The sequence below is a fragment of the Chionomys nivalis genome, chromosome 2 (assembly GCF_950005125.1).
Source record: "Chionomys nivalis chromosome 2, mChiNiv1.1, whole genome shotgun sequence".
Lineage (NCBI taxonomy): Eukaryota > Metazoa > Chordata > Mammalia > Rodentia > Cricetidae > Chionomys > Chionomys nivalis.
In genome coordinates, this window is record NC_080087.1 from 2,288,689 (window position 1) to 2,346,699 (window position 58,011).

The 58,011-nt window shown below is 37.0% G+C and overlaps 7 protein-coding genes and 1 non-coding gene across 8 annotated transcripts; 1 reads left to right on the forward strand and 7 right to left on the reverse strand.

Annotated features, from left to right (window-relative positions):
- Positions 1–5,536: 5,536 nt before the first annotated feature.
- LOC130863469 (olfactory receptor 5M11-like) lies at positions 5,537–6,499 on the reverse strand. Its single transcript, XM_057753488.1, has one exon. It carries the CDS (start codon positions 6,497–6,499, stop codon positions 5,537–5,539), a length of 963 nt encoding a protein of 320 aa, XP_057609471.1.
- A 10,279-nt stretch (positions 6,500–16,778) lies between these two features.
- Positions 16,779–17,702, reverse strand: LOC130869601 (olfactory receptor 1030-like). Its single transcript, XM_057761890.1, has one exon. The coding sequence runs from the start codon at positions 17,700–17,702 to the stop codon at positions 16,779–16,781; it is 924 nt and encodes a 307-aa protein (XP_057617873.1).
- Positions 17,703–24,141: 6,439 nt separating this feature from the next.
- On the reverse strand, positions 24,142–25,092 carry LOC130869917 (olfactory receptor 1030-like). The gene has a single exon (XM_057762404.1). The coding sequence runs from the start codon at positions 25,078–25,080 to the stop codon at positions 24,142–24,144; it is 939 nt and encodes a 312-aa protein (XP_057618387.1). The 5' UTR covers positions 25,081–25,092.
- Positions 25,093–29,782: 4,690 nt separating this feature from the next.
- On the reverse strand, positions 29,783–30,721 carry LOC130869983 (olfactory receptor 5M10-like). Its single transcript, XM_057762520.1, has one exon. The coding sequence runs from the start codon at positions 30,719–30,721 to the stop codon at positions 29,783–29,785; it is 939 nt and encodes a 312-aa protein (XP_057618503.1).
- Positions 30,722–32,373: 1,652 nt separating this feature from the next.
- LOC130870628 (U2 spliceosomal RNA) lies at positions 32,374–32,558 on the forward strand. Its single transcript, XR_009056767.1, has one exon. It is a non-coding gene; the product is annotated as a U2 spliceosomal RNA (small nuclear RNA).
- A 4,894-nt stretch (positions 32,559–37,452) lies between these two features.
- On the reverse strand, positions 37,453–38,403 carry LOC130863476 (olfactory receptor 5M10-like). Its single transcript, XM_057753500.1, has one exon. It carries the CDS (start codon positions 38,401–38,403, stop codon positions 37,453–37,455), a length of 951 nt encoding a protein of 316 aa, XP_057609483.1.
- Positions 38,404–42,542: 4,139 nt separating this feature from the next.
- LOC130869838 (olfactory receptor 1020-like) lies at positions 42,543–43,496 on the reverse strand. Its single transcript, XM_057762293.1, has one exon. It carries the CDS (start codon positions 43,494–43,496, stop codon positions 42,543–42,545), a length of 954 nt encoding a protein of 317 aa, XP_057618276.1.
- A 6,365-nt stretch (positions 43,497–49,861) lies between these two features.
- LOC130869906 (olfactory receptor 1020) lies at positions 49,862–50,815 on the reverse strand. Its single transcript, XM_057762395.1, has one exon. The coding sequence runs from the start codon at positions 50,813–50,815 to the stop codon at positions 49,862–49,864; it is 954 nt and encodes a 317-aa protein (XP_057618378.1).
- Positions 50,816–58,011: the final 7,196 nt, after the last annotated feature.

Consider the following 58,011-nt stretch of genomic DNA (forward strand, 5'->3'; position numbering starts at 1 on the left):
TGAGCCTTTAAGTGAAATACTTAAAGGAGACAGTGATCCAAATTCTAGCAGGCAGCTTTCAGAAGCCGCCATACAGACTCTCTCACAGATAGAGCAGGCTATACAGGAACAGCAGGTGTGCTATATTGATTATAGCCAGACATGGCAAGCGTGTATTTTACCTACAAGGCTGACTCCTACAGCAGTCTTATGGCAGAACGGACCACTTTTATGGGTGCATCTGCCTGTATCACCAGCAAAAGTATTAAATCCTTATTTTGAAGCAGTAGCGTGCTTAGCTCAAAAGAGCAGAATGGAATCTAGAAAATATTTTGGCAAAGAACCAGCTGTAATCGATATGCCTTACACTAAGCAGCAAATTGAATGGTTATTTCAAAATAGTGACTCATGGGCAATTGCGTTTGCTCAGTTTCAAGGTCAGATTAATAATCTTTTCCCAGCTGACCAATTACTGCAGTTTACACAACAGCATTCATTCATTTTTCCTAAAATAGTAGCAAAGAATCCCTTAAAGGATGCTTTGTTAATTTTCACTGATGGCTCATCTAATGGAAAAGCTGCTTATGTTGTCAATGGCAAAGGACATGTGGTACAGACAGAACCAGCTTCAGCTCAAATAGTTGAACTGCAGGCTGTAGCTCTGGTATTTAAGAATTTTGATAATAAGGCTTTTAATTTATATACTGATAGCCAGTATATTTATGAAGCATTAAGGATCCTGGAAACAGTATCATATATAGCAACTAGCAATGAACAAGTTAAAATATTGTTTCAGCAGATTCAGAAAGCCGTACAATGTAGAAAGTTACCATGTTTTGTGGGACATATCAGAGCGCATTCAAGTCTTCCTGGTCCGTTAGCTGAAGGTAATGCTCTAGCTGACGAACTTACAAAAATATTTGCCATATCTCAGGTTGAACTTGCACAGCAATCACATGCTTTGCATCATTAAAACAGCTTAAGTTTAAGAAAACAATTTAAGCTGACCAGAGAAGCTGCTCGGCAAATTGTTAAATAGTGTGAAAGATGCCCAAAATATCTACCTGTACCTCATTTGGGGGTAAATCCCCGAGGACTGCTTCCTAACCATATATAGCAAATGGATATAACTCATATTACTGTGTTTGGAAAATTGAGATATGTGCATGTGACAATTGATACTTACTCAGGATTTATAATGGCCACAGCACAAACTGGGGAAGCTGCCAAGCATGTAATAACTCATTGCTTAAAATGCTTTTCATGCATGGGAACCCCAAAGGTAATAAAGATGGACAATGGATCCGGATATTTTAACAAAGCTTTTCAAATATTTTGTGCTCAATGGAATATCATTCATAAGACTGGTATTCCATATAATCCTCAAGGACAAGGAATTGTGGAGCGTGCACATGGCTCCTTGAAAACACAACTCCAAAAAATAAAGACAGGGGAGTTGTATCCTCAGATGCCACACAATGCCTTAAATCATGCATTGTTTACACTAAACTTTCTAAATACAGATGTCCATGAGCAATCAGCCGCGGACAGATTGTGGCATAGTAGTACAAAATCCACATTTGCTAAAGACAAATGGAAAGATCCGTGCACTGGGATTTGGAAAGGACCCGACCCCATCCTAATATGGGGTCAGGGCATGTCTGTGTTTTCTCACAGGACGAAAACCAAGCAAGATGACTTCCAGAGTGGCTAATTCGATGCACTCAGCAGAAGGACTGCGGAACAGAGGACAACGTGGCTGACAACCGCGCCGCAGAAGGAACAGAAAGAAAACGGCTCCAGGAGGAATCCAGTAACCCAGCCCACAGAGAGGAGCCTGATCCGAACCAGCAACTCGCAGGGCTGCAAGGAGACTGCGGACAAAGAGATCCCGCTGAGAGGAGCTGACTGCAAGGAGACTTCGGACAGAGAGATCCTGCTGAGAGGACCTGACTGCGATCTCTGCTGCTGGCTGTGGTGTGAAACCTGTTGCTTCAAACTAAGATGAAAACTGAACATTTGAGTGTTCTCGGTTTATGGGACAAAACTCATTTTGAATAAAGTATTAAACCTAAGAACTAAGACCTAAGCTTTCCCCTCGGGGAAAGAAAGATGCAAAATAAAGTATGACTAAAATCCCTCTTCACTTAACAAGGGGACAGACTAAGGGTTTAACAGCTACACAGAGACTGAAAATGAGATTTAATAACAACAAATGGTATTATACTCTTAACGGTAATGACCTGATATTTACAGCTGCATATAAGGTGATGGGAAAAATCTGGTAATGACCAATGGTGCTAAATACATCGGTAATGACCGAGAAGAATATAAATTTACGGTAAAGAAAAGTATGAAATTATAAATAATTGGAGAGCTGGTACTGACCGGCTAAAGGTGAAATTATGAATAATTTGGAGAGCTGGTCCTGACCGGCTAAACACGAAATTATGAAGAATTGGAGAGCTGGTATTGACCGGCTAAATATGAAATTATGGGAGAGCTGGTTTTGACCGGCTAAATATGAAATTACGGTATTAGAAATTTAAAGATCGGTATTGACCGATGATGTGGAAAGATCATGATTGTGAATTGCTGCGATTTGACAGTTGGCTGAAAGAGAGGTTGTGACGATGAATGTTGAGAGTTGATACGTATGCTGAGAAAGTAAACCCTGAATGATGTTCTGTACCAGCGGAAGAAACATCTTCAACTCAGGTGATTCTACTCTCCTTTAAGATAGGAGAATACAGTCTTTGGGAGCATAATTATTCATAAAGCATTATGATACATCCTGACAAGAGATATGGCTGATATACAGGGCCTGAAAAGTATATTTCTCTCCACTAATCTCTTTACAGAGGTCGGCAGTCAATGATGGGTTTGAAGCTTCTTCTCCCCAGATGCCTGAGACAGGGGCTTGCATAATTGATGCCTGTTCCAATGACGGGAAAATTTGGGTAAATGAAGAGGACTTTGCCCAAACCAGGCGCGACGTGTCTGTCCTGTTGCAGACGCACAGGAATTATTAAAATTAATAAGAGAGAGTGGATTGTGGGCCCATATTTCGGTTTGGCACAGTAGCCATTAGCCCGGTCTGAGCTAGTTACATAGCTCTGCAGACAAGCTGTCGCTTCCTTAACAAAAGCCAGGATGTGCTGCTCCTAGTTTCTTTTGTTAGAATGTGGATTACCTGAGGAGAGATGTTGGCTAAAGCTGATGACTCAAGAGTTTCAGAGGTTTGGTGCTTCCTTCCTTTTGTAACTAAGAGGATGTCTTATAGAGATGCTAATTCATGGCCTACCTGACTGCTAGATGTGGACATGACCTAAGCCCAGGCACCTGGTTGCCTAGGAGACAGCCTAATGTGTTTTCCCCCAATGAATGTAGATATAAGATGTTCCGAGAATAAAGAGTGATTCTGGCCTTTTCCAAGAAAAAAAAAATTCATAACAAATTATCTTTTCTTTTTGGATATTTTATGGGTCTATGAATTATGAAGTAGCCAAGATGATTTAAAATAAATAATAAAAACAAAGCATGCAATGATCTTAGGATATAATTGCTTAGTATATAACTTAGTATGTAATGAATATGTGGTTTTATTTTATTTTAATGGTGAAATATTGCTTGCAACCATATTCAGCATGTGAGATGATCTGTATTGCTCCTCAAGTTCATCCTCTTAACACTGATCCTGGAATTTTGAGATTTTTGTGCTGCCAAAAAAATTTTATTTGTTTACAGAAAAATCCTCAAGAACGACTGTTACTAAAAATAAAGCAAACTTTCTATCCAGAGTGTAATTGGGATGAAAAGGACCAGTCAATGCAAGGGGATCGCTATCTGTAACTTACTGCTGGCTTGGTTTCCCTGTCTCTCCTTTCTGACTTGAGTTTTACTCTGTGGTTAACCTTCTCTGAACTGTCAGATGAAGATGAAAATGAAAGTGATATGCCAGACCTTAATCTTAGTAGGAAGTAGGCTGACAAAAGAGAGACCTGGACCAGCAAGCAGTCTTACATCTATAAAAGCATACTCCATCAGTTTCATTCTACTTGTGTGGCTCCTTCTCAAGCACATAAGTAAGAAACAGAAAAGCACCATTCTTATTCTTAAAATGTTTCCCGAGGCGGGCTGGCGGAGCCAGCGATAAGCGGCGACAGTTTCCCACCAGCAGGAGGGCACGCACCTTGCGGCCTGTCGTGGCACCCGGCGGGCTCACGGAGCAGCAAGCTCCGGTGGGTCCCGCAGAGTTCCCAATGCCCGGCGGTTGTGAGCAGACCCATGGACACAGAAAGTAGCCATAAAAGCATTTATTAAAAGGGGAGAAAGGGGAGAGGGAGGGAGAGAGAGAGAGGGAGAGAGAGAGAGGGAGAGAGAGAGAGAGAGAGAGAGAGAGAGAGAGAGAGAGAGAGAGAGAGAGAGAGAGAGGGAAAGAACCAGAGAGAGCACGGCCACGCTGAAGAAAACAGAAAGAGAGACAAGATGGCGCGGGCAGGTCAGAGGTCATGGGAGTGGGTGTGGCTTGTCCCTTAAAGGGAAAGGAAAGCACAACAACCATCATGATCCATTTCCTCATTTTCACTAGTAAGTGGGGGAGTACAGCCGTACCATTGTTTCTTAAGTGTCCTTCATCAGGAAGCCTGATGGGTCTGTCTATCAATGGAAGGAACTGAGATCTTGTTTATCCTGTTCACAATTGTAAACCACAAGTGCCAGTAGGGATGCAGGCAGACCACTTGGCATTGCACTGGGAAGTTTACACTTAGAATAGTACTTAAACAAATCTGATGTGCATATCAATTTGGAGATGTGGATTGGAACGGGCAGATATGAGGTGGATGATGATTCACCATTTCTATCTGCCGTAGGGATATCTGTGCTACTAGTTTGTGTCAGCTGATGTGTTTTTGCTGAGAGAAAATGTCTGACAGGAGCAACTTAAGAGAAGAGGAATTTACTTGGGCTCATTGTTTAATGACAAGATCTCCTGAGTAATTTAGGAGCATGGGGACCTTGGGAGAGGGTTGAAGGGGAGGGGAGAGGCAGGGACGGGAGCAGAGAAAAATGTAGAGCTCAATAAAAATCAATAAAAATAGTTTAAGAAGATGTATAGTTATCGTGAAAGGAAAGCAGAGAGGCAGGAGAGAGGTGGCTCAGTCACAGTGTGTTCGCACTCAAAAGGCATGAGCTAAATGGCTGTCTGTGCCTTCTTCTGTGTTCTCTTATATTCAGCCTATGTCTTCAGAAAAGGGGATGATGCTGTGAGTTTTCAACATGAATATTTTACCCCAGGTTATCCACTGTAGAAGTACCTCCACAGGCGGAGGAAGAGATGTGTCTCCTAAGTGATCTTCAACCTAATCAAACTGACTATAAACATTGACTATCACTGACGCATCAAATACAGAGTGCTAAACAGGACAGCATATAAGGTCAGGTGATTTATCTCAAAACACATAACTTTTAGCTGGAACACAAAAAATATGGACACAGAGAATATTAAAATGTCATCTAAATACAACTTTATTCATGAAAAAACTATAGTTTCAGCTTATTGAAAAAAATGAGGCAGAATTTCTGTCCTGATAACTTTTTGTCTGAAAATTTTTTTCAAAGTCTGCTTTACATCTTTATTCCTCAGGCTATAGATCAAGGGATTCAACATTGGACTTACAAAGGTGTAGAAGACAGCGATTATTTTGGATTCCTCAACAGTCTTGTCAGTGGGTGGTCTTACATACATGCAGAAGAGAGTCCCATAAAATAATGTGACAGCCATCATGTGGGAACTACAGGTAGAGAATGCCTTGCGCCTTCCTTCAGCTGATTTGATCCTTAGGATGGCAGCAATAATGAAAATATAAGACACCAGAATGATTGTGAGGGAACTGGAGAGGTTGAAACCAGCCGATATTAACATGGCATGTTCTTTTATATAAGTATCTGAGCAAGACAGCTTAATTAGTGGAGGGTCAGCACAGTAGAAGTGGTTGATGACATTGGATTTACAGAAGGTCATATTGAAGGTCAGGATGGCTTGGAACAACCCATCTGAGAAGCCATAGACATAAGGGCATATGGCCAAGGAAATGCAGACTCGCCTGGACATTTTCACACTGTAATGCAGAGGATTGCATATGGCCACATAGCGGTCATAGGCCATGGCTGCCAGCATGTAAAACTCTGTGAGGAGAAGGGCGATGAAAAGGTAGCACTGGATAAAGCAGCCAACGAAGGAAATCGTCTTCTTGTCTGATAAGAAATTAGTCAGCATCTGTGGAGTGGCCGTTGAGGTATAACACAGATCCACAAATGCCAGGTTACTGAGGAAGAAGTACATGGGTGTGTGAAGGCGGGAGTCCAGGCTGATCAGGGCCACCAGGCCCATGTTACCCAAGACAGTGACAAGGTAAACAAGCAGAAACAGCACGAAGAGGAGAGGCTGGATTTCTGGGAGATCTGTGAGCCCCAGCAAAATGAATTCTGTAATTTCAGTGCTATTTGTGAGGGCCATTTCCTGAGAGTCGGGTTTTGGACTCATGCTGTGAAAATAAAGGTAGAAGTGAAGATGTAGTATAGTCCAGGAGTTTCCAACCCTGTTCTCAGAACTATCAGCATCTATGGAATGCTAAGAAGGGAGAAATTGTCTTTATCCTCAGTAGAACACATCAATTGGTTATCTATGACCAAATCTTGAGGCCTGGAATCACACATACAACATCGTGTTACAGACTGAGGAAGTTATACTTACGTATGTAGCAAAACACACAGAGACACACACAGAGTAGACACAAACACATACATATGTGTGTTGCATCAACTAATAATAAAAGAGTCCATGAATTTGCAACAGAGATATGAGGGATGCATGAGAGTGTTATTGAGGAAGAGAAGGAAGAGGGAAATGGTATAAATATATTATAACCTCAAAAATTAAAGAGATCATTTCTGTAAATAAATATTTTTAAAATAAAATTTTAATGACAGTTGAAAATGTTTTTCTAAAAATTATACCATCTGAAATAGATTATATTATGGTCTTTTTAGTATTCTTACTAAGTCCATGTTTCATTTGATGTTGTGTATTTCGTTGGCATTTTGTTCCAAGCTACATATATATTCTAATTTATACATCTGTATAAATCATTGCTACATCTGTCCTGTCTCACTGTGTTTTTTTCTCCTTACCTGTATGCCTATTCTGGAAGGCTAAACAGGTTAGAGGAGTTTTGTGAAGTATTTCTTACATACATCCTTCATATATGAATATAACCCAATCTCTTTATATTCTGTATTTTCAACACAAACCCCCATCTATAATTTACCCTTACAATACTTACATCACACTTTAAGTGGTAGAAGGATAGGAATTATGTCTTGTTAATTATTATACTGTACATATTCTGAATATATATGCATCAAAATATGTATATATGTTTAATTATGAAAAATAAAAGATTAAAATCTTCAAGGGAGAACTAAATATTGATAATGCAAAAACATAGAGAATTTGTAGCATTATTTACCGTAAAAAATACCATTGCACTTGGATACATTATTCGTGCAAAGGGCTTACTTAGAAAGCTTAATATTCAGTTAAGTGTACCCACTATTTCAAAATACATTATTAAAATATTGGACTGATGAAGAAATTTTATTTTGTTATATATATGAAGGAAATCATGTCTTTGGAAGAAAAGTAGTTTAAACTAAAGATTATATGTTATGCAAAATGAGCCAAATGATGCAAAATTGTATCAGGTTTTCTCTCATATTTGCAAACTTAAAATGATGGCTTGAAAATAGAGGGTCAACTTTTTTGTGAAGGGAAAATTGAAGGGAAGAAAAAGAGGAAGGGTAAGACAGAATCATAAGTGGGGTATATGTGGTAAAAAAAAAAAAGACCCACACAATGTAAGCACCCTAGTGAAATCCATCTAATAGAAAAAGAACATGATCCAAGATACAAAACAAAAATACCCAGAAAATCCAAGAGCAAATTTTTGCAGAACTTACCTATGAAAGACAAAGTCCTGGTGTCAAAACTCGGCTGGAAGTAGTTCATCAATAGAATGCTGGTGTAGTATATATGATCATGTGTGATGCCCCAACTGTAACTCCCAGCACTTGCATTCTGCCATGGATATGTGTATGTACACACGTATAATATATATTCACATGACGTATCAACTGAATTACTAATTAATTATCTAATGTATGTATTGTAGCATAGTACTTTTAAGATAATTCCAAGAACAGTAACCAATACTTACATAAAGGGGAAATTACACTTTGTATTGTGTAGGGGGTGTGTTTCAATACAAGTGAGGGTCAGAGGATAACTCTTCCTCTCCTTCCACCACGTGAACCCAAAGGATGGAACTCAGGTCATCAATCTTGGCAGAAATTCCCTTTACCATTGAGCCACCTTTCAGCTCTCATAGTTAAAATCTTTTATTGAACTATTTTCACAAATCATATTTCATCATAAAGTGAGTGACCTCACTTACTTCATTATTTAATTTAGAAAGTCGATAATCACCTAAGCCTTCTGTTCCCTTACCCCAAAGTTCATGTACTTAATAGGTGCTGTTTGGATGGATTCGTGTTACTAATAATGCTCCCATGGTCTTTAACCCCACACCAATTAATAATTTTAAGCTATTGCTCTGCATGTGATCATAGTTCTCACACCCACAAAACTCTCCTGGGTAAATACAAATATGATCCTTTAAGAAAGGATCTTAAGAAAATTGAAGTAAATGGGAGATATCAGCATGAGAGTGGCTGTGGGATGTGATGTATGAACCCAAAATTATCTTGGTTTTTGTTTTGTTTTGGTTTTGGTTTTGTTTTGGTTTTGGTTTCTGGTTTTTTGAGACAAGATTTCTCTTTAGCTTTGAAGCCTGTCCTGAAAGACGCTCTTTTAAACCAAAGTGGCCACAAACTGAGAGCCACCTGACTCTGCCTCTCGAGTGCTGGGATTAAAGGCATGCACCATCACTGCCTGGCAAAATTATCTTGTTTTTAAATCTTTTTTTTTAAAAAAAAATATTTATTTATTTATTATGTATACAATATTCTGTCTGTGTGTATGCCTGCAGGCCAGAAGAGGGCACCAGACCTCCTTACAGATGGTTGTGAGCCACCATGTGGTTGCTGGGAATTGAACTCAGGACCTTTGGAAGAGCAAGCAATGCTCTTAACCTCTGAGCCATCTCTCCAGCCCCTTGTTTTTAAATCTTAAGAAGTCAAAATAACAGTAGAAAACAGGAAAGGAACGTTTATTTAATACAGCCACATTGAGAAGAGGAAGAGATACAACAAACACCTTAAATTTTGGGGGGAGTCCTGAAAGACTATTAAAAGTTTAAAGAGAGGGCCAAGGATGTGCACACGTGAACAATCCTGGTTAAGATGTGTCCCTCCTACCATTGGCCCATCCTTATCTGCCCTGTCTGGGCTTCAGTCTCATCCTATAAGATAGTCCTATAAGCTGTAGTAACTGTGTGAATTCCTTTACTAGAGACAAGTGCCCCTCAGGTTGGCAAAATTTTCCTTCTCCCAGAATTAGAATCTTGGGAGAAATTCCCATTTCTTTGTGATCCTTTGTTTCAATATTCTGAGAGCCAGATTGAGAGACACATATGTCTCTTTAGAACATCTTAATTTTTCTCAGTTAGAACATGAGTTTTGATTGCATGAAGGTAGAAGAAGAAAATGCAAGCTGGATGTTTCCAGGAAGCAAAGGCACTTTTCCCCTGAAAGACTGACACTTGTCAGTAAATATATTAAACTTCAGTATCTGCCATGAAAGCTGCCGAGTGGCCTGAAGACGCTTTTAGAAGACAGTTCAGCAGGGGAAAATACAACTGTGCCATTCTGTGCTTGTAAAAGAGGAGTTACGCAAGTATGTTTCAGATGAACAGAAGGAACATAACTAGCTCTTCTTGAACAATCATTGTTACGGTGACTTAAAACCTGAATAGTCAGTACATACTAACTGCTGTTAGAAGCACAGTTTATACTGCTCAGAGCTGAACTCCTTTCTAGACTTCTTTGGTGTGCTCTTAATCACAGGAAATAGCAAGATTCCTGTTTACCACTGATTTGATAATTAAAGAAAATCCTACCTATTTAGGAATTAAAGTTAAGCGATCTCTAAAGCAGGCCAAATTAGTTACTTGGCCTGATTTAGAAACCAGATATTTACACCTGAATACAGAGAGGGAGGAAAAACACAAGACCAACTTACGGCTCTGACATGCACCACTCTTCTCAGTCTCTGTAGAATTCTCTTGATGCTCTATAAAATGTAAAAATATTCCCCTGTTTATACTTGCTTGAGGGAAGTGGATCAAACTAAGACAATCGGCAAAGGAAATGAAGCATGGGAAGATGAGCCTCACAGCAGGGACCACTTCTTGGCTTTAATAGGAGCATTTGGGGATCCAGAAACTAATTAACTACCTCAGTTAGCTTATATTCCACACTTCAATATTTAAAAATATCTTTAATTTGAGCTCTGCAGAGGACATAGTTTATTGTCTATTTAATATGCTAAAAATAAATCAGGCAAACAGTCACTTTTGTCTATTGTTCTCTAAGAAATTATAAAATCCTATGATTTGATGATTTGAGGTAAATAATAAAAAAGCATTCCATTTAAATTTAAATTAAAATTCTAATAAATAAAAACAATTATATTAATAGATAGCAATAGTGTTTAAGTGTGAGATGCTGAGCAGGTGAAACCACTTGTTTTTAATCCTGATGATCTGATTCTTTTCCCTGGGACTCACAAAGTGGAAAGAAAGAACAGGTTTCTCAGTTGTCAGTTAATTGCAACAAATACCCATGGCATGTACATACCTATACAATCCCACCCATGCTCATAGGTAAATCTAATTAGAATTTTTTAAGGACCTCTTCAGAAACTGCAACCATTCTTTAATACTCTTCATTCTTCTCTTTGTATGTATATACTTATTTGGAGATTAGTTATTTTACTTGAATAAACAAAGGGAGTGTTTTTCTTATTTCATATGTATGTGTGTGTATGAGCATGAAAACACTCCCAGATATATTATGTAATAAATGTGTACAAACACATATGCATATTTAAATATATGTATAAATGTTTAAAACATATAACAACATTTAAGCATTTAACAGACTAAATAATATCAACTTTTATATGATATAAATTTTTATATGTCTACAATGCATGCATGTATAAAAAGAGGAGCATACATTGTTTTGGAGCTTCTTTTATATTGATATTGTGTTACATTTTTTTCTAAGCATGCTATTCCAAGTTTAACTGGCATCATGAATTCCAACACCATAACTTCATAACCTAAGTAGTACCTTTGCTAAACACAACATGTACTAGAGGTGAATGTCCCTACATTTTCAAGATGAGCTATACATTTTGGTGTGCTCCTGTCCCTTCCTCCCTTCTTTTCTTCTACCATCTCAAATGACACATGCTCCCAATTAACTCAGGAGATCTTGTCCTTTTCCCCTTTCTGTGTAGTTCCATGTATGTCTCTCTTAAGGTCCTCTTTGTTGTCTATATCTTTAAATCATTTTCTCCCTTATGAACCATAAAGTCCATTGAATGTGTCAAAGATGAGCAACATCGGCAGCTGTTTTAGATTCAAGAAAGATTCAACTCTTAGCCTATGTACTTGCAGAGAGACATGTCCTTCTTTCTCCCCCATCATGACACAGAGATCTAAATGGAACTTTTGGGTTGTCTTTCAAGTTTGCATGCAGTAAGGCATGCAAAGTATGGTTTAATATATCAGTACATTCTAGAAGGTCTCCCTAGTTTCCCCATTTATTGCATATAAGAAAGAAACAAACACATCACCATTAATACTTTTCCATATTTCTTTTTGCTTTATTAATTCATCTTGTAACTCATTTGAGGTTAAGAAGAAATGAGTATCTTTTTTCAAAATATTATTACTTTTAATTATTTGTAGACATTTGTGTCTGCATGTGATCATGTGCACATGAGAACAGATGTTTGGTGATATCCAGAGGTACATGACATCCTGGAGCTGGTGTTACAGACAGTTGTGTCCCAGACATGAGTCCTGGAAACCAGACTTCTTTAATCCTGATTGTACAAATGCCTTGTTTTTTACTTGATAGATAAAATCATCATGATGATATTTTGCTTTGTTTGATAACCATTCAGCTTAGCTCCAAAATATGGAAAAGTCTAGCTCTAGGTATGAGTTATAAACCTTCAAGTTATTGGTCACAGAGAACTTATTGACTTTCTAAACAGTATAGACTATTGCCATTCCTCTTGGTGATATACTAGAACTTGATGTTAAGATCTTATCTCTGAAGAGATCACACACTGGAGTCACAGGACACGGAGAAGTCAAGTCAGTACCTACCTGGAGCATTCTTCTATTGTCTAGTTTAAATAGTGCCATAAGGTGCTATATGGGATGCTTAGAGAGAAAGCCATGAATACCCTGACTCAGAGGTGAGCATGGCAACCAATGCTAACAATCAGCCTGGCAAGAAATGCTTGTTGTTGCAATGAATGTTATTAGGATAACCATCCAACTTCTGTCTTAACATAAGGCTTAATCCAAAAGACAAAATTCATGCCTTGTACTGTAACCTGAGTCAATAACCTATGACAGGATAAAAGTCAGGACCTAGGGAAGAATCTACTACTATTATATGATAAATAAACATAATACCAACATATCATCTAAATATGCATCCTTACAATAATTAATTAGTACTTCTCTCAATCATATTCAGAGAAGCTTCTCCTGATGGGAGATGTCATTCTTTATATGTGTTGCTTTTATTAGTTAATGAATAAAGCTGTTTCAGTCTATGGCTTGGCAGAGTAAAGCCATGTAGGAAAACTGAACAGAGGTTTATAGAGAGAGTAGGTGAAGTCAGAGAGATGCCATGGAGCTGCCAAGGGGAAAAGACACAAGTCAACCACCAAGGAAACAAGACATGTAGAAAATGAGGTAAGACCATAACCTTATGGCAATACACAGATTAATAGAAGTGGCTTAATTTAAGACATAGAGCTAGCTAGGAATAGGCTAGATCCACTGGCCAAACAGTGTTGTAATTAATATAGTTTCTGTGTAATTATTCGGGTCTGGGGAGCCAGGAAACATACATTCTTCATTGCAGTGGATGGCACTGTATATGGTATTACAGTTGTATGAAGTTGTACACCCATTAATGTATGTGCTTTACCCACAAATGTCTGATCAGCTTAAGTTTTAGAATAAATATTATGCATTGTACTTGTTGCAAAGTCAACAGAATGAATATTGTATCTTCATTCACTATGCTTGAAGTCTGGACTTGGAGAAAGACATCAATTAACAAGCAAAATGTTTCTTGCCTTGAGTCTTTGTATTTACTACGTGAAGGGAAACTAGCCCAGTGGAACTTGTGACTGTGGCAGGCCTTGCCCTTCTCTCCCGTTCCCTCTGACTTGCTAAAACATTAAATTATATTCCTAAAAGTAGTCACCAAGATCTATTCCATTTTTTGGCCACTTCTTCCACCTGAGGCTTACTACCAAAGTTCAGCAATCAGAAACCTCCTATGCTTCACCTAATTAAAAAGCCCAGTTAAAATTAACAACCTCATTCTAACACGGGTTTCTCCCAATCTTTTATAAACAACCACTTTTCTATGCACTACATCTGTCTTCTCTCTATTCAAAGGCAGTTATTTGCCACCTTGGAAGAAAAACTCCTTCCACCTTCCCCTTGAACTTTTCCCCTTCATCTTTGTTCACTATCTTTTCACCAAAGCATCCTAGCCCATTCTAACACAGATCTCCCCTTTTTCTTCTCTTAAAATTACACCTGCAAGGTCATTTGCTGCTTTTTTGGCCAGAGTTAGAAAGCAGCCACTTTAACTCTTCTACCCTGACTAATTAAGTGTTGCTCTGTGAAAACAGGTGCTTAGGTAGTGTTTGTACCTAATTCGGGGCCTTAGAAGGGAACCTCGCTGTTCCGGAATCCCCTTCACTGTGTGTCTACAGTAATGTTCTTCCACAAAAACTCATGTGGCAGTTTCTCTACTCAAGGAGGCCTTGCTCAAATGTTATTTCCACTGAGAGCTGGAACATATTTAGACTTACATAATTAAATTTGTCACTTGGTTTTCATATTATCGAGAACGTGGAAATATGCAACGATACTTTAAGAATAGAATGGATACATGTATCCTGTCTAGTATTGGCATAGAATATATCAATAAAAACATGTTATTTGAGTCAATATGGATATACCTAACAATGCTAGTTAAAAGGGAAATAGTTTGCAGAACCACAGAGGAATTTCATCTCCATCAAGGTTTATAATACTACAGATAGATAAACACCTAACCACTGAGAAAACTCTAATAGTGATAAGATACATTAAGTTACAAGATGCATTTTTCTGAGAAAACTAGTATTTTAGTGTCAAAATATATTAAATCAGTGTGATATCATGTAACAATTTGGGAGTTATAACAAGGGGCTCATTACCTTATTTTTTTGAGGTTAAAAATTGTTCCTCTAAACAAATAATCAATAAATGCCTAAAATTAATAATACATGTAATACAAAATTTATTGCATTTATGAAGAAACCTAACTCCTGATAAGACCAAAGAAAGAACCAATAAAATAAATATATTTGATAACATGCAAAATAAAAGGTATTTTAAAAATATATGACAATAAAATGAGTTAAAATGGAGAATATGCATGTGTATAACTAAGTAGCAAGAAAATTATAATACTTTAAGATAAAAATCTCAAGTAAATTTAACAATATAGAAATATAATAATTGGTAAACAGACAAAACAATGCATTAGTCTTTATCACAAAAGAAACTAGAACAAGCAATGGGTAGTCTAAACTGTGATCATAAGATCAGAATTACACAGATGCACAGGAAGACCATTCACTGATAAGGTTAAAACATCAATGGAAGCTAGCTAGTCACAAAGAACACGCAAGGGCCCTGTACCTGTCTTGGCAGGAATGAAGATGCTCTCACGAGACAATTTTGTTCCTCTTTTCGCTATCACACTACAGAAACAATGGATCCCCACTACCACCACCACTGGAATACTCTAGAAATCTCATGCTGGATAAAGGAAAATCCTGAGAATATGGTGCCAAATAAAGGGGAGCTTATTCCCCTAGAACTGATTGGGAACTTGTCAATTCATTTCGCAGGAAAGACTAGAGCTGAGACACTGGAGATTGACAGGACCACAGAGCACTTTGACCAAGACTTCATAAGTATGCATAATTCCTGCCTTGTATTTAAACCTAATACTTAGGATCACAAAGATGGACTTAGGCTGTCACTGGACGCTTTTCCTCTTCTTCTAAATGTGGCCTTATTGAATAAATAATTTTTGCCTTTGTTTTCTCTGCTTCTCACTGTTAGCTGTGTTTTTAGTTGGGCTACTGAGGATGAGTCCCAAAGCCTGGCGTATTAGAGCTGCCAGGATCACGAGGCACAAACACCTTCCATAACTCTAATAAAGGAATGGAGATGTTGCAAATTGAGTGTGGTGATGGTTTGTTTGTGCTCCAACAAATAAAGCTTGCCTGAAGATCAGAGGGTGGATCTAGCCACTAGTTAACCTTAGAGGCCAGGTAATGAGGGCACACACCTTTGTTCCCAGCACTTGGGGCCTCATGCCTTTGATCCCAGTACATATGAGCCATCCACCTTTTATCCTAGCACTAGGGAAGTGGAAACAGGAATATAAGGCAGGTAGAGACAGGATCTCAGCCATTCTATCTGAGGATTTTACAGAGGTAAGAACTCTAGTGGGTGGCTGCTCTGCTTCTGTGATTTTTCAGCTTTTACCCCAATATCTGTCTGTAGGATTTTATTATTTGACTATTTCAAAACTAGCTACAATTGACAGTCATATGCAACTGTAAAAAGCACAAAGCACAGTCAACAAAAAATATATACATTTCAAATAAACATCCATATGCAGTGATGCCATTAGTTCAGCATTGTCAGTTGAAAGACACATTTTCAAGAAATTATATGATTAGTTATATATCCAAACAACATTTTATTGCCTTACAATATGTATTAAAAATAAACAAACAAAACTTCTTCTCTCTATGGATAAAAAAATTCTGCAAAGACTGAGGGTTCACTGAAGGTGGCACCAGGATTTATCCCTACTGCTTGTACTGACTCTTTGGAACCCATTCTCTTTGGATGGGGACCTTGCTCAGCATGGATTTAGTGGGGAGGGCTTTGGTCCTTCATTGGAGCAATGTGCCTTACCCTCTCTGGGGAGTGGATGGGAGTTGGTGGGGGAAGGTGGAGGAAATGGAAAGAAAGGAGAAAGTGAAAACTGGGATTGGTATGTAAAATGAAAAAAGATAGTTTGTTTCTTTTTGAAATAGAAAAGAAAAAATCTGCCAAAAAGTGGTAGCTATCATGGCATTCAATAATTATATAATTTACCTCTATAAGTCAGTGTGGGTATTATGGATACAATAATCTTTATTGATTAAAATAAGCTCTGTCCCTTCTCCAGTTTTGAAATTATGATTCTACAAAAAAATCACCAAACTTACACTTTAATTCCCAGCTAATGAATAAAAACTAACTAGTAAATTCTACACATGAATTCAGAAATAAAATTTTTAAGCAGTGGCAGAAGAAGGTTTGTTTATTTAAAACACTTTGTCAGTTAATAAGAATGTTTTATATACCTGTGAGCCTGTCAACTTCACTCAGCAATTATTTCTGTATAAATTTTCTTATCGCATTTTTCACATCCTTGTTCCTCAGACTATAGATGAATGGGTTTAACATAGGACTTACAAAGATATAAAAAACAGCCGCGATTTTCCCTTGTTCTACAGATGTCTCTGAAGGGGGCCTGAGGTGCATGCAGAACAATGTTCCAAAAAAGATGGTCACAGCTGTCAGATGGGATCCACAAGTGGAGAAGGCCTTGCGCCTCCCCTCCGCAGAGCGGATTCGCAGGATGGCTGTAAAGATGAAGACATAGGAGATGAGGATGATGATGAGGGAGCAGGTGAGGTTCGATCCGGCCACCACAAACATGGCGGTTTTCTTCACATAGGTGTCTGAGCAAGCAAGGACCATGAGAGGGGGATCTGCACAGTAGAAGTGATTGATTTCGTTGGGTCCACAGAAAGTCAAACGAAGCATCAGGATTGTCTGTATCAGACCATTAACAAAGCCGTAAATGTACTGTACAGCTACAAGAGAGAGGCAGACACCTCTGGACATTTTGTTAGTGTATAACAAGGGCTTGCAGATTGCCACATAGCGGTCGTAAGCCATCACTGCAAGCATGTAATAATCTGTGATCACAAAGGCAATAAAAAAGTGGAACTGAATAATACAGCCAATAAAAGAAATGCTCTTTCTCTTGGATAAAAAGTTAACCAGCATCTGAGGGGCAACTGTGGTGGCATAACAGAGATCCACAAAGGATAGGTGGCTGAGGAAGAAGTACATGGGGGTGTGAAGCTTAGTGTCACTTCTGATTAAGAATATCATGCTCACGTTGCCAACCACTGTGATGAGGTAGATGATTAGGAAGACCACAAAGAGCATAGACTGCAGCTCTTCTCTGTCTGTCAGTCCTAGGAAAATAAACTCAGTCACGGCTGTGTAGTTTTTCTTTAACATTTTTCTTATTTGGCTCCAGACAAGGTCTAAAGAGGAAAAAATTTAAAGCTCATAAATATTGTACATGAAACATACCATCATTCTGCACGATCCTGAGCCCTCCTTTTTCAAACTTGTAAATGCACATGGAAGAAAAATGAGCCAGTGCACTGGAGAAATAGCTCAGAGGTTAACAACCCTTTTTGCTCTTGTAGAAGATTGGATTCAGTTCCCAGTATCCATCTGGAACTTTAGGACCAGAGACGACACTGACCTCCTCTGACCTCTGCAGTCACAAGGTACACACATGCTGCACATACACACTTGCTGACAAAATACTGATATACATGAAATTAAATAAGCAAATCTAAAACAAATTAAAATTAAGCAGCTTAGGGATGTATGGTTAATGTTTAAAACTCTATTAAATTCATATAGAACTCTCTCTCTCTCTCCCTCTCTGTAATTTTTCTCCATATGTACTCTGTTTTCCCTAAACATGGTTTTCCTCCCCCAAAACAATTTTTGCCTAAAATGATGTTTTTCTCCAAATATACTTTTAGATTTCCTTTTACAAATGTTAGCCTTTGAAACTTAAATAATTTTCCCTAGCTAATTCAGCTGGGGGATTAAACTAAAGTGTGACACATATCCATGTAAGCATAAGCTCTCTCTACTTACTCTTCTGATCCCAAGATATCTTCCAAGCTGATCCCTCATTCTTCAGCTGAAGTTCCTCATCCCAAATAGCTTACCTCACAAAGCTCTCATACCAACAAAACTCTTAGTTTATAAAAAAAAATAAGATTAGTATCTATCTGCTTTTTTGCTCATGCAGACAAATAATTGTTTTGGGAGAGAAGGCACAAGTCAATATTAAATATTTATATACACAAAATATTCATACATAAATGTATATGGCATACATGAGAGAATTAACTTCTATACATAGACCTGTGTATGTAGATATACATGTGCATACATTGGTTGGTGTCATGTGCTTGTGAGGGGCATTGAAAATTTTGTGTTAGGATGGTAGGGGAGAGTGAAAATATGCTGAGAAACAATTCCTCAGACCATAATGATTTGCTACATGATGGAGGAGGGTCATCTTTCTATCTGTTGCTTTCACTGGTTATATAATAAAGAAACTGCTTGGCCTCTGATAGGGTAGAATTTAGATAGGCAGAGTAAACAGAACAAAATGCTGGGAGAAAGAAGCCCAGTCAGGAGTCGCCATGATTCGCCCACCAGACACAGACACAGGTTAAGATCTCCCTGGTAAGCCAGCTCATGGTGCTACACAGAAAATGGAAAATGGGTTAGATCAATATGTAAGAGCTAGCCAATAAGAGGCTGAAACTAATGGGCCAGGCAGTGTTTAAAAGAATACAGTCTCTGTGTAATTATTTCGGGTATAAAGCTACCCAGGTGGCGGGACGCAGCCCACAGCTCAATACAACAGAGTGGCGCCCGATAGCTACATCTTTATCTCAGTCTAAGACTCATAGAAAGTTTCAATCAATGCTAAAACATAAATGCTACATAGGTTTCAAAAAATATAAACTCTATATTCTTTTGTAGCATGATGAAACAACGATCATGTTATGAACCTACCCGAGATAATACTGCAGGCATTACTGCAGAAATAAAGAACTCCAAGATATTATACCATGGAACCCTTGCACTCTCCTTTGATGCCATAGGTCCACACATAGCAGGGTTGATACCCCACTCTTTCATGACAAGCACAATACCATGGACAGAAAGAAGTTGTGTAGCACTCCGTATAGCCTTCTTGCTCATTGCCCTTTGTTATTCTAAAAATTAAGAGTCAAGTTTTCTTGGATAGGGTATTAAAATACAAAAGAAAAGTCATAATTGGTAAATGAACACCTGCTCTGAGAAATATCGATGATCATAAGTAGTGATATTACTAAGTCATTAAAGTAGAATTTCGGTAAACACTTATTTTGTCTGTTAAAATGCATACCTCTAGATATTAAAATTGAGAAATGATGATCGCTGCTCCTACCTGTGAAAGGAGAATGACTTTGCAATGGCAGCACCAATGTAAAGTCGCTGAGTAGTTTATAAGAACAAGCTCTCACAGAACCAATTCCCTATGGTTCAATTACCACTTAGAAAAAATAGTTTGGATTATGAAAAAGCCCCAGCTTCCTGTTCAAAATGTCTAAATCCATTGAGAGCAATTTTTCCCACTCTCCACAGTCATCAGAGATTCAAATCTTCCAAGAACGGAGAACCAAAGGACTCTTTTCTTATTTAGTTTGTGCTAAGTATCCTTATTTTTAATTGTTTTTCTTTATATGTATATACTAATTATATACTGCTGACATGGGCCCCAGTATGAAGTCCCTACTTTTTATCTAACACTAAGTGGTCAGTCCTGAAATCATATACATAAAAACCACTCAGCAGGTTGCATTTGTATATTTATGTTTATATATTCGCATATAACAACAATAAAAATCAGAGTATTAATTTGAAAAGGAGTAATAGGGCAGAGAGAGGGTTGAAAAGAGGAAAAGTAAGAGTAGAAATTTATTTATTTATTTATTTATTATTTGTTCTTTATATAGAACCTTGGCTATCACTCTGGTTAGCCTGAAGCTTCCTGTGTAAACCAGACTGCCCTAGAGACTTAAGTCTTCTTGTTTCTTCTTAGAGTGCTGGCTGGGTTTAAGGCATACATTATCACACCTGACCTTAATTATATTTTAATTAAAATAAAGATTACTATATAAATAAAATAAATATTTTAAAATATAAAACACTTTGAAATATTGACTGACTATTTTGGAGTCTAGAAAGTGGTGAAGGTTCAGTCAATTTACCTTGACCTGGCTGTTTACCCATTTTGAACCTCTCATCTGGCTTTTTTAATAGAAATAACAATTACTACTCGTGTATTCTCAGATATAGCCAGTCAGATGAGAAGACTCCCTCTTTGTTCTAGTTGTATTCTCTTTTATTCTCATATTTCTAATTATTTTCCCAACCTGTAGTTATAGACTTACATGTAATTAAGTTGGTGTTCACTAAACTAAAGCTAACTTATTTCTTTATTTATTAAAGATTTCTGCCTCCTCCCCACCACCGCCTCCCATTTAGCTCCCGCTCCCCCGATCAAGTCCCCCTCCCTCGTCAGCCCAAAGAGCAATCAGGGTTCCCTGCCCTGAGGGAAGTCCAAGGACCCCCCACCTCCATCCAGGTCTAGTAAGGTGAGCATCCAAACTGCCTAGGCTTCCACAAAGCCAGTATGTGCAGTAGGATCAAAAACCCATTGCCATTGTTCTTGAGTTCTCAGTAGTCCTCATTGTCCGCTGTGTTCAATGAGTCCAGTTTTATCCCATGCTTTTTCAGACCCAGGCCAGCTAAATATTAACCTTCATCAGGCGATGAAAGGAGACAGAGACAGAGACCCACATTGGAGCACCGGACTGAAATTTCAAGCTCCAAATCAGGAGCAGAAAGAGAGAAAGCTGACTTTGACTAATGGGAGGTACCAGGGAAATGTCAGAGGCAGGGTAATAAAAGTACCTATATACCATTCTCATCCACTTCTTGTCTTAACATGAGAATGATAAGGTTTCCTTTTCCACATAAGAACTCCTTCTTGAACATGTCTTGTGGAAGGCAGCAGCTTAAGTTGTTTATTCTGGCTCCAACTCTCAACGGCTTTGGAGCAGGAACACCTTTCTTTCTCCAGGACCTCAAAGTGGGGATGTTTTTTCTGTCATAAGCCTCTGTTGCTTCATTTTCATCAAGTCAGCTTTTAAGATTACATTCGTTCTTATTCATCATTAGATTCTTTTAAGCTCAGAAAATAGAGCAGAACCTTGCCTTAGTGTTGTCATGAGGCTTCTTATTGGTTCCCGGTTGCTCAGCCCCCAAATAATCACACAGAAACCATATTATTTAAATCACTGCTTGGCCCATTAGCTCTAGCTTCTTATTTGCTAACTCTTACATCTTAACTTAACCCAGCTCCATTAATCTGTACATCAACATGAGGTCATAACCTACCAGCAAAGTTTCAGCATGTCTGTCTCCAGCAGTGGCTCCATGGCATCTCTAAACTCCTTCTTATTTCTGCAAACATTCAGTTTATTTTTTCCCACCTAGCTCTGTTCCCCTATAGCTCTGCTATATGCCCAAAGTCAGTTCCTTTATTAACCAATGATATTCACAGCATACAGAAGGGAATCCCACATCACCTTGGTGCTATATCTCCAATCTAGACCAGAGTGACAACATCTTAGGTATTCAATACAATGGGATAAAAATAACCACAATAACTATTTTCTATTTTGTTAATGTTTGAAGTGTTTCTGGTTTGCCAGTGTTAGAGGTTAGAAGGATTAATGAATCACCGTCCATCTGGGTCTTGATTCAATTGCTCAATTGAGAGTCATATGATACTCGAATATTAAAATTACTGGCAATATGGTAGGCAAATTCGTGTTTGACCATGTTGCTTGCTTGAGAATTATTTTCTTTCCTGTCCTTTTGTATGGACACAACATAGGTATGACAGAACACGTATTTAACACCCAGTATCAAGTCCTACAGTCCTCTGTAAAGGCAGGAATGCAATATGAAGAAACCAAGCGGTATTGGCAGGAGTACCATTTGGCACAGAATTAACAACACACAAAAATGTACAGAAGTTCATGTATTTTAGACCCAAATCAGTGTCACCTTTTCAGAGATACATATTTATAATTGCATGAAGTATGTCAGCAATATTTCATATCAACAGGAAAGCACAAATACACAATTGTTTCTTCAGAACAGGTGCACACACTGTGAATATATGGTAGATGTACAGGGACTGAAGGAGTGAAAAGTGCACCTAAATGAATTACTATGTGTAAGTCTAACTGTGTTAGTGAGAGAGAAATGACCAGTTTCCTTCTATGAAGTTTGAAATCTAGCAAAACCATGGCATACTAAAACAACTATCTACTGAGGTAGTTATACAGAGGGTCTAGAAACTTTCAAGTATTTGCTGCAGGAATGAGAACAGAAACAGAACCAATGAATGAGGGAGAACTTCTATTTCAAATACCAGAAATAACTGTGACATCGTAAGAAAGTCTGATAGAAATGACTTGAATTTACAAGGGAAGATATTATATTATATTTTTGTCTGTTAGTGAGCTGCAAATAGTTTGTTTCAAAATAAACAAATGCCATCTTAAAATAATTAAGCGTTATAGGTGGATATCACCTTAATTGTATGTGGACTGCAATTCTCTAAGGACAGACAATACAGTAAGTTGAAATATGAGATTTTTGTACATGCAAAGTAGCAACATGTTGGGCTGGAAAGATGCCTCAGAAGTTAATGCACTGACTCTCTTCTGAGGACCTGAATTCCATTCTCATTACCCACCTGGTAGCCAGCTGTGAACTCCAGTTCATGTAATTCCTCATTCTTTTCTGGCCTGAACACGAAGTACATAAACCTGGTTCTCAAACACAAATGAAAGCAAAAAACTACTTACGTAAAAAAAATTAATAAATAGATCTCAAAGAAATGAAATCTTAAAAATCTATGTGAAAATTTCAACAATATGACAAAAATATACAATGGAAAGCCTATGCCTTATTATAAAAAATATTTAAATATATAGGTAGGAGAAATAGTTAAATAATTGATAATTCTATGGATAGAAAAATATAAACACTATAATATTAAAATAGGCAAAGGATGGGAACATGTCACAAGAAAAAGCAAAATTGACACACAAATGTGACTGTCAAAATATAATGAGTTTTATGCACAAAATAACTGTATATTAATATGGCTAAGAATTTAATTAATTTAATTTAAATTAAATTATTATTTATTTGCAAACACTAGGCAATGGTAACAAAAGGGTATAAGAGCAGAGACACAGTGGTGGGAATGCATGCTCAATAACAGAAGAATAAAAAGCCCTGCTAAGGGAAATTTGGCATTTTCATCAAGATTGTATGTACAAAGATTATATCAGATTAATAAAATTATTTGAAAGCTCTATCTTGCAGTAATAATCTCAGCCATATCTCTGAAAATTTTATGAGTTAACATCTAAAATTTCAAAATTAAAGAATTGACCTACTGTGGTGGGGAACTTTCTGGAAAATACTTTGAAGAACACACACACCTATGAATAAAGGAAGCTACTGCTACAGCATTAGGCAATTCTACCTTTGATAACAGATCTACCATGTTACAGATTTACTTTACAGAGCAAGGGCAGTATCTCCAGTCCAGTTTTAGAATTCTTTTTTATTCATTCAGGATAGTCTGTAGCAACTACCTTACAAAACAGAATACACTACTGTAATTTATATCATTTCTGAGAGACAGAAATTAAAATTAATCGGTGTCAGAAAGTTACCCAGGAATTGGTTTAGAGAACAAAGGGCTTGAACACCTCTCAACTTACTTCATGAGCACTCCCTTCTTGACAACTTTCCTGATGGCTCTTTTCACATCTTTGTTTCTCAGGCTGTAGATCAAGGGGTTTAACATCGGACTTACAAAAATATAAAAGACAGCCACAACTTTCCCCTGCTCAACAGACTTCTCAGAAGGAGGCCTGAGATACATACAAAACAAGGTTCCATAGAAAACGGTGACAGCCACCAGATGGGATCCACAAGTGGAGAAGGCCTTGCGCCTCCCCTCCGCAGAGCGGATTCGCAGGATGGCTGTAAAGATGAAGACATAGGAGATGAGGATGACGGTGAGGGAGCAGGTGAGGTTCGATCCGGCCACCACAAACATGGCCGTTTCCTTCACATAGGTGTCTGAGCAAGCAAGGACCATGAGAGGAGGGTCTGCACAGTAGAAGTGATTGATTTCGTTGGGTCCACAGAAAGTCAAACGAAGCATCAAGATTGTCTGTGCCAGACCATTTGCAAAGCCGTAAATGTACGGGGCAGCTACAAGGGAGAGGCAGACACCTCTGGACATTTTGCTAGTGTATAACAAGGGCTTGCAGATTGCCACGTAGCGGTCGTAAGCCATCACTGTGAGCATATAGTAATCCGTGATCACCAGGGCAATAAAAAAGTGAAACTGTATGAAGCAGCCAACAAAGGAAATGGTTTTTCTCTTGGATAAAAAATGAACCAACATCTGAGGAGTGACATTGGTGGCATAACAGAGATCCACAAAGGAGAGGTGGCTGAGGAAAAAGTACATGGGGGTGTGAAGGCTGGTGTCACTTCTGATTAAGAATATCATGCTCACATTGCCAACCACTGTGATGAGGTAGATGATAAGGAAAACCACAAAGAGCACAGGCTGCAACTCTGCTTGATCAGTCAGTCCCAGCAAAATAAACTCAGTCACTGTTGTATAGTTTTTCTTTAACATTTTTCTTACTGACATCAGACAAGGCCTGAAGAATGAAATAACAATGTAATTGGATTTTCTTCATTATGCATTATGTCAATCACATTATCTGATGCATTTTTTTTCAGTTTTTCAAACTGTTAGCATAGGTAACATAGAGAGAAGCCTAATAATCATTTGACTGATGTTATAAATATCTAAATTAATAGAGAACTTGTGACAGGTAGCAGAAAGGCAAATAATATACAGTAGAAAGATAATAGGTAGATGAATGTTAGATTGATCAATATATAATAGGTAGATCATTGGTTTTCAATCTTCCTAATGCTATGAATTTTTAATACAGTTCCTCATGTAATAGTGACTCTCAAACATAAAATTATGTTTACTGCTTCTTTATAACTGTAATTTTTCTACTGTTATGAATTATAATATAGATATCTGTGTTTTCTGATGTTCTTAGGCAACCCCTGTAAAATGATTGTTTGACCCCCAAAGGGGTCATGACACACATGTGGAGAACTATTGAACTAGATAGATACATAGATAGATTATATATAGACAGATGATAGTTGGATGATAGAAAATGTAGCTATAGTTTTAACAATGTTCTAAGATTTTTTTTTGCAAATCTTTTCATATCTCAAGTGTCTTATGGTTGACAAGTATTTATCACATTTCTTTATTATTTCCTTGAACATACAGATGCAAATGTTTTTGTTCTTATATGTAATCCTTTTGGGGGGATGAATGTGAGCTGTCTCTATTTTTCTCACAGCTAAATGGGTTTCAAGAGATGAAGCTATATAGCTTCATGAAAGCAAAATCTCCTCACATGTGCTTCTTCATTTGCATAGTGGTCTTTCAGGCTGTAATTTTCCTCACTCTCATACACCTCAAGTAAACGTTTACCAAGAAATATTTTTTAACTCTTCATACACAGCTCAAGTTCTCGCTTGCTCAGTACATTTTGCTCATATAGAAAATATTTGGTATGGAACAACAAAAAATGCATTACCTACTTCATGAATTCAAAATATATGTATGGCTACACTCCATGAGCAATGAACATCATAGCTATGGACGATTCTTGGTGATAAAATAAATAATGCAATATCCTACAAGACTTATTCCATGACATCTGAATATTTGTGAATGGTGTAAGTGCATCTGAGCATGCCAGGCCTGGAACACTTGAAATTCACTCTCCCACTAGTGCTCCTTGTGGCTCAGCTTTTCAAAGTGTCCGAACCATCGGTCTTTGGTTTTCCAACAGAGTCGTTACTAATTGGCTCGTGTCAAGTTTTGTTTCCAAGTGAGAAAGGTAGTTTAGACAACACATCTTCATGGAATCTATCTCTGATTAATTTTTCATAACAAATAAAGTTTAGAATCATGAATGTGTCCAGTTTTTCAAACAAATGATCATAGAAATTATGGCACTATACTTTTACTATACTGTAATATCATGAATTTAAAAGGAATCACAAAAATTACTGACTACCACTTCTAATAAAGCAAGTGAGAATAAGCATATAATTACTGAGAGTCTGCAGAATGCAGACTCAATAATGTGCTCTCCACACCCTTATTTTAAAATCTTAGTTGTTTTTGGCTCTAGTTGTAGGGCTTGAGTGAATTATTAACATTATTGTACTTTAGTGTTCTAACTCATAAAATATTTTTATATATAAATCAATTCAATGTGAGGAAGTTAATACAGGAAACCCTTATAGGTACATCTGACATGTAGCAACTGCTTAAGAAGTTTTAGTGACTAGAATCATAATGAAGATGAGAGTCAGGTTGTGAGCAAGATTCAGAATCAAAGCATGAACTCCTTAAGAACTGAACACCTAGATAATTGTTTTTCTATTGGAAGTACACAATAATATTGATAGGTAATACTCTTTTTGGTCTATCAACTTTTCCATTATGTGAATATATACTTCTTGGTCATTATAAGTACTTTAACCTGAGAACAGAAGCATTTCAATGTAATTGATCCTTAATTCAAAATTATAAGTTGCAAATCACTTTATTTACCAATTAAAATGTTTGTTTCAGTTCCAAATTTTCAATAAACTGTGAATATCCTACCTGAAGCAGAGTAGTTCACAATGGTGGCCTTGATATGCATACATTCGGGATTTTATAACAGAATTGTTCCAGAAGGAGCAAATCCCTATGGTTCTATTATTCTTTCCAGAAGAGGTTTGCATTATAAACAACTTTTGACACTGATGAACTCATTGGTGAGTTGAGTTTGACTGCTCAAATCATAAAGGAATCAAATCTCTAAAGAATGGTAAAGCAATGGGACTTATAATTTATTTTTGTTTACAAGGAATGTTTCTATAGATTTCCATAATGTTTCTCAATACTTCTGTCTTGAGAAAAACCCTTATTTTCTTGCTTTAGTCTCTAAAATTTAACAGCACACAGGAGAGAGTTTTAGAGTCTGAAAATCCCTAGCATCAGCTTATTTTTTGTGTGTTTGTGCTACCCATTGATACCAAAACTTGCATTTATCTTTTCAACGAAAATAGAGAATGTGATGTCTTTACAGATACTATAGGTATGGTGACAATTTCTCTTTGACTCTGGCCTCACCTTCTCCCCTTTTTCCTATCAGCCATTAGTAACTGCTCCATTGAAGTTGCTGTGGTTTTTATATTACTCTGACATTTGTTAATGAGAAGAACTAGTAATGGGAAAGAAGTGTTTCCTCTCACTCCATTTCTGGTCCAACATTAGCATGCTAACATGGTCACAAGCTTCTAAAAATTCAACACTGGGTATATATCAGAGAAGAAAGTAGTATGGGGTTAGTTTTCGGTTCTAGTGAGATCCCAAACAGCTTTGGAAATAGTATCCAAAAGCTTTGCTTCCTGCCTTTATTGAATCAATTTGTTTGGATTATATCTTCAATCGTATCTCGATCATCAGTGTTTTTTGTTGTTTGTTGTTTGTTGTTTGGTGCTATATTCCCTAGGGAAGACTTCCTCTATTGTTTCCAATATCCCTCATTATCTAAAGTTCTTAATGTGTTGTTGTGATTCCATGGATTTTATCTATATGTATGCAGTAATAATTAGTAAAAATGAAGCCATGAATTTGAAGAAGAGCAAGGAGAAGGGGTATATGGGAAAGTGAGGGAGGAAAGTGAAGGGAGATATGTTGTTTTATTACTATATTGTAATCTCAAAAATAAAAAAATAATTGTCTTTTAAAAAGACAGGATTTAGAAGTTAAATTTGAGAAAGGTCAGGCATGAAGAGGAAGAAAGAAATGTAATTAAATTACCATTTTAAATCAGACTATGTTGTAATGCTACTGACAAATCACATGTCTCCTTAAATATAAATATTGCATATTAATGACCCAAATTACCCCTCCTTTTTAAAGTACTGAAAGACAAATTTTTCAGAACTTTAGATTTTTTCCATGAAACAAGACTCCAAAATGTTCAAGCTTTATAAAAACTACAGAAGATTTATTTTCTGCAAAAATCTATTGTGCATTTTGCAGCAGGATTCCCTTAGATTTTCTGTATTTACATTTAAGTGAAAACATTAAAGAATCAAATATAAGGCAATATAATGAAAGTTAACTATACATGTTGGAAAACCTAGATGTCCAATAATGAAGGGGTTAAGATGAATGGAAAATATAGCTTTTTATCTTGTTGTTTCTGTGATTGAATCTGTCACTAAAACTTTTTAGTACTACAACACCTTGTCTAGAAAATAAGATTTCATTGACTTTGGCTCTTTTATATTTATATACTTATCCAATAATAATAATCAAAGATAACAAGACCATGGATTTGAGAAGGAGTCAAGTACATGACTTGGAAGGGGTTGGAGGGAGAAAAGAAAGGGGAAAGGATTTAATTATATATTCACTAAAATTAAAAGTTATCACAAATATTAAGATTTCACTTGTAATTGTAAATCTCGAGAAAAATAAGATTGCACTCACTCCTACAGAAATATTTCCACCAAAGTATCCTTGGGTACACAGAAGTTGACAGATATACCACATTGCTCCAAATTATCAAATTCTAAATAAAAGTGATTGTACTGAGAAATATGTAGACTATACAGCTAAATGAGTCTGATTAATTGTCTTAGCAATATATAAAATGATGTCATTCAATATAGAATTTTCAGACTTGGAGAAGATATCTAGATGAATGAGTTTTGAATGCTATATTTTAAGAAAACTAACAAATGTCATAGGACGAAGATCCATATCTTTAATGTTAACAAAAATGGTCAATTAATTATCTGGACATCCAGCCAAATTCTTTACCCTTGACAATGTATCAGAAATGATCTAATGAATCTAACATTATGAAATCTTTTTGGCATATACCTTTAACCACATTATTTAAAGAAGATTGACTGTAAGAGTTACAAGGATCATAAATTTGTGATCATAGACACCTACATGAAAGCAAGACATTGTATGGAATCATTCAACACTAACTGAAGCATATTTGTAGTTTTTCTCCTAAGGAGGGTATTTATTAATGTCAGTATCATAGATTTTAACAACTTTTCTCCCTAAAGAAATTAATTTCAAGAATAAATGAGGAAAATTGACGCATGACAGTTCAGGTTGCAGACAGACATGACAGAGACACATGGGTTGCATATAACGACACAGTTTAAAAGACACAAAGTGATTACAACTAAAAACATGCATAGATTGACGTTTATTGAAAGAGTTTTCCTTTAATCACTTGTTTCATGGCATTAATGACATCCTTGTTCCGTAAGCTATAGATTAAGGGGTTCAACATTGGGCTCAAAAAGGTGTAAAACACAGCAATTACTTTGGACTCCTCTACAGACCTCTTTGATGGGGGTCTCAGGTACATGCAGAAAAGGGTTCCATAAAATATGGTGACTGTTGTCAGGTGGGAACCACAGGTAGAAAAGGCTTTTTGCCTTCCTTCAGCAGAACGGATCCTCAAGATGGCTGCGAAAATGTAAAGGTAAGAGAGAAGAATGATACTGAGAGAACTTGAAAGAGTAAAGCCAGCTACCACAAACATGGCCATCTTTTTGACATGGGTGTCAGAGCAAGCCAGCATGATGAGAGGAGGGTCTGCGCAGTAGAAGTGGTTGATTACACGGGAGCCACAGAAAGACAGGTGGAAAGTGAGCAGAGTCTGAGAGAGCCCATTCAGGAAGCCAAACACATAAGGAAATGTGACGAGAGACACGCAAACATTCTTGGACATCCTGGTACTGTAATGCAGAGGGCTGCAAATGGCCACATAGCGGTCCAGTGCCATGGAAGCAAGGATATAAAATTCAGTGATCACCAGAGCAATGAAGAGGAGACACTGAGTGAAGCACCCAGCATAGGAGATTGTCTTCTGCTCCGAGACGAAACCACGCAGCATGTTGGGAGTAACATTGGAAGAGTAGCAAATGTCTACAAAGGAGAGGTGCCCAAGGAAGAAGTACATGGGCGTTTGCAGGTGGGAACTGGTTCTGATCAGCACAATCATGCACAGGTTCCCTGCCAGTGTGACGACAAAGATGAGCAGAAACACCACGAAGAGGATCCTCCCCAGCACCGGGCTTTCTGTGAGTCCCACAAGAATGAAATCCATCCCTGCAGTAGTACGGTTTAGGGAGGTCATTTTCTTGCACTTGCAAGCTGAAAATGACAAGAAATATGAGAAGTTCCTTTTCTTTTGTACCGCCCATCAGCTTCACTCATTTCTTCAAGTTCTTATTTTCATCAGTTACACTTCTCAGTATACACACCATCTTTTCAGTGTTAATTCTTAATTTTGCATCTTTGTGTCATGGCTCAATTTCATTTTATCTGTATCTACTTCTCTCTCTCTCTCTCTCTCTCTCTCTCTCTCTCTGTCTCTCTCCCTCTCTCTCCCTAGTTAACACACAGACAACATGCTTACATGAAATTTCATTTATTTTTTCACATTTTCTTCTTTACATATATGTATCATCTTGTATTTTTGAGTACATCTGTGTTTTGAAAGTCCCTATTAAGCCAGGTGCTGGTGGCACATACCTTTAATCCCAGCGTTCAGGACGATGTTAACCTCTGTCAGTTCAAGACCAGCATCATCTACAAGAACTGGTTCTAGGACAGGCTTCAAAGCTACAGAGATACCCTGTCTCAAAAAAACCAAAAGAAAAATAAAAAATAGAAAGTCCTTACTTTTATTATATTTTCCAAGCTTTGTGAAAATAAAAACTAAATAAATAAAGCCAAATGAGCAAAGTAAGAAAGAGTTACTTACTTCTATCATGCAAATTGACCAGTCATATATATATCTTGTGTTTCCAACTTTTCTCAACAGTGATAATCTCTCATTTCACATACAAAATAAAACTGCTTCATTTCCCTTATAACCCATAGATATCTCATCTAACCTTAGCTATCTAGAGAGAACTTAACATGTAAATTTTGTATTTTAATATGGAACAAAGATTTAGAATCAAAACTTAGACTTTCTCTTCACAATTCACACATTTATTCATGTATGCATGCAAATAGCATTATAGGAGTTCATAAAGTAAACAAACTTCCCATTTCTACAGCACACATTACACTGTAGATATTAATCCTAGCAAAAGTAGGCAAATGAAATGAGCCATTTTGTAATAGTAGCATTTACACTGTCAATAAAAAAAAAAACACACCTATCTTAGGACTAGTGTCGACTTTTGGTTCTTATTTTTATGTTACTAAATCATTCATGTAAATATTAGCATATGGAACCACAGATGTTTTAACAATGGCCTCTCTCTCATGGTGTGTGAGGGACTGAATAAAAAAAGATCACAAATCTTAGTCTTCCAGCATCACACACTCAGACAGCTATGTGCTTGTTCTCCAACTGTGTATTTGAAAAACACGCAAATGATGTGGATTCTTCAGTGACACAAAAATATCAAAATATGATTAGAATGGCCAATTTCCAAAATTAATATGTTCTCAAAAGGAATAAGACAACATGCAAACATTCACAACAATTTTACTTACCAAATGCAGCAAGTAACCAACTGTGTACATGTATGTACCATGTATTATAGAAACAAAGTAGAGGGATTTATAATGTATTGATTTGAAATAGCCCCATGGGTTTCAAAAATAATTCTAAGGATCCAATTAATATATTCTTTATTCTCAGGGGCAGAACACTAAATTAATATTTTGAGGAACTGTTTTTCCTTTGAGGCCAAAATTTCAGTTGAATCTTTGTGTACACAGGTTGTCATACTGTGCATAAAATCTCAGCATGGTTAGAAAAGTATACTGTCATCATTATTAGCCTTTTGGCTATGATCAAGTGACGTATCTCTTATCAGCTTAAACCTGTTACATCCTTAATATGAGGAAAATATATTAAATACATTTTTGGAATTATGGTATGAAAAAGAACATTGCGCCATTACACCCATATGTCAATCTGATCTTGCAGCACTGCCTGAAACAATCCTACAAAGAATTAAAAATAAATAGGTTGTGAGCTAGAAATACCAATATGTAGGAAGATAACATAAGAATTTTATTTGTTTCTTTTTATCAAGCATGGAGACTACTCGTTTGTTTCTCGGCACCCCAGACCTTAAATCATGCAGAAACTATATTAATTAAGTCACTGCTTGGTCTATAAGCTCTAGCTCCTTATTGACTAGGTCTTACATCTTAAATTAACCCATTTCTATTAATCTGTGTATTACAAGATTGATGATTAATTAATAAAGATTAATTAATATGGCAAGATTCCAGCACATCTGTATCCTGTGGGCAGATACATGGCGCCTCACTGACTCTGCCTACTTTCTCCCGCAATTAGTTTTGCCACCTAACTGTATTCTTCCCTGACGTAGGACAAAACAGCTTCTTTATTCATTAACCAATGAAAGCAACACATATACAGATGGACTTCCCACAGCAAGTACACTAAATATACAGCTGTTTCTTCTTATGAATATAGAGTAAGGTCATGGGGAAGAAGTTATGTATGAGAGATGTTAAAAAAAAAAAAACAGTTGATAGGGGATTTTTAGCAAATCCATTGAACAAGTACAAAAAAAAACTGATCAAGTCTGGCGTGTTTTATAGATCAGGGCTTCAGTAATTACACTGGAATTATGTGACTTCTGGAGTTATGTTTCAAGACACTAAGAAGCACAAGCCAGTCTTAAAAACATGATCATTTACAAATGACTTACAACTTGTAATTGAAGAGGAAATTTAATAAAGATCCCAAAAGGCTTGAGTGCTGTTTGGCAAGGTGTTCATTAGTGAGTTGTGGAGTAGGAAAATATTTTCAATGGCACTTGCCTTTCAATGTGCAGATAAGTTCAACTCAAACCACTTGAGTGTGTCAAAATATAGTGTGACGATTAGAGGGGAGGCACCCTCAATTTCCATATCACCCAAGTAATTCAATGGAAAATTAGCATTCTTTTTTATTTCTAAATTAAAATATTTTTATTGTAAGACTAGAGAATTTAGCACCTGCCTTGTGACTACTTTGTCAATCTGAGTATGAAAAACTTTCTCTCTTTCCATTACAATATGAGATAAAATTAGTGTAACTTAGTTCTATATTCGAGGCCCCTACTGGGGATATGGAGATTAGAGACTAATATTCCTAATGAAATCTCTTCAAAGTTCTACCTGAAACCTCAAGCGATGGGAATACTCGGGAAGAAGGTGACACAGAATGATCACAGAGGAGTTCTGACTCACATCAAACTTCCAGCTTGGTGCTTTTTCCACTCCGCTGTGTTCTTTTTCTCTCAGTGATATCCTGCTTATCTTCTTCACTGATTACTACTTGACTCGTGTCTTCTTAGCTACTGTTGTTATTTGAATGTGATTGGCTCCCATAAATTCACAGGAAATGGCACTGTTGGGAGGGGAAGTTTTATTGGAGTAGGTCTAGCCTTGTTGGAGGAAGGGTATCACTGTGCAGGTGGGCTTTGGGGTCTCCTTTGTTCCAACTTCCCTCAGTGTGACCCTCACGACACTCAGACCACTTCGCGTTGCCCAAAGGTAAAGATACAGGACTCTTGGTTTCCTTTCCAGAGTCATGTCTGCCCGCACACCACCATGTCCCACCATGATGACAAAACCTCTGAGAATATAAGACACCACAATTAAATGTTTTTCCTTTATGAGAGTTGCCATGGTCATGTGCTAGGATTGCTGAGACTCCTAATTTCTCAGGGAAAGGTGAATGTGCTATCTGCCCATTCCACAGCCCCAAAATGCAGGACAAACAGACACAATAGGGAGTCGAGTCAAAGCAGGAACTCAGTTAATTACTGTGAACATCAGCTTATATAACTTAAGTGACATCCTGTGATGTGGGGGTACCTCCAGACAATGAGAAGCAGCCACCACACCCCACACCCCCCGGCTAGATGGGGCATCTAACAAGGTTTTGCTGTCTCATCCTCACTCAAATTCAAGACAGGCTTTTCTCTGTCCTATAGGCCTTGAGGTACGAGCCCTGAGATAATTTTGGCCAAACAGTCATGATATCTCTTCACAGCAATAGAACCATAACTTACTTCCTTGCTTAATAAAATGGAGGCTTATAGAGGAAGAAATCCAATGTCAGCCTCAAAACACACACACACATACACACATACACAGACATAGATTCTCTCTCTCACACACACACTCATAAGCAGAATTGCATGAAATAAATTCATTATTAATAAACTCTGAGTCCCCGAAAATGGAATTAGTGTCACATTAAGTACAGAAAGAAAAGCTTAGGTTGGGATAGACGGTTAATGTCATTCTATTGAAGGGAGATTTAATGTCATTCTGTTAAAGGGAAGTTACAGAAACAAGCTGAGTACAGAGTAGAGCAGTAGTCTCAAGACTTAAGTTTAATTCATTAATTTCATTTCAACAAAATCAATTGATTTTTGTATTCATTTTTAATAAAATGACAGATTTTATTATGAAATTTAACCACAAGTGAGTCCAGATTTGAATTCACGACTCCACATTCCCTGTATCTTCCATTCTGCCTGTTGTATGAATCTGAATCTGTATCCAACTGAAAGCTGACTTGTGACTGCGTCCATGGTTTGAGGGTTTCTGCGTGTCTGTTTCTAACAGGGCTTCACTCTGTTGTTATAAAACAGCACAGAAAGCATCACATGGGAAAGGACTACTGTAAATTTTTTACAGAAAATTTTAACAGAATCTTACAAGGGATTATGTCACTAGCTCCCACTGATCCCCACTGATCCAGAACAAAAAAAAAAAGTACTAGAAAGAACATCATTATCAACCCATACCCTTAACTGTTGCTTTCAGTCTTTAGGGTAGATTTTAAAAGGTTTCTTTCAACCTTTGTATTTGATGCTTTCAGGAATTATTACCCATGCACTGATCTTGGTCAAGAACACAGAAATGTACACAATTTAAGAATTCAGCTATGCATTAGATTAGGTTATAGAACCTAATTACAATGGAAATTCAAGGCAAGTAATTGTTACCTTTATGTCATTTCTTTAAAAGTAGGCAAAAAACAAACAAACAAACAAACAAAAACAGCCTGAGTAGACAGTACAATAGGAATCTAAAGTCTTAAGTGACCTCAAAGTATGTTATTAACTCTGGCTGTGAGGTTCAGCGATACTTCCATCCTCTTAGGATAAGAGTCATTTTCATGCAGTAAGAACACTGTACATATAACAAACAAATCTTTTTTAAAAAGGTGCATTTTCGGAATACTACATCACTACATAAAGGGATTCACAATCATGCATATGAATACAGATTATTGCTGATTATTGCTGTAGAAGCTGTATATATATATATATTTATTTATAAAATTTGGTTTTTTGAGACAGGGTTTTTCTGTAGCTTTGGAGTCTGTCCTAAAACAAGTTCTTGTAGTCCAGGACGGCCTCATACTCAGAGATCTGCCTGTCTCTGTCTCCTGAGTGCTGGGATTAAAGGTGTTTGCCACCATCACCCAGCAGAAATTAGATATTTCTTTAAAAAATCACAGATACCATAACCATATTTAAAATTTCACTTACATCAGTAAATGTAGGGCTTAACATTATGAGTCTATCATCCTTCACATCCCATCCAGCATCCTGATGGGTTGAGAATTTATATGTCCCAAAATTAGGATAACAGAGGGAGAATGAGAAAATAAAGGGTTTTTAAGCTATGGACTCTGGTAAGCCCATTAATTTCTGTGCCAAAGACTCCATTATTTCATCAACAAGGTATAAGTGAGTCATACAAAAATGAGAATTAAATTTTTTTGAGCAGATGGAAGAAATTAAGAAAGAAATTATATAACTCATAAAATTCAACAAAAATGACCACACAACATACCCAAACTTACGGGACACAATGAAAGCAATGTTAAGAGGAAAGTTCATAGTATTAAATGCCTACATAAAGAAGCTGGAAAAATAACACTAATGAGTTAACAGAGCAGCTGAAAGCTATAGAACCAAAAAAACTGCAAACTCACCCAGGAGAACTAGATGACAGAAAATAAACAAATTGAGAGCTGAAATCAACAAACAGAAACAAAGAAAATAGTACAAAGAATCATTGAAACAAAGAGTTGGTTCTTGGAGAAAAATAGACAAACCATTATTCAAACTAACCAAAAAAAAGAGAGAATATTCAGTTTAGCAAAATCAGAAATGAAAAGGGGACATAACAGTAGACATGTTGGAAATCCATACTTCAAAAATCTGAACTCCACAAAATTGGAAAATTTTTAAAAATTGAAAAATTTAAAGGAAATGAACAATTTTCTGGATAAATATCACTTACCAAATTTAAATCAAGACCAAATAAGCAAAGTAAATTGACGTATAACTGCAAAGAAAACAGAAACAGTCATCGAAAATCTCCAACCAAAATTATTTTTTATTTACTTTATGTCATTTGATTGTTGAGTAAAGAATCAAAGCAATCATTTTGTGGTGTTCTTTATATTAGAAAAAAATCACCATTGTAAAAAAAAACAGTAAAATCATTTATCCTTTTTAAATTTTTCTATAGGTTGCAGCATGTCATCTTTCATGGGGTATGATTTTACCATTTTTTTCTTTAGGACAAGTTGGTTAGAATCTAAATTTCATATAAATTAAGACAATGTCTTTATATAGAATCTTGAATAGTAAGAAAAATAGTTTTTCTAATTTCAAAATGGTAGATTTACTTTAAAAATATAACTAGAAGGTTTAAACTACAATATGAAATAGTCAAAAAAAGGAGTAACTAGAGGTATATACTGTTGCACAAGAAGTAAATCTGAGATACTAGGTTCATCGTTCAAGAATACTATGAATAACAGATGCCAACTAATAACACATAAACATCTCCCTAAAACAAAATTTTCTGGCAGAAATTTCCCTTGATGACCTCTTTCATGGCATTGATAACATTCTTGTTCCTTAGGCTATAGATCAAGGGGTTCAGCAATGGGCTCAAAAAGGTGTAAAAAACTGCTACTATTTTGGACTCCTCCACGGACTTCTCTGATGGAGGCTTTAAATACATGCAGAAAAGGGTTCCATAAAATATGGTGACTGTTGTCAGGTGGGAACCACAGGTAGAAAAGGCTTTTTGCCTTCCTTCAGCAGAACGGATCCTCAAGATGGCTGCGAAAATGTAAAGGTAAGAGAGAAGAATGATACTGAGAGAACTTGAAAGAGTAAAGCCAGCTACCACAAACATGGCCATCTTTTTGACATGGGTGTCAGAGCAAGCCAGCATGATGAGAGGAGGGTCTGCGCAGTAGAAGTGGTTGATTACACGGGAGCCACAGAAAGACAGGTGGAAAGTGAGCAGAGTCTGAGAGAGCCCATTCAGGAAGCCAAACACATAAGGAAATGTGACGAGAGACACGCAAACATTCTTGGACATCCTGGTACTGTAATGCAGAGGGCTGCAAATGGCCACATAGCGGTCCAGTGCCATGGAAGCAAGGATATAAAATTCAGTGATCACCAGAGCAATGAAGAGGAGACACTGAGTGAAGCACCCAGCATAGGAGATTGTCTTCTGCTCCGAGACGAAACCACGCAGCATGTTGGGAGTAACATTGGAAGAGTAGCAAATGTCTACAAAGGAGAGGTGCCCAAGGAAGAAGTACATGGGCGTTTGCAGGTGGGAACTGGTTCTGATCAGCACAATCATGCACAGGTTCCCTGCCAGTGTGACGACAAAGATGAGCAGAAACACCACGAAGAGGATCCTCCCCAGCACCGGGCTTTCTGTGAGTCCCACAAGAATGAAATCCATCCCTGCAGTAGTACGGTTTAGGGAGGTCATTTTCTTGCACTTGCAAGCTGAAAGTCCCAAGAAATATGAGCGGTGCCTTCGCAATTAGCGATGAGCTGTAGTCCTCACTGATTTTTAGTTGGACTGCAGCACAATTCCCTTTCTTGTCAAATGCTTTTTAATATCTACATATCATATCCAACCTGAATTTTTGTAATCTGTTTGTGGTTTTCTTTTTATTATATCCCTCTTAATCACACAGCAGACAAGCAGACAAAAACAACTGAGGTCTCACTGTCTTTCTTCTTTCTCACAATTGTATGCATATTCATTATAGACAGATGCTTTCACATGGATATTTACACAAGTAGGCCTATGTTCATAGCCATATCCACGTAGAATGCATTTACACAGTTTCTAACTATTTGAGATCGATATTTAAGAAAAACGTTTTAAAGGCACATCACTTTTTCATTTCTCTCAAGCAAATGAAGGAATATTTGTTTCCAGTACGTGAAGCTGCCATATCCTGTGCATTTGAAGTCAGAATAAAATAAATAAAATATCAACATCCAATGCATCACGTTACTTACAACCCACAATGGTCAATAAGGGAATGAAGAGTACCTGAAGTTCTAAACTTTGTCTTAAAAAATTATGATAATCTTTCATAATCTAAGAAATTTTTCAACAGACCATGGTGCTAGTTGTTTGAACTCTCAATAACCTGGGGGGTTACAGAAAGAAACTGGCAATATCTGGGTACCCTTGAAAACGTTTTTTTATTAATTAATTTTTTAAAAAAATATCTTTTCTCATTTTACATACCAATCCCAGTTCCAGCTCCCTCCCCTCCTCCTTCTCCTTCCACCTTCCCCTCTACCCCACCCCTATACAGCCTTGGGATAGTTAATCAACATAGCAAGAGCTTGTTTCCAAAATCCAAATCCCCACCAGCACCACCACCAACAACAAAGGAATAACCCTAAGAAACCAAGAATTGTTCTCTCTATGTATGTTGGATGTTTATCAATAAATTAACTCCTGTGCACAGCAAACTCCATTTTCTGACATTATTCAACAATATAAGGTTATGGCAGTATATCATCCTGTGTCCTCCATGGTGTATTGTGCAGAGCAAAAGGAATAGATACTAATTCATACAGAAACCTATGTACCATATTGTCAAATGAAAACAAGTTATGATATTAAAAAAGCAAAGGAAGAAAGATTTCAGATGGAATAAAATCCCTTTCTGAGAGGGAGTATTTGAACAGCCTAAAGGATATTCAAATGTCTGTAATAAATCCATCTTTATAGTGTGATTTTCTTGCTTGTGTAAAATGTTCTTATATTCTAACCCATTTATAAGACTATCTACTAGAGAAAGCACAGATTCTTAATGCCAGTATGACCTACCATCCAGAATTTCTATGTTTGGAATATCATGACAAAATCGCCTCAATATTTGGCTTCAAACAATTATTTACTTGCTTCTCACAAATACATTAGAATTCACATATAATAGTGGGTATTTTAGAATCACTAGATATATTGGCATATGAATAAAATTGTCAGGAGTAACTGACAATATATTTTCCCACGATGACAAGATACAATCCATACACAAGCACACAAACATATATTAGTATTCAAATACAAAATTTAACCTACCTGCAAATATTGATTTACTGTGCATCATACAATGTAGTAAGATTTATGATATATTTTCTTGGTTAATCCCTTACGTGTCTAAAAACAGATTTAGAGGTACAATTTAAATGTTCTTTAATTCTCAAGAGAATAATGTTAATTTGATGTTGTGAGGAGTTTATTCACCTATGAGGACAAAACCTCTCCCTAACGTGTAAACAACTCTTCCCTCTTTCTTGCTCTCTCTCTCTCTGTCTCTTCTCTTCTTTACTCTCTCTCCTCTCTTTCTCTACCACTGCATTTGCGATTTTTATCTATTAATTTAAATAATAAAAGAAAAGGTGATATAGTTAGAAGATGTTTTGTATATTTAGCATACAAAAGTAAAAGAAACTCCACCTGGAGTTTCTCATTTTATTCTGTTCATACTAAGAAGAAATAATCCAATGGGACTGAGGGATAAAGTATAGTAAGTGACAGTTTTAAGAACAGATCACTGAAAAAATATAGTACAAATACAATTCTTTACTTGTTCTCCGTTTCATGAATTTCATTGAACTAACTCCAACTTAATTTTTTGGTTATCCAAAGTAATTCTATCTATAAAAATTTGATTAAAAACTAAATGTTGCTTCCTCAGAATCAGGAAAATCAAAAATACCCACTGAATATTTAGTGTTAAGAAATATTTTAGTTAGCAGAAAGCTAATCATTTGCAAATTATATTTCTTCTCTGTAAAAAAATGAGATAATACTGTTTGTTACAAGAAATTTAAATAAAAGAGCAGAGAGAAATTGTAAGCTTATGGTGTACAGGAAATTACTTTCTTTTCTAAATAATGGCATGAATGTTCTGGTATAAACCAAACACTTTCTGATTTGATTAAAAGTCTGCTACAACTACTGCTTATTGGACCAGTAACCCATGAGAGACTAATGCATAACCCTAAGGCATGCCCTGACACTATTTCTCAGCTAAATGAACATGTTGTCAAACATTATACTCATATATTAGTGCACCTCTCAATCCTTATCAGAGAACCTTCCTTTTGTAGTAAATGGAGATTAATTGAGACTCTCAACTGGTTATTGTGAGAGAACAAGAGACTGTGGAGTGTTACTATAAATTCAATGTCTGTATAACACTCCCTCCCTTCCAACCTCAGGGGTGAGCAGAGAAGAAGGGGACGAGAGATTGCAAGAAGAGAGGTACTGGACATCTGCAGCAAAGTATTTTTTGGACATAACACGACTGTTGCAGAGATGAATTCACATGGCTGTGGCCCCCAAACCTGCAAAAGTTCAGGGCAGCCATATTTATTGTATGAAAGACTAGAAATATCGCAAAACAAAAGCAATGTAGCTCTGGTTGATTTTTAATTATAGAAGAGTAAGTATAATTCAATGTTATTATAGATCATGTCAAAGTTAAGGAAATGAAGTATACAAAAATAATCAGAAATAATTCATTTCCTCTGAAAGATTGTGTCTATGATAATCTGAAAATTTATGTATTACAACTCTTTATTCATTACTGAAGTAAGGAGGTAAAGCTTGTTTAATTGTTAAGAGAATTTAGAACACTGTAAAATGTTGCCTGGGAGACAAATTGCCATCAGTCCTCCATAATTTATTTTCAGAGACACAATAACAACATTTGGATCATAACAGCACAGCGGTGTTTATTCCTCATGATCTGAGGCAGTTGATCGAGTGGAAAGAAGCAAGCATGAGACACTCCTTTGTTCTAAACTTCACAGACTCTGCTTCATTGTGGCATATTATCAAAAATATCAGTTGTCACATTGCTCCAGCATTGATTTTCTCCTACCCTAATGAAAAACACAATACTCATATCTAATTTAAAAAATGTTTAATAACAACTCTATGCCATTCTGGAAGAAATATAAATAAAACACAGATATGCCTAGAATTCTGCCATATTTCAAATAATTTAAGAAGATCAAAATATTTCCATCTAATGGCTGCTGTTCAAATTCCTTAATATTTGATAAGACTTTTAATTATCTATGGTATTCTTGAGTGCAATGTGAGAAAAATGAGGATGATATTGGTAATGCATATCTAATAAATTAGTTAAATGTGCCTATCATGATTCAAATATTTGTCATATAACTGATGTTTTGGCAATTCAAAATGCATAGTTAATTTCCATGTATGACATTGATCATATTGAAAAAAATTGTCTTGGCAAAATTTCTGATTCTACTAGAGAGTACACACACTTTATTTATGATTTGTATTTATCAGATGGGCCCAAAAGACATATTTCTGACATGAAGGGGATTAAGAAGTATCTGTAACATCTTCCATGAGGTCCTTACCCAAGCCCAGCTGATGTCAGCAGTATACCCAGACCTACAGAGCTATAAGGAAAATAAATCTCTTTTCTTTATCAAAAAAGTATCTGTAATTCCAATATATCAACTTTAATACATAGAAACGACTTAAGAAATCAGATAGCAAATTTTAAAATCTACGACATCCTCCGCAGCCTAGGGATGGAGAGCGTAGACTTATAGCACATGTTTCTGTATGATTTTCCTCACCGCCTCCTTCACATCTTTATTTTTCAAACTGTAGATGAGAGGGTTTAGCATGGGAATCACTACTGTATAAAACACAGAGTCAACCTTGTCCTGCTCCATCGAGTAGCTAGTAGTAGGCCGCAAGTACATAAAGAGAATAGAACCAAAGAAGATGGTGACAGCCATGAGGTGGGAGGCACAGGTAGAGAATGCTTTGTGTCTTCCTTCTGCAGAGGGCATCCTCAATACAGCAATGAGGATGCAGAGGTAGGAAATGAGAACAATCAGAACACAGCTGAGGACAGTAAAACTGGAAAAAGCCATGATCACGATGCCATTGACATGGATGTCAGAGCAAGAAAGCTTGAGCAGGGGTGGGGTGTCACAGTAGAAATGGTTGATTTTATTAAAGCCACAAAAGGACAATCTGAAGGTCATTCCTGTGTGGATGGCTGCATTGCCAAAGCCTGCTAGGAAGGAAGTAGTCACCAACATGAAACAAATTCTCCCAGACATGATAACTGGGTACAGCAGGGGATTCCAAATGGCTGCATAGCGGTCGTATGCCATCATGGCCAGCAGGAAACACTCAGTACCCAAGAAGGAGCCAAAGAAGAAGAACTGGGCAGCACAGCCATTGAAAGAAATGCTCTTATCCTCAGCCAGGAGGTTTACCAGCATCTTAGGAGTGACAGTTGAGGAGGAAGAAGCATCGACAAAGGAAAGGCTGCTGAGAAAGAAGTACATAGGTGTGTGCAGAGAACGGTCGACCTTAATTAGTACCATCATGCCTAAATTACCCACAAGCGTCATCATGTAGATCACCAGAAACAATGCAAAGAGGATGTTCTGCAGGTCTGGATTGTCTGAGAGTCCCAGAAGGATAAATTCTGTCACTTCTGTCTCATTTTTACCTTGGACTCCTTTCATGGTTCTGACCATCTGTACTGCAACATAAAAGAAGTTGCATTGCACAAACATAACTATATATCTAAAACATGTAAATTCTAAAAGAATAGTGAAAACTAAGAAGATCAATAATATATTAATGCATCTGGTATGATGTTAAAAATATTGTATCTGAAAATTTTGTGCCACCTCCTAAGGACCTTGAGACAAATACTTTATTGTCAATTATCTTTGACTGCATTTCATATCATTTATTGGTTAATTACAACATATCCTTAACAGTTATTGTGTTTATTAGTTATTATAATTAAAATGATATTTTTCTGGAGAAAATGGCAAATTTTTTAAAGTACAGAGTATTTCTTCAGAGTCTTAAAGTAAAAAGTTAAAAATAATAAAAGGTGACCAAAAAAAGAGTCAACAGTGAGAACAATAGCAATTAGTTAAACTTGTGAAGGAGGGGATGATCTACGAGTTTTTGCAACTATAGAAAGAAATTGGGTATATTCTGATATAGCATTCACAACTATAAAAATATTCATCTGTTTAATATTTAGAATTTTTAGTAGTTGGAGAATCAGATTTCAAAATTGACATGAAAGCCATGATCAAAAGAGCAAGATCTTCCAGAACACTGCAAGCCTGTAACTGAGAATCACAGAATCATAACGATCCTACCATGGGTTGTGAATGTATTGCTATAATAAACTGAACCTCTCCATGACCTGAAATAAAGTATTTTGTATGATTTCCACTTAATGAACAATAAAATGTGAAAAATAGGTACGATAACCTCATTTATATGTTATATACCATGTATGTATAAAATGCTCACCCATTAGCTCAATAGAATATAAAAATATAGCTCATTTTAATTTTAACTATCAATGAAAAGCAATTTAATAATAATAATTAATAAACACAAAAACACTAGAAGTAGCATAAGGAGTTTTCTAGCATTACATTGGATCTATATAATTTAATATAATTAAATTATGTATAGTAATTTAAGTGGAAAATCAATCTCCTCTTGCAAACAGCACTGGAGAGAGGTATAGTACAAACAGTAAAAAGTAAATCCCAATGTAGATGTCCAGTCTATATTTTCCAAATAAAATGTTGATGGCAATAGCTATCGGTAGATTGTTTCAATTATAATCAAGTTCTCAAATCATTAAGTAGTAAAAAAATGTGCTAGACTAAGTGTAAATTCTTAAATGATGAGACAAAGCACGGAATTCTGCATCACTCATTGAGGTGTATAAGATGATGAAGGTGTCATTGCGCCTGCAATGCCATATGAGTCTTCCCACAAACCAATGGTGGCGTATTATCAGGTACTGTCAAAAGACTATGTGTGGTATCATCTTCACGTGCTGAGGTTAAGGAAGCATGGAGGCACTCTCTAGCCAGTGGTGCATCCTAAAGCATAACATAGACTTTGTGATGCACAAAATTTTCCCATCTTCAACACCATATTGCGTTATCCCTATGGACTCCTGGCACAGATGGATACCCTGGATCCTATTTCACAGAATGATAATTATCTGTGAACTTCAATAACAATTTTAGAAGCAAAGAAAAGAATAATGGATGTTTTTTATTTTCTCCTTCCCAACACGTGATCCTGAGAGTATAACAAAAGAAATAATAATAAAATGCCTCAGATGCAATAATAATAATAATTAACAGAAAAACCTACATACTTAAGGTATAAATTTTTAATGACATCTTTTACATGACATGATTGTTAATTGTTCATTTTTATTATTTTTATTTTTTAGTTTTCATGGGGTTAAACAGTGTGATCTCCTTTGCATAGAAAAGAAATGTAACTTATGAATCATCAACTTGCTGTGAATTACCAGTTTTGCCTCATGTCATCCACGTTTATGCTCAAAGTCTCATTCTATTAGCATTTGTGATCACTCAAAAATGTCAGCAAGTGATGTGAACAGTTGTATGAAGAACAGCCAGCTAACATTCTGAGCTACCTTAACTCTATAGAAAATACTTAGTTACAGTAAAAGTCAGCATTTTTTGACAAGAGCATGTGATTGCTGAAAATCCTTTGTTAGAATTTCCAATAGTGAACAACCTTTTATTACTCAAACACGGTATGAGCTGTATCTCATACTATGAGCAGCAAGCATCCATCCCTTGTATTAAACAAAATAGCTGTTCTGTTTCCCTGCAATAGGCACCTTCATGCTGCTGAAATTTCTCAAACTGCTGTTCCAAGGATGAAGGTTTCTAGTCTTAAATTTCCAACAGTTTTCGAAAATAGATGTGAGTTTTTTGGGGGCTGTTTCTTGTTATTAAAAAATGACCCGAATTAGGCTTGTCATAGTGGCACACACTTTAATCACAGCACTCGGGAGACAGAACCAGAAAGATCTCTGAGTCTGAGGCGAGCCTAGTTCACATAGAGAGTTCTATGACATCCATGTCTATATAGAGAACCCTGTCTCAAAAATGACTCTAAATTATAGTATTTATGCTGTATTTCTCTCCTAATACTCTGAAATGTTTAATAAAGAAAATTAGGGTAGCATTTACATCACTCAATGATGTTGGTACTCTGTCACTGAGTGACTGAGAAAATTCATAAGGTTGCAAATTTCTTCATGTCAGAAAGTTAAACACACTACATATTTATATTGTTCCATTGCCTTTTTCAATTTCTTGACTATAATTAGATCTGTCTGCTCCTTTCTCTTTCTTGCCCAAATTCCTACACAGCTACAACTCAGAGGAAAAAGGTCCTTCTTTTTAGAGAAGGCATGCTCTTTGATTGTAAAGAATAATAAATAGTTCAGATAGACTGAAGATACTGTTCTGTACAAGAATAGAAAAACAAATTCTTTTCTCTGCATTCAATAGTTGGTTGATTCTGTCCTTTGCTTATCATGTCAAGATACAGTACCTCTCAAACTTCAGTACCACTAATACAGCTGCTAAATGGTGCACAATTATCACCAGTTAGAGTCTTAGGATATACTAGACTACTGTTATTTATTTTAAGTAGGATATCCTTCAGGTTCTTTCATCTCAAAAGACTGTACCTCCTCTGTTGCCTCATAGTAACCTACTGCTTTTCCCCTGTGAAATTAAGAAAATCTCAATTCTCTTTTGTATTTTTTTTTTTGCTCTACTTTTGGGATGCCTAAGCCCAAAGGAGAGTGCTCTGGGATTCTGGATTCCAAACCTTTATTCACTATCTTTTATTTTATTCAGTGATGGTTGGAGCTTATGTGACGAGAAATAATGAGTCTTCAGAATGTCAGGCTGCTACTACCTCCATTTAGCTTCCTATAGTGATGAACTTAGCTGCACAGATAAGAATGATGGAACAGCATAGTGGAAAGGACACCCAGCAGTTGAGGACAAAGGCTACATAGACTTGAGCTCTGACTATGCAAGGCACAGGTTATGTGACTGTGTCTTTAACTAAACTCCTTGCCCCTTAGCATCTCCATCTCTGTCACCTACATCATCATTCTCTGCAAAAATCAAGTAATGAAGTTGGGATGCCACAATTAGTACATCTAGATGGCAGATATACTTAAACTATTGTTCTAATTATTCTTTATCAATAATAATTCAGGAGTCAGATATAGTAGGTAAGAACGTGAAGGGTAAGGGAAGCAGAGAAGCCACCAGTACTCTCCTACCTGCTCTGTTCCTTCCTCTAAAGGGGCCTAGATAGATCCCTCTTCATCTCACCTTACTACTTTCTGTCCTATCTGTCTACAGTTCTCCAAAACCTTTGTGGTTAATTTGGTTCACAAGTGCTTAGTTCTATCCTCAAGTTTTATTTGATAGAACATGATCAAAATATCACACAACATGTATTACAGACTCCCTAGGCATAATCCTCCCTCTTTTCAGAGTAAGAAACCATTATCCGCTTACATTTTCTAGATGAAGAACTTTAAGATTTGCAATGTCCAAATAATTTTATTCTGCGGGTGACACATATGTGAAATTAGTTTATTAAAATCAGATGATGAGTGCATTGTTAGCCCTATTTTTGAAAGTGCTGTCATCAATTTCTCTGGGTATCATTTAATCAACCCAACTTTACTACATGATAGATAATGAAATATTCAGGAGATATATTATTTAATCCACAAAATATCAAACAAAAATTGTTTACATTGTTTGCCCTCTGTCTTAATCTGCTACCTTACTTTACTGATATTCTGGGGTAAAAAAAAAAATGTTATGCAGCTTTTAATAAAAAGCCTGAAACACACCTATTGTTATTTGTGTGTGTACATACATACACAATCCTAAAAATAACCTGTTCAGTCTTATAATGTTATTTGTATGTACATTTTAGGACTGACAACTTGATATTCGATAACCTTTAGTATGTTCTTCCCTGGTTAATTCTATTTCTTCCATTCTCAGAATTCCAGAGTTGCATTGCCAACATGACTCTCTAAACATGAACTGAACAAGGACAACACAAACAGACATTCTAAAGTCGAGAGGGAGAGCCCATGAGACCTCAACCCTATGCATATCCCTTTTTTCTTGCATCTTTTGTTCCAGTTAACTCTCCTTCTCATCTTCATCCTTGTCCTTCCAGATCCGTCCTTGCTTAAGTTTTCCACCCAGGTACCCTGTCTCTATTTTCCTCACCAAACCTCTCCTAACCCCTCAGTAGAGATATTTTTCACCCCAATAGCCCTTTTCTTTGGGGAGACAAGATAATTGAAATAATAAACTTCTTATAAATCTAATAGAAGAAAGGGGTGGGTTCTAGTCTTAACTGAGAATACTATGAAGTGTAAACCTTTTGGATCAATCCAGAATTATTCTGGCCTATTGAATTAATGCCATCACAATATACAAGATTCAAGACAAATTTGCAAAGCAGCCTTGTTTATAAAATAAGTAAGGAGAAAATTGACCCTTAAAGATAAATTTTAAATATAGAACTTAAAACAATAGAATTTAAAAACAATCACTGAACATTATGGTTAGAAGAGAAATAAGAGCCAGGTGGTGGTGGCACACACTTTTAATCCCAGCATTCAGGAGGCAGAGGCAGAGGATTTCTATGAGTTCAAGGCCATCCTGGTCTACAGAACGAGTTCCAGGACAGGCTCCAAAGGTACACAGGGAAACCCTGCCTTAAAAAAATAGAGAAGGAAACTACATATTTAAAGTTTTCTCATCTTATAACACACTGGTATTTCTTGATCCATCCAAACAAATGTAACTGCCAACACACACACATACACACACACCACAATTTAATTTGACAAATGTTTATTGAAAACAACCTGCCTCTTTTAGGCAGTGTAACAACAGAGTTAAAATACTACGACTCTAACCTGAAAAAAACATTAATAGATAAATTGACAGCAAAGTCAACAATCCCTCTCTTTAGCTCCAGTCTTTCATTAACATAATACCTGCTAAGATTCTTTGTTGTGTCTCATGGAGGATGTTTGACAGCAGAACACATGGAAGGTCCTGGCATCGAGTCACTCGGTGCTGTGCAGATCACTAAAGGGTATTTGATGGCTCCCAAAATTCAACTAACAGTGTACAGCTGTCTTCCATGTTAGAAACCATGCCATGCTGAAAGGATTATCTTGTTTCAAATTGTAGGTCTTCCTACTGCCCAACCCACACAAAGAGACCACTGTGGAATGACAGTTTAAGACAAGAAAGAAGTAGCAGAACTCCAGAACTGAATTTCATGTAGGATCCACTGAGGTCTTTATACAGTTTGTCATGTTTCAACTCACCCCCCATCCTGCTTTCTTCCTGAAAATACATACCAATAGCCATGCTGAAAACAATAACTCTTTGTTTAAAATTCAATCAAAGACACTAAAATAAATAATTGGTAAGAAAGGAAGGTATCCATATACACACAGAGAATTGCAAACATAAGTATGTATATATACACATACATAGTGAAGCAAACTGTGAAATTGCAATTATCTAAACATATACATTTTTTTTTTTTTTTTTGGTTTTTCGAGGCAGGGTTTCTCTGTAGCTTTGGTGCCTGTCCCGGAACTAGCTCTTGTAGACCAGGCTGGCCTCGAACTCCCAGAGATCCGCCTGCCTCTGCCTCCCAAGTGCTGGGATTAAAGGCGTGTGCCACCACTGCCCAGCCTTAAACATATACATTTTAAGTTGAGCCCATGTCAAACAATTTTTAATATTTTGGTGCCACATCTTCATCAAGTATTGGTTTGATTCATGATAAGAGTGCATGTAGATAATATAATACACTAGGAAATTAAGATTAAGATGAGTGTTATCTCAAATCATCTATGTGCCTATGAAGGTTTTAAGCAATTATACTATTAAAAGAAACATTGAAAATACAATATAATTGACATAAGGTGAAGACATGTAGTCTGGCCTCAAAGCACACGTTTCTGTACAATCTTCTTTATTGCCTCTTTCACATCTTTATTTTTCAAACTGTAGATGAGAGGGTTTAGCATGGGAATCACTACTGTATAAAACACAGAGACAACTTTGTCTTGCTCCATAGAGTAGCTAGAGGTAGGGCGCAAGTACATGAACAGGATTGTTCCAAAGAAGATGGTGACAGCCATGAGGTGGGAGGCACAGGTAGAGAATGCTTTGTGTCTTCCTTCTGCAGAGGGCATCTTCAGTATGGCAATGAGGATGCACAGGTAAGAAATAAGAACAATCAGAACACAGCTGATGACATTGAAACTGGAAAAAGCCATGATCACGATGCCATTAATGTGAGTGTCAGAGCAAGAGAGTTTGAGCAGGGGCGGGGTGTCACAGTAGAAATGGTTGATTTTATTAAAGCCACAAAAGGACAATCTGAAAGTCATCCCTGTGTGGATGGCTGCATTGCCAAAGCCTGCTAGGAAGGAAGTAGTCACCAACATGAAACAAATTCTCCCAGACATGATAACTGGGTACAGCAGGGGATTCCAAATGGCTGCATAGCGGTCGTATGCCATCATGGCCAGCAGGAAACACTCAGTACCCAAGAAGGAGCCAAAGAAGAAGAACTGGGCAGCACAGCCATTGAAAGAAATGCTCTTATCCTCAGCCAGGAGGTTTGCCAGCATCTTAGGAGTGACAGAAGAAGAATAAGAGGCATCGACAAAGGAAAGGCTGCCGAGAAAGAAGTACATAGGTGTGTGCAGAGAGCAGTCCACCTTAATTAGTGCCATCATGCCCAAATTACCCACCAGGGTTATTATGTAGATCACCAGAAACAATGCAAAGAGGATGTTCTGCAGGTCTGGATTGTCTGAGAGCCCCAGAAGGATAAATTCTGTCACTTCTGTCTCATTTTTACCTTGGACTCCTTTCACGGCTCTGACCATCTATGTTGCAACATAAGAGAAGTTGGAGCATTGCATTATTTAGATGAATGTAGAATATAGATGATATAAATATTTATAAATGTAATAGTGAAAACATAAATGCATTTATAGAGATTTTTGATACACATGAATTTTTTCAAAAATAATAAAATATTGATACCATAATGAAAAGTATTTTGGAACTGACATCAAGTCCAATCTCTTATAACTGAATTTTGAGTATTGGCTTTTGAAGACATTAAACAGAATTAAGATCTATTGACTTTAATTGTGCTTGTGGTTAACTATTTTGAGATATAACTGTCTTCATTACTAATGATAAAAAAATTGTGAACAAATGCCTACTACTTATAACTAAAGAAACATTGCACACCTTCCTTAAACAACTGACTTCTCTTTGTCATTACATATAAAGAAGTTCAAAAATATTAAAATTCCGAAAAGTGAGTCAATAATAACAAGGAAGATCTTTGAATTTCTATATGCTTTACATTTTTATGAAACTGAGGCTATCTTCATGCAGTCACAGGATTCAAATAAACTAAACATCAAAAAGTTCAGTAATATCCTCTAATGATTAGGGAACCAGGTTTTAAGGATGTGTAAACACTCATGATGGGAAAAAGGCATGAGCAGCCAGTGCACTTCAAACCATTACCCTGGAAGGCACAAGATCACAGAAGAACTATTACAAATCAGATTTACTACAGATAGCAATTGTTTGCTAGATTTCTTAAGCTCTTAAACCTGATTTAACAGTTACGTGGATGCAAGCATTATCAAGAGAACCTGCATGTTACCCCTTGAAGAAACAGTCTTGATATTTACCTTATCAGTTAAAATAAATTTAGTTAGCCATACTAACAAAATAATAGGGCCATAAAACGTAGCGCATAGAATTACCTAATGACGACAATGAATCAAAAGAAATTCTTTATTATAATAAAATAGAAATGTAAGCAAAATTAACACCTAGCAACATGGAGTGAAGTCAAATAGAGGAGAAAATAACATAAAGGAAAAGGACAACTCAGAAGAGTCGCCAGCCTTATCCTCTAAGCAACAGCTTCAATGAGAATATCAACCAGCAAGAGTCTTCATGCCCATTCCAGGTGTCTTTCATTATCTCATATTACTTAGCAGTAAACTAAGGCGGCATAGCCTACTCAGGAGATTAGGGTTCCGTATGCTATACCACCCACTTACCACTCACAGAAAGGTGGTACTTATACTTTATAAAATTAAAGCATTACCCAATATCTTTGCTCGCAATGATAATGAAAATGGTATTGAATGCACGCAACCAGTTAGAAGAGAGTACAAAATCTGATTTTATCTTTTGTTACTATATAAAAACCTCATCAATCAGTGATGGAGTCTTCGAAGGAATTATCCCAGGAGTATCCATTGGAGTATGGGGTTTTCGGTGAATCAGTGGTACATTTTCTGAGAAAATGCATAACTGTAGTATTAGATTTTCCTCAATATGACCATTTTCCATGTCAATGATTCACTGGCACTGATAAACTGTGAGAATGGCATCTTTAGGCTCTGGAGTGATGGCTCAGGAGCTACCATCACTGGCTGCTCATGCAGAGAACCAGGGTTTGATTACCAGGACCTAAAAAGTAGCTCATAACAACACCAGTTCAAAGGAACCCAACACTCCTTGATACTGCACATGTGTGGTGCATAGCCATGCATGCAGATGAAACACTCATGCACATAAAATAGAAAATAGACCTTAAAAATAATTTCATCTCCAGAAAATAAAAATAAATCAATTGCCACATTTCCAAACATAACTCCCATGAGAATAGAATTCTAACAAAAACAGTGAAAGCAATGACTTATAAGATCTACTAATGATGAATAGAAAGTAATATTAGTTAGGACAGAAAGCATTACAATGTGCTGAATATGCTTTTAATTATGTCTGTGCACTTTAAGTCCTGTTTTAAACGTTTTGGTTACATTATTTTATTGTATGCCTATAGGATAAGCAGAGAGCAAATCTAAAGTGCAAAGCATTAACTTGCCAAGGGTCACAAAGCTCCTCATTGGAGCATAAATATAAACTAAAATTTAATCTTGGTTAGTCAACTTTCGAGGTCATTTACAATAGCATCATCAATGCTGAAGTGGACACTGGTGCACAGAGGGATGGCAGCTCATTTTTACGAGCCCCATTCATACTGCTGAACTGACTTAGTTACAGGGATGTCCCATATCAGCTGGGGTTACAGCTCATAACCAAGCATGTGTGTGGTCTGGGTCAACCATAATTGTTGCCCAAAATGATCATATCTCCACCTAAGGAACTGTAACTTCATATAGTTATTGCAAAATATAATCGTTTTTGTAACCTTATTTGTGAGTCATGTTCTTGAAACTTCTTTTCTTTTGTTCTTATGTAGATCCTCCCTGTGTCTAAAATGGAACAGAATACCCTCCTACCACAGTCTCTCCGTGGCTGGGATTACAGCGATGAGCCACCAAAGCTCATATCCCTCCTCTCTTTTAATAAGAATATGTCCTGTTTTTCTACAATATGCTTTCCACCTTGCTGTGATTTCGCAATCAAACCCACAAACCAGGCAATAATAAACATGTCTTTACCAATCTACATGTATCTGAAAATAACTGTAAGATATCCTAATGTACTTCCTACATTTAAAATCGCAAGGAGTGGTAACTGAGAGGGCTTGAAATAAAGAAGAAGAAGGATAATGATGTAATTTTATCACAATATCAAAAACAGAGAAAAAACTGAATTTTAAAAAGCCCTGGAATCATATTACTTATTGCTACCTATATTTATTCTAACAACTGTAACTATCTGAGCAATAGAAATGGGTTAATTTAACAAACTTTCTTCATCCCTAGGAGCTTTTGGAATTTTGTGTCAGTGGGTAATTAAGGAAAATAACAGCAGAATGGACGTCACCTCAGGTCAATCCTCCAACCGAGCAGCATATTTAAAGTATTCCCTTACCCTATGCAACTGCTTGACCTCTATTGATCTTGCTGTTTCTGTTCTATGCCTAAATTCACAAGCAAGCAAGCAGTTCAGCCTCAGCAGGAACACGTCTTCCTTCTTGAAAGAGTGATTGAACTTCTTGACTCCACACACAGAAAAATAATGAGACTTATTTCTGTCAGCTTTCCTTAAATGTGAGCATCCCAACTTACTATACTGCAATGACGTTCCTTTCAAAGGAAACTATTCGTCAGTGTGCTCCAGCTGTGTGTAATCCACTGTTGCCAGAGACTTCACAACACACCAGATAGGAGTCACACTCACTTAAAGTAGCATGTGGTTCTCATTCCATGGCCTCTGGGGACTGGTTTTCTCATGGGACATCCATGAAATCTACATGTCTCCTCCCTGAGATTTAGAAAACATCAAGTCTCCTTTGCATTTCTTTGTTTTGCCTTTGGGAACACAGAACCTGTTGGAAAATGATTTTTTGAGTACTCTGTTCCTAAGCACTATTATTGCACATCCTTCCTGTCTCTCCTGAAAGCTGGGGTCGTATCTGCTTGGAAAATTTGAGTCCATAAAACAGCACTATCTCTAGTGTTATTTCCTACAAGAAAACTATATACACACAAGAAGTTGGTCATTGGATAATGTTTAGGGGTGAGATGAGGAGACACTGGACAATTGAGACCCCAAGGGTTGTTTGGGGGGATGACAGCTGCACACTGTGACTCAGTGACTGTGTCACACTGGGATGCTTCCTATGTCTTTATTAGCTATATCGTCTGCAATTGCTTTGGAGATGAGTGTGGATTGCTGCATTCGGTACACAGAGATAATAAATTAGATTATACATATGCAGTTAGAAAAGAAGAAGCATAAATTTGTGAAAGAGTGGGGGACACAGTAGGTATTGATTGGATGAGGGAAATGAAGGAGTGGAAAAGATTTAAATTTAGTCTTCAAGTATGAAAGTCTCCAAAAATTAAAATTTAAGAATCATTTTCTCACCTTTACACCCATTTTATACACATATCTAGAATCTCGAAAATCGTAATTATCAAAATGCAGGATGGTGAGGTTTCCTTGGGAGACTCTGAAGCTATGTTGTATACATCTTCAATCTGACCTGATCACTCCAGTGGGTGAGCACAGCCTGGCCTACATAGGGAAAACACTCGTGGATGGCACACTAAAAGAACTTCACATATTCAGTGTGTAAATTTGGATGTGCTTAGATTTTTGAAACACTGATGTTATACAGAAAGTTGAATTTATGGACATACACCTCTAAAAGTTTTCTTTTAATTTATAACATAGCAGGATAGTCCTGCTTTTTTTTCTTTTCCTTTTCTTCTCTTTCCTTTTAGTTTTTGTTTGTTTGTTCTTTAATTTTATTTTTTAATAGTCTTTTCTCATTTTATATACCAAACCCAGTTCCCACTCCCTCCCATCCCTGGAGGCGGTGGGTAACTAGCTGAGTTTTCTTATCTCTCTATCTTTAGCTAATGACTCATAGCATCTTTTCTTTAGTACCTTGATGCCATTCTATAGGAAATAGCTTTCTCAAAGGACATTTGTAGACACCGGCATAAACAGAAAACCTTCTTATTCATCATCTAATCATACCTCACAAGAGTCTTTAGCCTAGAGGAAAAAAAAAATCCTGCACATGCAAAATATGGTGAGATGGTGAGGGCACCTTTTTATTTATTTATTTATTTAATAAAGATTTCTGCCTCCTCCCCACCACCACCTCCCATTTCCCTCCCCCTCCCTTGATCAAATCCCCCTTCCTCATCAGCCCGAAGAGCAATCAGGGTTCCCTGCCCTGTGGGAAGTCCAAGGACCACCCACCTCCATCCCGGTCCAGTAAGGTGAGCATCCAAACTGCCTAGGCTCCCACAAAGCCAGTACGTGCAGTAGGATCAGAAACCCATTGCCATTGTTCTTGAGTTCTCAGTAGTCCTCATTGTCCGCTATGTTCAGCGAGTCCGGTTTTATCCCATGCTTTTTCAGACCCAGGCCAGCTGGCCTTGGTGAGTTTCCGATAGAACACCCCCATTGTCTCAGTGTGTGGGTACACCTTTAATCCCAGCACCGGAGAGTCAGAGGCAGGCGAGTCTTGGTAAATTCAAGGCCAGTCTGGTTAACATAGGGTGTTCCATTCCTTTGAGGGCATCATAGTGATACCTCATATACAAAAATAAATAAAAAAGAAAAGGAAATAATAAAAGATGAAATGACAGTGTTTACAACAGATCATCATTATAGCATTGTATCTTCAAATAAGCCTGCACATCTTTCTTATTATTAATCTCAGGGGAAAGGGAAAGTAAAATGTCTCAGGGGATGATGTTCATCATATCTGAATCTCTAGTGGATGCAGAAAACCATTTCATGATATTTCTTCTGGGAAACAATGCGTGACTCTGAGAATTAAATACCTCCTGCCCATGGGTGCGGCAGCGGGAGGCGCAAGTGGCCCTGAAACAGATGGGGCGAGTCACAATCTGTGACTCGGTTGTGGAACACTCACTCCACTAGACCCATCTGAGGAGAGAAAATCTTCCGCTTCTACTACAGGAATAAAACAGGTCAGCTCTCTGTTGGGACAGGATGGGACCCCTGCTCAGGGTGGTGCACATTGACCAGTGTTCCTCCGAGTCCTGGATCTTCTTGGCCCCGGGTCCTTTTAACCATATCAGAAACAGCAACAATGCTCAGGCCTGATTTAACTTTTATTTGCTGTTGGAAGTCAGAATTTAAAAACTGATAACACTAAAGATCTTCTCCACCACACCCAATTCGCAGATCCGAAATCCACGCGGAAAAGAGCGGTTCGTGGAGCTGAACCAATCTCTGCAGGAGCTGTGGCAGCATCTCCAGATTCTTAATCCTTGTTCTTTTCATTTGTAGACGCCTTCATATATAGGAAATTCAAATTCAGGTGAAGAATTTAAGGCTAAAATTTGTTTTGCCAGTACTTAGTTTTATAGGACAGAGCTGTTTCTAAGTCTGCAGATTTACAGTTTTGAGATTACAGCCTACTTTCTACCCATCTCTAATTTAATTTAGAATTAAATACTCTCCCCCTCCAGAGAAGACAGCAGTCCTTGTGTAACAACTATGAAATAAACATTTGATACCATTTAAAGATTTATGAATATGAACTTGTGTACTGAATTAAGCATTAATCTTAGTACACAGTGACCAAAAGCATTCAATATTCAACACAAGATGATCAATGCACCCAGAAGTTTAGATATAGTCTAGCTGAGTTTTGCTCAGTATTGTTAAGGTAAATACTTTTCTTCCTGTTTAACAAGTGACAACTCTTGAAGACAAATACTGTGCTGAGAACTGTCAACAACAAATAGTCCTGGCTGCTCTTCTCTGTCCTCAACACACAAACACAAGCACTGTGTTTTGTGATGAATGAAGCATCTTCCCATAGTCTGCTCTTTTTATTCAAATCTTGGATCTGTAAGGAGGGAGGGATGCATTGCTAACCAAAGTGTTCAATTGAGTGACACATAGACAGTTGTGGGTCTGAAACCTAATTCGTTACAAGGTAGCTCTTTCTCCTGTAAACACGACAGTTCAGTGGCAAATAACAGAATCAGTTCGGCCACAAATAACATAAAATATCTTTGCAAATTCCCTCCATGAGGGTTGCTATTTCCCAAGGAGTGTGACTTGTGAAATAATACATGAATGCAAATGCAGTAATGAGGTGGGAGTAAGTAGGACATTGTTGTCTAATTTGTTTTGGTTTGCTTCTTGATTGTTTATTGGGGCAACTACATTGAATTACAATTGCCATAGAATATACCTGAAGCACATACTATTTGCTGTATTTTAATTATATATATATGCATGAACTCATCATTACAAACAACATCGGAAGTCAACTCACCATAGGCAAAGAATTTCTTGGAGCTCTATGCACTGCTTCCTCTTATTCAGATATATATATGTGTGTGTGTGTGTGTGTGTGTGTGTGTGTGTGTGTGTGTGTGTATTTCAAACAGTCATACATTTGCTTTCCATCACTATTAATTACTTAATCACTCATTTTATTTATTCCATAAATGGGATAATGCAAAGTATCCAGTTCTTACATTTTCTCCACTGAGTGTAATTACTTTTGTACTCAGCCTTCATTGTAAAGATATCAATAGTTTTTCCTGTACTTGGGTAGCGTAGCACC

What these genes read in the sequence shown, in the direction of transcription:
- LOC130863469 (XM_057753488.1), bottom strand. Translation starts at nt 6,499, where the DNA reads ATGGCCCTCACAAATAGCACTGAAATTACAGAATTCATTTTGCTGGGG.
- LOC130869601 (XM_057761890.1), bottom strand. Translation starts at nt 17,702, where the DNA reads ATGTTAAAGAAAAACTACACAGCCGTGACTGAGTTTATTTTCCTAGGA.
- LOC130869917 (XM_057762404.1), bottom strand. Translation starts at nt 25,080, where the DNA reads ATGTTAAAGAAAAACTATACAACAGTGACTGAGTTTATTTTGCTGGGA.
- LOC130869983 (XM_057762520.1), bottom strand. Translation starts at nt 30,721, where the DNA reads ATGACCTCCCTAAACCGTACTACTGCAGGGATGGATTTCATTCTTGTG.
- LOC130863476 (XM_057753500.1), bottom strand. Translation starts at nt 38,403, where the DNA reads ATGACCTCCCTAAACCGTACTACTGCAGGGATGGATTTCATTCTTGTG.
- LOC130869838 (XM_057762293.1), bottom strand. Translation starts at nt 43,496, where the DNA reads ATGGTCAGAACCATGAAAGGAGTCCAAGGTAAAAATGAGACAGAAGTG.
- LOC130869906 (XM_057762395.1), bottom strand. Translation starts at nt 50,815, where the DNA reads ATGGTCAGAGCCGTGAAAGGAGTCCAAGGTAAAAATGAGACAGAAGTG.